Here is a 72,089-nt window from a genome sequence, read left to right as displayed (position 1 = left end):
CGGAAAAGAACATATTGTGCCAGAAAAAGTGATGAATGAAGGCAGAGAGCCAACAAATAGATATGAGATTAATACCGAGAAAGATGATAAGGGAATAATGAGGTATTCCTATAGAATTTGGATTCCAAATGTTCAAGAGCTTAAAGATGAGATCTTAGATGAAAGTCATAGTTCAAGGAATAAGATTAAGGGCAAACCCTGAATGTGATAGTCAGGGAGGACGCCATCAAGATAGAAGGAACCCATAACATAATGAAGTGGAAAATGAGGATTTTAACGTATAAGATAACCCCAAGTATGGGAGAAGGATGAAACATTTCATATTAAGGAAACAGAAAGTCGAGTAAAGAAAGGAGACCCGAGATGGTACCCCTATACGGCAATTCATGGACCTGTCTAAAAAAGGACTTAGACTATTATCCCCAACCACCACCCTGAGGAAACAATGCGGTGAGAAATTCTTTCAGGTTCTTTAAGTCGCTAAGCTCTTAGAGTTCCAAGGAACAAGCTGACCCAGTCGAGGCAAGAGCCTGGCTAAAGGAAATAGAGGAATCATTTGAGATTCTGAATGATTGACGGATCACAAAAGACTGTTTTTGTCACTTACCCTCCCAAGAGAGAGACCACCCGCTGGTGAAAGGCCAAGGAAGGCACGGAGCAAGAGATTATAATAAACTGATTTGAGTTCCGTAAATTGTTTTCGGGAAAGTAATTCCCAAAGATAAGGAGATAGTGTAAAAGCTTTGGAGCTAGAACAAAAGTGGATGAGTATGATGAATTATGAATCTAAGTTGTAAAAGTTATCAAGATTCAATCTGAGGACACGAATCCAGAATGACGGGATGTTTGGAATCAATACTTATGTTGTGATAGTTCATGAAATAATGATAAGAGAAAGGAAAATAAAAAAGAAACTGAAGTGGAAAGGAATATAAAGGCAATAGAGTATGAGGAATGATAAGGGAGTTGGGTATGAGGAAACCCTAAAGACTCATAGCAATAGAAATAGAAAAGCATGTAATCGTCAGGATGAGGGTGATTCACCATGAGTTAAAGTTGATGGTTGAAGGCATAAGAGATACATATAGTTTACCCCCTGTAAGTTGGGAGGATTTGAGGAAACCTTGAGATAGTTTGAAGGATAAATATTGAGACGCGGATAGACTGAGGACACAAGAAAGTAAGAAATTAAGAAAATTGGATGAAGGAAGTGACCTTCAAGAAGGTGAAGTGTAAGACCGGTGGCATGATACCCAAAAAGGGAGACGCCAGGTATGAAAGATATCCCAACATTGAGGTGACTGTTGAGATAAACAACAAAAGTAAATAAGGAATTATTAAGAAGAAGTTCATGTTGAACATGACCAATATCTTCCAGAACATCCATGTTATCATTACCAAATCAGGAAAGAAAAGCGGATGACCATTGTTATCTTTTGGAGGCCATATGGATTGACCTCAATTTGAATAAGGATGCTATTATGAAGTTAGGTATAGACTATCAAGGTGGGAATGATTGAAAAAGACACCCTTATCAGGGATATATGACTTGATTTATCCATGGAAGGATGCATGTACCTTTTTAAAGGTGGAATTAAGGATAGAACATCGGTAACTTAAAACGAATCCTAAGGGAATGCATAAAGGTTGGCATTTCACCCTTAATAGGGATAGTATGAGTTTTGACAGTATGAATTGGAAAGGATTAAGGTAATAACAACCTTTAAGAATCAGTGGAGAAATTTTTTTCAGAAGTATATAAACAATGATTCTGGTATTAATAAATGGTATCTTGATATGCCCTGTATCTAGGGAATATATGAGGAACGATTCAAGGATAACCCTAGAGGTTTTACAAGGAGAAAGGTGATATTCAAAATTCTCAAGAATAGAAATGTTGATAAAGGAAATGTGTCGTAATTATAATGATGCCAAGTGGGGCATGTGTTACACCACGAGAAAGTATGGATCGAACCAGTAATGGTCGAAATTGTTCAGGGCAATTAGGACTTAAGATAAAAGATGTTCTAAGTATGATTGAGAGTCAGTCGTGACAGTGATTAACCTCTAAAGACTGAGGCAATAACTTATGGAAAAATGGTGATTTTTTTTACTTATCCGATTTAAAGGAAAACATCTTCACATAAGCTGTGATTGAAATAAGGTAGAAAATTTATTTGGAGGTGGTTAAAATGACATTGACTGTAAGGAAATTTTACTATTAGGAAAGGCCAAAGAGGTGGCCGACACTTTAAAGGTAAGAGGATAATTATAGGCGCTTGTGCCAAAAGAATACAGTGAGGATGGTTAAAACTGTGAAGGTTGTATTATGGTTTGGAAGATTGACATTCCTTCTGATGACTGTGCAATACCCAACCGTAATAGTAGTTGGTAAAGGTTTAATTCGTGTAATCGCCATGAACGGGCTATCTATCTTAGAAGGTCCTATCTTGAGATAAGCCAGGACCATGTTTCAAAAAGGACTAGACAAACCTTTGAGTAAGTCTTCTATTTAAGGCATATGATTTAGAATGGTATTAACCTGCTACCATTGCTTTGATTGAAACTCTTCTGCAATTTTATCTGCTTCATGTCATGTATGTATGTCAGGATCAGGAGTGTTCTTCATGAATCAGGAATGGTGATTATGTTACCTCCTTAGAATGAATTGATACGACATGTATGGACTCCGTATGGTTAGATATTAAGATTTCATGGAACGTGAATGACGACAGTAGGTCAGTAGTGGACCATAGTAATGCAGCAATGATTCTGCGAGTAATGAGCTGGTTACAACCGTGAGAGTTGTATTGGAATGGATGTTGAGATTGAGTACCACTAAACGGGTCGTGGTAGTGTATAAGTTATCATTGATAGACTAATTAAGTAGAGTATCTACCTGTTGAATATTTATTCTTTCTTATCAATAGAGAGTCGTATTACTATATGAGGAAGGTTGCGGTACGAGCATAGAATCCTAGTAACGGTGATATATAGAATGAGATCCCAGATTCGATTTTCGATGTCGAGGGAGTTTCAAAGGTAATTGTGTATAGGCTCGAGGAAGAGCATGGGTCCATAGAATGATGGACGGGATAGCGAAAATATTTAGGCATGTGAAATACGATGCTATAATACTCGATGTTGATATAAATACATATATGTTTTGTTCTCCTATGACAAACCTCTATAGTTCAGAGGTAGATTCCAAGCCAGATATTTTATGGCAATATTTTTTCATATATACAATTCTCTTCTGTTCGTTCTTTTCTCTTCTTTTCATTTCATGTAAGCTGAGAAGAACAACCCTTCCAGAAGGGGAGGTATTGTCGAATGACTATCTATCTGTGTGATAGAAGCCTAGTAGGATACCATCTATTATTTAATTGCTTGTCAAGTACTAAAGGCTGGCCACCTTCTGTACTAACTATGCGATATAACAAGTGTTCATGATCATAGTGATCTCTCAATAAATTCCTTTACTTCTATCTGATTGATCAAACTTTGGGAAATAGAAACAGCTGAAAAAGGATAATAAAATGGTGATAGTATTCGGGATGGGAACACATTCGTGATACTAAGGTTGACGTGGTTATTAAAAGGTTATAGAACGTTAACGAGCAAAAGTATAACCAGTATAAGATTAGGAACGGAAGGTGATAGCGATTACGAACTGGAAAAGAATGGGTATTGAGAAGCAAAAGCTATAATGTTAGAAGCTATGATGAGAGTCTGTGCAATAGACTTGAAAGAATTTGGAATGATCACTTAACACGGATTATGTTATCTTACGACAATAGATCATATGTCATTATCGAGATGTCGCCTTATGAGATCCTTGAGGGAAGACAATGTCGATCTCCCGTATGTTAGGATGAAGTTGTAGAGCGCAAGATGCTCGGACCCGCAGTAGTCCAAAGGACCAAGGATATAATAGATCTAATCAGAGGACGGCAGTTAGTAGCCCAAGATGGACATAAGAAGTATGTTGAATTGACACGAAAGGACAAAGAATAGGAAGTAGGGGACCTTGTGTTGTTATAGGTATTCCCTTGGAAAGGATTGATGAGGTTCGGAAAGAAAGGAAAGCTAAGTCTACAATTTGTTGGACCCTTGGATATATTAAGACGTTTGGGAAATTAGCATATGAGCTAGCCCTACCCCCGAACTTGTAGCAAGTTCATAACGTGTTCCACGTATCAATGTTAAGGAAGTGTAATTCGGATGCCAGACAAATAGGGGCATAGGAGCGCATAGACATGCAACCAGACGTAACCTATATGGAGCAACCAGGAAGGGTTATAGAGTAAAAAGGAACAAGCACTTAGGAGAAGGGTTATCAAACTAGGCGGAGTTTGGTGGTAGGACCACATTGTGGAAAAATTTACTCGAGAGTTAGAAAGTGCAATGCTAAGAGAGTATCCCTATTTATTTTCAATTTGATTCCGGGACGGAATCCTATTAAGGAGGGGAGACTGTAATAACCCCAATTTTTGGGAAATTTTGAAACCCTTATGAATAGTGTTTTTGCTGAATGAGAAAACTTTTCATGCCACACTATGTAGGGGTTCTGATATGGATATTCTGAGATTTTATTAGTACTTTATATGGGATATAAGTGTATGTAAAGATCGTCAGAATCCAAATCCGAACACTTTGATTTTTTCCCGGAAATCCAATAGATACGGAAAGAATTGAGTATAAGGTAACAGGATAAAAGGATTTAAATTAAAGGATTATAATAGAGGATCATAAAAAGGAATATAATGTATTGAGAAAGGTTAAGGGAACCTAAGTAATAAGATCCCGGGTATGATCCCTTAAACGATAAACGAAAACGAAAGTTAAGCGAACCGTATAACAGATCAGCGGTCATTAGGCAAACAATTAGGAAGTTAATCAAAGGGATTAGAGAGGATGATGTCACCCAACCAATGAGAAGAGGACAAGGAGGGGAGGATGACATCATGAGGATGACACAAGCATGACATGGGAAGGAAGGAGATGTGGTGACTTTTTAACCACACAAAATCAAGGGCAACTAGGTAATTAACTAAATCAAACACAAAAAAAAATCAACCAAGCCAAGCAAATTCATTCTTCATCAAAATCAAAAAGAAACCAAGGCTTTGTTCTTGAGAGCTCTCGGCTTTTTACTATTCAAAAGGCAAAAAATTTCAAAAATTCAAGATCCAAGCTTCCTAAATTGGTGAGTTAATTCCCTAATCATCTTCATGCTTAGTTAGGGCTATATCATGAGTTTAAGCCATCAATTCCTTCTCCATCTTCTTCATTTAATCAAAGAAGAAGACTATGAATACTGTTTTCAAGTTTTTAACTTGAAATTTTTCTTGTTTTCCTTGAAGATCCAAGCATTCCTAAGACTTCTCAAAGCTTCTTAAGGCTTCCTAGCTCCTCCCACCACTTCAAGGAAGGTATATCATCTCCAAACCCTAGATTCCTATGTATTATAAGATGATTTTGATTAGTAGGGTGATATTGTAGCTTGATGTTGTGATTTAGAGTTTGGGATTTGAAATGGTAGTGAAATGGAATGGTAAATGTTGTTGTTTTGATTAAAAGAACTTAAGTATGGTTAAAGTTAAGCTTAGGCATAAGTATGAATGTTAAAATTGAATTGGTTGGGGTTGTTATGATGTAATAAGGATGAATGTTGGTTGTATGTTGGATTTGAGGTTGAATTGGGTTGGTTTTAAATGGTTTTAAATTGGGAAATCGCGTAAACATAGCCGTCGTAACGTCCGATTTTCTTTAGACTGTTTTTGTGCATAACATTAGGACCCGAGAACCCCCTGCTAGATTATGACCATTTCCATGTTTAGATAGCTCATGTTACGAGCTTCGTTTTGATATGTAGTTAGTTCGATTCCGATGCACGGTTTAGGAGAAACGACCGTTTCAAGTAACGGCGTTTCGCGAACGAAACTTTTCCCCTCGCCTTACTTTGAAACATAGGTTAAAGACCAAAAAGGGTTAATTAATGTATGACACATTTATGGTAAGTTTGTTAGGCAGTTGGTAAGACACTCGCGAAGGAATCGCCTTAAAACTCGTAAAGGTTAAATTATTAAAAATGGTGGAGCCGAGGGTACCCGAGTGACTTAAGCGAGTCAGTAAGCGCAAAACAAGCGTTAGAGTCTAAGTTAGTTAAAGTATAGATTTACAAGTGACTTTGGTTTAATTCCAACTTACTTGTTGTTTATAGGTTACCAGACTCGTCCCGAGCCATTCGTAACCCCCAGTCGCTCAGGCAAGTTTTCTACCCGATATACTGTTGTTGTGATGTAAATATATGTATATGCATTATCTTGTGATAGTGCATGATTGTTATTAGCAAATTTTGCGATATATTGGAGCATGCTGATATGGTATATATGCATATCTGTTTCGTAATCTGGTTATCTATCTGTTGATTTCAATGCTTATAGTTGCATAATACCTATGCTAGAAATAATCAAGTAGTTGCGTATACCCTTAGTATATGGGATAAAAGATGAACATATTTCTAAACCGAGAGTCGATGTTCCCGAGTATATTATATATATATATATTTATATATATATATATGGATATAGTTTTAAAACTATTGATCGAATAAGGTTTATTCGATACCTTTATTTTACTTAATTGAATATTTATTCGAATATTCATTCGAGGGCTTATGACTTCTTTGTTTTATTAAATGAATATTATTGTGAATATTCATTCGAGGGCTTATGAGGGCTTATGACTTCTTTATTTTATTAAATGAATATTATTATGAATATTCATTCGAGGGCTTATGACTTCTTTATTTTATTTAATGAATATTATTTGAATATTTATTCGAGGGCTTATGACTCTTTATATTATTTATTGAATATTATTTCGAATATTATCCGAGGGCTTATGACTCAGTTCATATTATTATTGAATATTACTTGGATATTCATTTGAGGATGTATGACTCCTTTATTTTATGAATATTATTTGTAGTATTCATTCGAGGTATTATGACTCCGCTTATTACTTAATAATATTCTTTATTGTAATAAAGAATAAGGTTCGATAATCAAACTTATTTTTGATTATTCAAATAAAGATATTACTTTCGTATAAGTATATCCTTGATTATTTGCTATTCCTTCGAGTATAAGTTTTCCAACTTCTACCTCCATTATTCTTTATGGGAATATTATTTAAATAATAATATTCAGATATTTCTTTCATACTGGGACTGATTTATTTCATAAATCAGCATCACTCCAAACATTCTTAAAAATGTTTTCGAGTCTTCAAAATGAATTTAAAAGTTAGAGCGGATCCCAAAACTCATTTTTATATTTAAGATCTTCCTTTTTAAGGGGATTTAAATATTCGCTCAAAACCTGAGGGATCCGGCTATGTGGTGTATTTTATATTCGCAACAAGGTTGCAGTTTTGGTAAATGAATTGATTACTTACCCAACGTTCGGGAAGTAAGTCCATCTATTGAGTCGGCATAAGCAACATGGGCTTAGTGGGCGTCCATGATAGTGTAAGTGGCTCAGTGGGAGTCCATCAAATGCATAAGTGGCTGAGTGGCAGTCCAGCATAAGGTCCTATTATGACCAGGGTGATGACCAATGGGGAATTCGTCCATCTACTAGTAGAAAAGGTTACTTATTGGTATCTTTGCCTGATCAGCAAGATATCAGGTTTATGCCAAAATTCTTTTCCTTTCCAAATTTATTGGATATTGTAATTCTGTTCATACTTTACATGACAGAGGTTTTCAGGAAATTGTATAAAGAAGATGTATATGTGGATATATATATATATATATATATATATATCAGAACTTAATAAAGTATATCATAACTTCATTTTCTTTAATAATATTTCAAAGATTTAATCTATTCAAATCTTGTCTTGTAGTCTCATCTATCTGATGAACTGTTGAAAGCTCATTATACTTTGAACAGTGGTAGTTCAAGCAGCTTTTTAAATGATATAAGTATAGTGAAGTATTTGGTAACTTCATCCCTTGTTTTTACTTATATCTAGTAAGTAATTATCTTACACTTGATAAAAGATTCTAGTAAGTATCCATTTAGATACTTATATTATTGTTATCACTATATATTACCTTGCGAGCTGTAAGGCTCACTCTTGCTTTATTTCTTCATCACACAACAACAGTTAGGAAAGATGGCCAGACTCCAGCAGAGCCAGCGCAAGCGCGTGGGAAGCGTCCCGCGTCTTCCCGATGATGTTTTAGCTGCTATAGCTGCAGAGGTAGATCTATTGGTAGATCAGGCATTCTATTTTTGAGAATCAAATTATGTATAATTATAACTTGTGGCAGATAATGGCAATTAACTGTAAATTTATCAAGTAATCATTTTGGGTTGTAATAACTTTTAAATTGTGGATTCAAAGACTTGTACTTATTTCAATTTCATCTGTGAGACTATAACGGGTTGTGGTGTGTGTTAGTGTGGGGTCACAACATAAGGTTATTATTATTAATTAAGTGAAGTGATATTGTGGAAAGAAAGACCGTGACGACCCGGATCCCCGACCCCGGATCTGGGGGTGTTACATGTAGGGTTAGTCACAGAATCATTTAACACATTTGATTAAATTTGATAAGGCATAGGTTGTGCAAACATGTTATTCCACATAGGCATATTGTATGGCATTTGAGGCATACTAAATGCAGTAAGATAAGGATTGTTAATATATGGCATGTTTGCAAAATGTGCATGGGGATTCTGGTGAGACATAACAGGCATAGCATGCAGAGGTGACATAGACATGTTAGGCATGGAGGGATTTGAAGGCATGGGAGCATGTTTAACAGATTTGCAATTATCAGATAGGTGATTAACATTTTTACAATGCACACAGCTTTTTCTAGGAGCATACCTATCAGGTGTGTAATTGTTATGTTTATTAATTCCTACCTTCCCATTTCTTTTAGATTTTCTTTTAGTTTCCTTCTTATCCTCAACCAACTTAAGCCTATCTTTTAGCCGATCTAAAGTCATGTGTCCTATATTCACCTTACTGACATCTCTGGATGTGCTAGTTCCTTCTTTGACAAAGTTCTTGAGAGTTGAATCATTCTTTTTATTGAGATTTTTATTTTTAAAAGAGCTTGCCTGTTTTAATTGATGAGCCTTCAACGGATGCTCCTTTCCTTCCTTCAACAGATAACTTTCATCATCCGTTCATTCCACATCCGTTGACAATCCATCAATTAATTCTAACTCCTTTTTGTTTTTCTTCCAGGCATCCTCACAGAATGATTCAATTCCCTGAACCTTTGCAATCTGAACACTAACATCCCTAGATGTTTTCCAGACCTTGATTACCTCTTGCTCACTTTCTAACTGTTTAGAAAGAATTTCTACTTTCTTAACAGCTTCTGCTAGTTCACTCTCAACAGTCAAGCATTTAAGTTTTATCTTTTCAACCTCAATTACCTGATCCTCTAACATAGCATTCCTATCACTTAAAAACACATTATTCTCCTTGATCCTAGTATTTTCTTTTGGTAGTGATTTAAGGGAAACACGCAAATGATATAATTCATTGTTCATATCATTTATGGCTTCATTGCATTCATGTTTAGAAAGCTGAGAGAGATCAGTAGTAATTACCTGGTTGCTTGATGAACTAGTTTCATTTTAATCAGAATTAGCCATCAGGGCTAGGTTGACATATTCCACATCATCATCTTCATTTACCCCATCTGCTGCCCAATCATCTTGAGTGAGAAAAGCTCTTTCCTTTTGTTTGAGCAAATCAAAATACTTCTTTTTGTAATCAACTTGCTCAAATTTCTTTTTCACAGAATTTGGCTTCCTACACTCACTTGCAAAGTGTCCACTAATGCCACAATTGTAACATTTGAACTTTGATTTGTCCACCATGTTTTTGTTTGGCTTAGTGAACTTTGTGTTTTTCCTGAACTTCATTTTTGCAAACCTCCTGGACAGAAAGGCCAAATGTTCTTCAATATCATCAGATTCATCCTGACTGGAATTGTCTTCATCCTCAGCAACTTGCTCTTTACCCTTGCTTGATTCTGATTTGCTTGTGCCAATTTTGAGACATGGCATTGTCTTCTCCTCATTCCTGGCTTCCATCTTCTCACTGTCAGCTACAAGAGCAACTGTTCCTCTTTTTCTCTTTCCCTTTTCCAACAGCTCATCCTGCTCCATTTTAAGTTCATAAGTCTTCAGAATTCCATATAATCTTTCAAGTGTGAAGTTCTTATAATCTTGAGAATTTCTCAAAGAGACAGTCATGGGCTTCCATTCCTTTGGCAGAGACCTAAGAAATTTTAAGTTGGAATCCTTGACTTGATACACTCTACCATACAGCTTCAATCCATTCAACAGTTTCTGAAACCTGTTGAAGGTATCATTTAATGATTCACCTTCTTCAAAGTGAAAATATTCATACTGTTGAATAAGAAGCTGCATCTTGTTCTCTCTGACCTGCTCAGTACCTTCACAGATAATTTGTACAGTATCCCAAACTTCCTTTGCAGTTTGGCTATTGATGACATTGTCAAACATATCTTGATCTAAGCCATTAAACAAAATGTTCATGGCTCTCTTATCCTTGCGGATTTCTTCCATGTCTTCAATAGTCCATTCTGCTTTTGGCTTGGGAATGGACTGTCCAACAGCAACTGTTGCAGTAGCAGCTGTGGCTACTTTGTGAGGGATGTGAGGACCATTTTCAATACAGTTGATGTAGCTTTCATCTTGAGAAAGAAGATGTAAATGCATCTTTACTTTCCAGTGATGATAATTATCTTTTTCCAGGACTGGGATCTTTATACCAATATCCTTCCTACTCATGATGGTAGCAGGAGGATTCTTCTGTGCACTCATGATGTTAGCAAAATAGATCTTTAAACTCTTTGTATGTTAAGAGCTTGCTCTGATACCAATTGTTATTCCCAGTGGACTAACAATGAGATTTACAGAAGGGGGGTTGAATGTAAATCTCAAAACTTTTTCAAGTTTTGAGCAGTTTCTAAGGCTAAGTGTTTGAGTGATCAAATATGTGTGAATTGCTTGAAGCCGATGCAGACAGATATATATTCAAACACAAATGTAATGAGCACAAAGAACTTAAAAACTTTTCTGGTGGATTTGTTGTTCCACCAGAGATGTGTTATTTCAGAAAATCTGTGATTCAAAGAATTAAATCACAGCTGCTTCCTAGTACAAACTAGATGATTTTCTCTTTTGATATTTCTAAACAGCTCAGGAAAATTCATATCTAATTACTAGCTGCTACTTGGTTTATATATCACCAAGTTTACAAGTGAAGACAAACTGTAAAATATAATTGAAAAGATTCTTCACATGTTTCTTCTTCATTTCTCTATCCAATGCAATCTAGGATAATCTGTAAATCTTTGAATACTTCCTTGTTTGCATCAGAATGGAAATGCTGCATTTTCTTGATTCCTCCTAGAGGCTTCCACATTCCAGTATGTCTCTGTCAACCCATGTGCCTCTGTCAGCTTGTGAATTGTCACTATCAACTGCTAATGAACTAAGCATTCGTTGAAGCTTTCATCCGTTGATGCCTTATCCGTTGAGGCTTTATCCGTTGAAGCTTTATCCGTTGATGCATTATCAGTTGAAGTCTTTATCCGTTAAAGCACTTATCCGTTGATGGATATTATCCGTTGAAGCATTAGAGACATCCGTTGAAGCTTTGTTTCTTATCCGTTGAAGGTCTTCAATATCCGTTGACACTTCTTCACTTATACAAAATTACAAGGCATGAAATATTTACAATTAGCCCTCCTATTTGTACATCCATTAGTAGTCAACATGACTGATTATTTCCTAACAACATCTAAGAATTACAGCTTGAAACCAGAGAGTGAAATGTGCTACAATACTTAACTTATTGCTAAGTACAGCTACTCCTTCAACAGATAGCCAAGATGGTCTTATCCGTTGAGGCTACAAACACTAGACTTCTACTTAAGTGTTTTGCTTAACTTATCATCAAACTAATACACATATTCCTAACAATAAAAATTCAATTTAATCCCCTTTGTATTCTTATTATAAAATATTAAAAAACCAAGGATTTACCAAACTACCCCCTTCCCTTCTTCTTCCTCACATCACCACTGCCATGGCGGCACCGGCGGTGGCTGCCGCCCGGTGGTGTTTTTCGATGAGGTAAAAAATCACGTTATCTACTCTCGTTTTATTCCTCTTCTTCAATCTATCTTTCTACCCAACTCGTTTTGCAATAATCTTCCCGGAGTTGGTTTTTCGGCCAAACTTCGGTGGGTCTCTCCCTCCCTCTCTCTCTTTCTCTCTCTCTCTCTCTCTCTCTCTCTCTCTCTCTCTCTGTCTCTCTCTCTCTCTCTCTCTCTCTCTCTCTCTCTCTCTCTCTCTCTCCGTTTTTCTCCCTCTTTCTCGACCTCTCTCTCTCCCTCTAACTCTCTTTCCATCCTTCTTCTCTCTCTTTCTTCGTCTCTCTCTCGGCTTCTCTTCCTCTCTCTCGGCCTCTCTCCCTCTCTCTCGGCCTCTCTCTCTTTCTCTCTTCTATCTTCTCTATTTCTCTCTTTATCTCCTTTCTCTTCCCTCTTTCTTTCTTTTCTCCTCTCTTCCTCTCGGCTTTTTGCCGACCACCACCACCGCCTCCGGTGGTGGCTCCGCCCCTTCCCCCTCACAAACCAAACTCAACACCCACTTGTTTATTCCAAAATTCCAATCACAATTCAATACAATCAAAACCCCAATTTCATACTTCTACAAAATTTCAACCAAACCTACAAAATCAGTTTACTAATTCTATTTTATTAGTCTAATTATATACATATACACATGAATTGGGTTGTACCCTTTAATGGGTCAACCATCCAAGTCCAATTACCACTAATTTCCTAAATCAATTACTAATTATCAATAAATAGATTAAGGAAATTACTAAAATCAATTAATTAGCAAAACCAAAAATAATCAAGATATTCACATCCTCATGGATTCCTAATTCTTTTAATAACATTTAATACACATAGCAATATTTAGGAATACTAATACAAACTCAATTAATCATATAATTTATTTACAAAATAAACACTCAAAAATAAACAAAATATCAAGAAAATAAAAATAAAAGGGGTAGTATAATTACCTTAGTGAAAAGAGGGGTTGATCAAGAACTTTTAGAAATCACCTCTTCTTCCTATCACTTTGCTAGATCTTCACTCATTCACTCCTATTTTACCCAACTTACACTCTACTTATTAACTATATAGATAGTAATTTAGGGATTTTTTTTCTTACAGGTAGTAGATGGAATGTAAGCCTCATAATTATACTCAACTCTAACCAAAGTTAATTATTTATTAATCACTAACCAAAGAGAGTTAGTATTCTCTAGAACCATTTAGAAACTAATTTCCTAATTACTCATTTAATAGAATAGGAAATTATAAGTTTAGCAATTATTTAACACTCCTAAAAAAAATTATTTGGGTCCCAAATATTTAAGAAATATTATATGCTAAAATATTTTATTTATAAATCTCGAAAATTGGAATATTTTTTATACTAATAATTCGAATAATTCGAAAATAAAGTAAAAATTAAAAATTAAAAAATAAAATAATGACAATATTTGCACATATGTAGGCCAAAATAATTCCTCCTTTATTATTTCTAAAAGAAATAATATAAAACTATGCCATCTTTAAAAAAAAAAATTATTAGTCGAGGGAATATCCAAGATAATAAAAATTGAATATTTGTAAATAAAAGAAATACCCTTTATTACACAAAGGTTTTTCTTGGGAAATTAACATACTAATTTCATTTATTAAATAGCACGAGTCATTTATCAATTTAGTATTAAGGGTTTGATATTTAATCGAGTTACTAAATAACAATAACAAACTTACTAAAAATAAAATAAGTTGGATTCTCGATCAGTTTAAATAGAAATAGAAGGAATCGTTATTTATTAATCGATTTCAATAGTACACATAGTAACTAGGGGTTAAACGATCCTTTGTCTAATATAATAGGGTATAGATTAGCAGTATTTTATTCTTAGAATTTTCTCGGGCGTTACATTTGATACCAATTATTGGAACAATAGAATCCTGGCCCTTCGTTTAGTGATATATCTAAAAGAGTATGAACATAATATTAACCTTAATCGCTATGGCGCAAGCGATTCAAGTCCACGTCTTCTATTGTATTCGCTGATTCTCCTTGGACGAAGTGTGGGCTTCGATCTCCCATTGTGTATCTCTCCTTAAAGTTCCTAAAATCCAAAACCGTAGCTCGCTCCTTGAGAAAAATGGCTGCCTCTTTCAAACCCAAGGATCTGATTTCATTTTTGTGTGTCTATCCTAGCTTTAGGAGAATGAAAATATTTATAGGCTACAGTAGGGATCATGTTCCATTAGGTCGGGCCTTCCAATGATATTTTGGGCCAATCCCAATGTCATTAAATATTAATTCAATCCACTAAAGAATTAATATTTACACTAGCTTTCCTAATTTCGTAAATTAATCATTTAATTCGGCTCCCATATTAATTACTTATTAAATTCCCTATGTTTAAGATATCGCATGTCCATTAGTTAAATTAATTTCTGACTATTAATTTAATCAATATCTTTTATCCTTGTTCATCCACTCAACCTTATAATTATGCAAGAAAAAATCTGTCTGCAAGACTAAAGCATAATTATCTTTATGAGCTTTCAGGAGGACATCATCACCCGAATATATTTTTCGAACACGATTTTCTTTTATAGTTAATATCCCACTCAGTATATAATGTCATTGCACAATACATAAATTCGCAATTTAAAATAAATTACTTAATGTATGAATCAAGGCATGTGCATTAAACACAAGTGTCAATCACTATATCCGGATTAAGAACCTAAGCAATAATAATATCATAGAATCTTAGTTCTTCTTTATTGTCAGAATAAAAGAAACAATTATTCTACTATTTTGATCTCGTTCAATATACACAAAGTATACAAGTATTATTCAATAGTCAAGATATACTATTTCTAAATAATACTTCATCCGTTCTAGTGGTTTGTCTAACACCACTTAGACTGTGAACCTTTATTAGATTATATAAGGAGTTTGACAATCTAATCTTCTGCTATCCCATTTGATACTAGATTTTCTACAATATATAATATACAGAAAATGTGAAAACATGCATTCAAGATTTTCAAATGATTATTATAATAGTATATACTTCAAACGAATAGTTAAGTATAAACCCTAACAATCTCCCACTTATACTCAAGCTATTCTTTGAGTATATCAGTGTTTGTTACAAGCAATCCACTACCGACTATATAAATATATGACCAAGTATCTGACTCCTATCGCTTCCACATACTCCTAAAATGCCTTAGATGGTAAGCATTTTGTGAAAGGATCTGCCTGGTTATCCTTTGATGCTATATCAACCACAATAATATCTCCTCGCTTAACAAACTGCAATATGAGGTGATACTTATGTTTTATGTGTTTTGCTTCCTTATGGGCTTGTGGCTCCTTGGTATTCGCCATATCACTAGTATTATCACAATACATCGTGATTTGCCGTGGCAAATTAAGAACTACATCCAAATCCAGCAGGAAGTTTCAGAACCATATAGCCTCGTTGGCTGCCTCAGAGGCTGCCACATACTCGGCTTCCATGGTGAAGTCTGCAATGCATTTCTGCTTCACACTCCTCCATATTACGGCTCCACCTCAAAGTAAAAACATATCGACTTTCTCTTATCCTTATCTGTCTAAAAATCTGAATCGGTATATCTCAGAGTCAAAAAATCCGAGGACATGTAAACTAACATATACTCCTTAGTCCTACACAGGTACTTGATTATTGTTTTTACTGCACTCCTATGTTCCTATCCTGGGTTTGACTAGTATCGGATAACCATGCCCACGAAAAAATAGATATCAGGCCTCGTACATAACATAGCATACATTAGGCTTCCACATGCCGAAGCATAAGGAACTACTTCATGTTCTCTATCTCCTTAGGTGTCGAAGGGCACCAACTCTTTGATAAATAAACTCCATGTTTGAAAGGTAAACTACCTTTCTTAGAGTCCCGCATGTTAAAACAAGCTAACACGTCATCTATGTAGGGCTCCTAAGATAAATCCAGCATCCTTTTCTTGCGATCCCTTATAATTTTGATCCCAAGGATGTATGCTGCTTCACCTAAGTCCTTCATTTAAAATTGTTTGAACAATCATGCCTTTATTGAAGACAACATCTTAACATTATTTCGAATGAGTAAAATTTCATCAATATATAACACTAGAAAATCCACTACATTTCCCTCACATCTCTTATACACTAATGCTTCGCTTAGACTTTGACCAAATCCATTCAACTAGACTTCCTGATCAAAATGAATGTTCCAATATCTAGATTCTTATTTAAGTCCATAAATAGACCTCTTAAGCTTACATACAAGATGCTCTTGGCCTTCCTTAATGAATCCCTCTAGTTGCTACATATAGATGGTTTCTTCAAGACTTCTATTAAGGAAAGCTTTCTTGACATCCATTTGCCAAATCTCATAATCGAGATGAGCCGTTATAGATAAATAAATACGAATTGACTTAAGCATGACCACTGGCAAAAAGGTTTCATCATAATCGATACCTTATTTCGTAGTATACCCTTTCACAACAAGTCTTGCTTTCCCGGCTTTCACCTTTTTATCTGATCCCCACTTTTTCTTGTAGATCCACTTACATCCAATAGGTTTTATACCTTTGGGTGGTCCCACGAGCTCGCAGACTTGATTAGAATACATTGATTCCATTTCAGATTCCATTATCTTTTGGAAAAGATTTGCATCTTTGTCTTGAGTGCATCTTCGTATGTCCGGGGATCATCATCATGTTCACCAGAGACCAAGTCCGAAGACTCTCCCAAAAATATGAATCTATTAGGTTATTGAATAACCCTCCTACTACGATGAGGCACTGGTGTGGTATTAGTGACAGGTTGTGCATTTTGTTGTGGCTTTTCTACTTGTACTATAGGTTTCTGGGTATTATCTCTCCCTCCCACTAATTCCTCTGAAACGACACTACTCATGGGTTTGTGATTCATTATATAGTCTTTCTCTAAGAATCTAGCATTGGTGCTAACAATGACATCCCGATTCTTCAGACTATAAAATAGATAACCTTTCATTCCCATGTGGTAGCCTACAAACAGCCTTACTTCTGTACGAGATTCTAACTTAGTCGCGTTCTTGTTCAGTACATGTGCTGGACAACCCCATATCTTAATATGTCTTAGACTCGGTCTGTCCCCGTCCATAATTCTAAGGGGGTTTTAGGAACTGATTTAGAAGGTACTAGGTTCAGAAGATAAGCTATTATTTCTAAGGCATATCCCTTAAACAACTTGGGTAAATCCGAATAACTCATCATTGATTTAACAATCTCTAAAAGAGTCTGATTCCTTCTCTCTGCTACACCATTTTGCTGGGGTGTGCCTGGTGCAGTTAACTGGGATTCAATCCCATTTTCTGATAAATACTCCCTAAATTCTCCAAGAAAGTATTCGCCACCACAATCTGATCATAGTGACTTGATACTTTTATTAAGTCACTTCTCCATTTTAGATTTTTACTCTTTGAACTTCTCAAAGCACTTAGACTTACGGCGTAAAAAATAAACGTACCCATATCTAGAATAATCGTCAATGAATGTGACGAAATACTCATAACCACCTCTTGCTTGGATATTCATGGGTCCACATAAATCAGTGTGAAATAATTCTAACACTTATTTGGATTTATTCCCCTTTGCCTTGAAAGGCCTATTAGTCATTTACCTTCAAAGCAGGATTCACAAACTGGAAATGGCTCCACTGCCAATGAACTTAAAGGCCCGTCTACTACCAGCCAGTCTTTAAATCCTCCTCAAGTTAATATGACCCAATCTCAAGTGCAAAAGATATTTTTGGTTCAAACAAGAAGGTTCCTTTCTTTTAGTAGAGGTAGAAGATGTGTTGTTCAATTCCCTATATTGTAGTTGTAGTGCAGGTTGACTAGGATTAACTATATACAAATTGTCTTATAATGTACCAGAACATATATGTAACACCCCCAAATCCGGGGTCGGGAATCCATGTTGTCACGAGTTCCATTTCCCTTAATAACACTTAATCTTAATAAATGACCAACTACTGTGTACTGTGACCCCACAATATACACACATACCATAAGTTATAGTCTCAGAGATGAATACCAAAAATAACACAAGTCATTTTATTCCACAATTATAAGTCATTACACCTCAAAAGGGTTTCTGAATAATTTTACATATTCTTTGCCATTATTACAATTCATAAATATACATAAGTCTGGTACATCAAAAGTTGAAAGCCTAGCCTATTGGTAGTTCCTACCTCATCTACAGCGGCATCAACGCCTATAGGAAACTGCGGAATATTTCCTATCCGCTCGCAAATTGGGAGTTTGGTCCTGTTCATCTTGTCTATCTGTTGTTGTGTGATGAAAAAAGAAAGCAAGGGTGAGCAACAAGCCCACTGAAATAATATGTATAATAATTAACAATATATGAGCATTCTCATAGTACTCATGAAAGTCTTGGTCAAGCATATATGAACCAAGTTTGATATCTTAACGTGACCAAGTCGCAAAATAATCAGTATATATGTATATATACTTTTCAAAATCTTGGAAATCCTCTTCCACGCATAATATACACAGGGTTCCAGTTTATAACTGTATAAAAATATCATTGCAAGGTGATCTCATGTATCTAACCTTGTCTCAACTTTTTTCTGAAAATCTTTGTCATGCATAAGATAATCATTAACTAGATATAAGTTGAAAAGATGAAGTTACAAGATACTCCAATATACTTATATATTTTCCGAATACTACTTGAACTACCACCGTTCAAGTTATAATCAGTTTTCAAAAGTTCATCACACAGATGAGACTACAAGATAAGACTTGAATAGATTCAATCTTTAAAATATCATTTAAAGAAATGAAGCTACTAGATACTTCATTAATTTCCGATATATATATACACCTATATATATATATATCTCATACATTCCTTGAAACCCTCTGTTATGAAAAGTATAAACAGAGTTATAATACCCAATGAATTTAAAAAGAAGAAAACTTTGGCATAAACCTGATATCTTGCTGATCAGGCAAAGATACCCATTAAGTAACCTTTTCTACTAGTAGATGGATGAATCCCCCACCGGTCATCACCCTGGCCGCATTAGGACCTTGTGCTGGACCGCCACCCGGCCTCTTACGCGTTGATGGACTGCCACCCAGCCACTTATACTTTGATAGACCGTACCCGGCCTGTCGCTTATGCCGACTCAATTAGATGGACTTACTTCCCGAATGTTGGGCAAGTAATCAAACTCTTTTATCAAGTTAGCAACTTCGCTGCTCCAAAAATACACCACTGAGCGGGATCCCTTAGGTTTTGAGAGAGTATTTAAATCCCCTTCGAAATGAAGATCTTAAATCTGAAAATGAGTTTTCGGATCCGCTCTAACTTTTAAAATCATTTTGAAGACTCGAAAACATTTTTAAGAATATTTAGAGCAATGATGATTTAATAAAATAAATCATTCCCGAAATGTTAGAAAATATCTGAATATTATTATTTAAATAATATTCCCATAAGGATAATATTTATAAAAATAATTGAAGTAGAAGTTTTAAACTCATACTTGAAATGAATAATAAATAACAAAAGATATACTTATACGAAAGTACGATCTTTTTTTGAATAATTGAAAATAAGTTTGATTATTAGTCAAAACTATCGAATATACGTTATCTGATTAATAGTTATAGAAAACTATATATATATATATCTCATATATATTATACTCGAGAACATCGACTCCCGGTTTAGAAAAATGTTCACCTTTGGGTCCCCTATACTAAGGGTATATGCAACTACTGCTTATCTCTAGCATAAGTATTATGCAGTTTATAAGCATTTGAATCAACAATGACATATCAAGATTTCACAACATGCAAATATATACCATATCAACATGCTCCAATATATCACAAGATTTGCTAATAACAGTCATGCACTTATCTCAAGATAATGCATCATTATATTACATCACAACAACAGTATAACGGGTAGAAAACTTGCATGAGCGTTCCGGGGTAGACTTAAGCTTAGAGTGGGTCCGGTAACCTGTGAACAACAACATAAGCCGATATTAGACCACGATCGCTTAAGAAACTAATCAAAACTCACTCATACCCTAACGGTCGCTTACGGTCGCTTATACGCTTATCGATTTGCGTTAATCGCTAGCGTACCCTCCGCTACACCAATTTTAATAAATTAACCGTTATGAATTTTAAGGCGACTCTTTCACGAGTACTTTACCATCTGCCTAATCCACCTTAAATAATTGTTTCGTGTTTCGATAATCATTTATGAGTCTAAATTATGGTCTCAAAGTTACTCGAGGTTTCAGGGTTTGCTCGCGAAACGCCATTACTTAAAATGGTCATTTCTCCTAAACCGTAAATCGAATCTAAGCAAACGACATATCAAAACGAAGCTTGAATCACAAAATTTCTAAGCATGGTAATGGTCAGTGTTAGATATATTTAATAATGTCATGTGTAATATAATTTATGTTTAGTTTTCAGATCTTAACTAACAGGGCAAATCAGTACTTAACTGGAAATCAACACTTATACTGAAGACAAAACTTAAGATATCAGAACTTAAGTGATCAGGACTTAAGTTATCAGAAGATATTTATCAGGAGATAATATCAGGACTTAAGATGACTTTCAGATAAGGAAGGCGGGTGATTGAAAGGAAAGAAGATCGAGACTACGACAGAAAGAAATATGCATGAAGAAAGAATTCTATGAAGAAAAGAATACTTGGAAGAAAAGATAACTAGTTGATATATTTTAGGAAGCAGAATTATATTCCTTATCAATTAAAACATTATCTTGTAACTGTGTAGTATATAAACACAGGCATAGGGTTTACACTATAAGTGTTATCATTATCGAAGTTATTATTCATTGTAACCCTAGCAGCTCTCGTGATAATTTGTTCATCACTGAGAGAGGACAGTTCCATATTGTAACAGAGTTTATTGTGTTGAATAAAACCAAAGGTAAATCCTGTTAAGTTTGTAACTGCAAAGTCTAATATTGAGAAATCAGAAGTTAAGGAGAAAGTAACTTCTGACAAACTTAAACAGGATAAGCCAACTGAAGTTAACATAGGCTTAATCACTAAGAAGCAGCTTAAGCATAAGCTGAAATATATTAAGAATGTAAACAAGGTAAAGCCACCTAGGAAAATAGGAATGGAAAGGAAGGTTTAAACAAAAGTAACAATTATAAGCCTGTTCCTAATGCTCCTAGAAAAATACGTCATAACTGTGGAAATTCTAACCATCTGGATTCTTTTTGCAGGAAGAATAAGAACATAAACTCCTTACCCTCTAAGTCAGGAGTTAAGAGTTAGTCAGTCAGATATAAGCCACAAAATCCTTGTTTTCATTGTGGTAGTTTATGGCATTCCATTTATACTTGTAAGGAATATCATAGTTTGTACTATGATTATTATCAAATAAAACCTTCTTTAAAGAAAGTTAGCATTATTCCTTCTAGTGTAAGTTCTGATGCAAAGTTTGATATTGCAAATTCTGATAAGAAAACTGTTAACATAAACTCTGATGCTAAATCTGCTGCAAATGTTAACAAACTTAATAAGGCCAAAGGATCCAAGAAAGTCTGGGTACTTAAAACTAATTATTAGTGGTCTTTGTGATTGCAGGGCAACAGGAATAATATCCTAGTTCTGGATAGTGGACGTTCAGGACATATGACTGGAAATAAAGCCCTGTTATCAGACTTTACGGAGAAAGCTGGCCCAGGTGTTTCTTATGGAGATGGCAATATTGGAAAAACTCTGGGATATGGCAATATCAATCTTGGGAATGTCATCATTAAAAAAGTAGCTCTGGTCTCAGGACTTAAACACAATTTGCTGAGTGTGAGTCAAATCTGTTACAGAGGTTATCATGTGGATTTCTTTGAAGAACACTGTGAAGTTGTAAGCAAATCTACAGGCAAAGTTGTTCAGAAAGGATACAGGCATGGTAACATTTATGAAGCCAAGCTTTCAACAAGCACTGATGGTTCTGTAATCTGTCTGTTAAGTAGAGCATCAATTGAAGAAAGCTGGGATTATCACAAGAAACTCTCTCATTTAAATTTTAACAATATAAATGAATTCGTCAAGAAAGATCTTGTGAGAGGATTGCCAAAATCAGTATTTGCTCCTGATGGCCTTTGTGATTCATGTCAGAAGGCAAAACAAAGAAAATCTTCATTCAAGAGCAAGAATAAATCATCAATTCTTAAGCCTTATCACCTACTACATGTTGATCTATTTGGTCCAGTGAATGTCATGTCGATTGCAAAGAAGAAATATGTTATGGCCATAGTGGATGAGTTCACCAGATACACATGGGTGTATTTCTTGCACACAAAAATAGAAACTGCATTTATCTTGATTGATCATGTCAAGCAACTGGATAAATTGGTCAAAGATTCTGTGAAGATCATAAGAAGTGATAATGGCACTGAGTTCAAGAATTTGATTATGGAAGAGTTCTGCAAAAACCATGGAATAAAGCAGGAATTTTCTGCTCCTGGAACTCCACAGCAAAATGGAGTTGTTGAAAGAGAGAATAGAACTCTTATTGAAGCTACACGAACTATGCTTGATGAAGCAAAGTTGCCAACCTACTTTTGGGCTGAAGCTGTGTAGACTACTTGTTTTACTCAGAATACAACACTTATCAACAAGCATGGAAAAACACCATATGAGATGGTGAAGAAAAAGAAGTCAAATCTGAAGTATTTTCATGTATTTGGATTCAAGTGTTTTGTTCTTAAGACTCATCCCGAACAGCTATCCAAATTTGATCTAAAAGCTGATGAAGGAATTTTTGTTGGATATCCACTTTCCACAAAAGCCTTCAGAGTCTACAATTTAAGAACAAGGGTTGTCATGGAATCTATCAATGTCTCTTTTGATGATAAGAAGATTACTGGACTTGAAGATTTCAATGATCATGATCAGTTGAGATTTGAGAATGAAGTTTTAAATTCTAATTCTGTAAATCCTGACAGTCTAAATCCTGATATTGCAAACTCTGATGGATTAAACTCTGATGTTATTGAAACTGTGGTGACTACGCCAAAGGAAGATGCACCTGTGCAGGGGGCATACTGAAGATCCAACCACATCTCAAGAAGCATCAGAATCTACAACAGGCTCTTCAAGTTCTGATTCGTCAAGTTCTGATGGGCCAAATTCTGATAATTCTGGAAACTCATGTTCTAATATTTCTGGAAACTCAAATTCTGAAGGATCCAACTCAAAGAGCATAATTTTAGGGGGAGCATCAAAAAATGTTGATGAAGACAGCATGGATAATGGGGGAGCCTCCAGTTCTAGAGAGAACCTTCCATCTGCAAGGAAGTGGACTAAAGCACATACACCTGACTTAATTATTGGAAATCCTAATGCAGGTGTCAGAACTAGAACTGCTACATCAAATGAATCTCTCTATCATTCTTTTCTTTCTCAGACTGAACCAAAGAAAGTGAAAGAAGCTCTTCAAGATGCTGATTGGGTGCAAGCAATGCAAGAAGAGTTAAATGAATTTGAAAGAAATAAAGTCTGGACCCTAGTGCCAAGACCAAAGAACAGGTATGTTGTTGGTACAAAGTGGGTGTTCAGAAACAAAACTGACAGTAATGGCATAATTATAAGGAATAAAACAAGGCTGGTTGCAAAAGGATACTCTTAACAGGAGGGAATTGATTATGGTAAAACATTTGCACTAGTTGCTAGATTGGAAGCCATAAGGATATTTTTGGCTTATGTTGCTCACAAGAAGTTTAAAGTCTTTCAAATGGATGTGAAAAGTGTTTTTCACAATGGAGAATTGGAAGAAGAGGTATATGTTGAACAACCTCCAGGCTTTGTAGATCCCAAATTTCCCTATCACGTCTACAAGCTTGATAATGCACTTTGTGGCCTTAAGCAAGCTCCAAGAGCATGGTATGCGACTTTAGCTCAGTTTCTTCTGGAAAGTGGATTTAATAGAGGGACTATTGACAAAACACTGTTCTACCTCAACCATGGAAAGGACTTACTTTTGGTACAAATTTATGTTGATGATATCATTTTTGGTTCTACAAACGACAGACTTTGTAAGAAGTTTTCCAAGCTGATGCGGTCAAGATATCAAATGAGTATGATGGGAGAACTTAACTATTTTCTAGGCCTTCAAGTCAAGCAGAATGAAGAAGGAACTTTTATTTGTCAATCTAAGTACACCAGAAATTTGTTGAAGAAATTTGGAATGCAAGATTGTTCAAGTGCATCCACTCCTATGGCCACTACAACAAAGTTGGATAAGGATACTTGTAAATCAGTAGATATTACTGATTATAGAGGTATGATTGGTTCACTACTCTATCTAACTGCAAGTAGACCTGATATCATGTATGCTACATGTCTTTGTGCAAGATTTCAAGCAGATCCAATGAGGATAACTGTGCTAGATGCTGACATAGTAGTCTTTAATATACTAAAGATCCCATGTTTGAAGTAATTGTTTATGTGGAAATCTTTTAACACAAGCAAATTCTGATATTGAGCTTAGTTAAGTTTACTTTGTGTATCTTATTACTAAGTCAAAAACTAGAATAATGCTTCTTATATGTTAAGTTCTGATGTTAATAAATTTGGTGGATGTACAAAGTGCTAATAAACCTCACTTATCAAAATAAAAAGAAAAGAAAAGAAATAAAAATCAGGTACTCCTTTGAGATCTAGAGTAAAAATGTGGAAGGGAAGACCCAAGTGCATTGCTAGTATTAAGTTATATGCATTAGAAAAGCAAAAATAAAATTTTCTTGGTGACTTTTCACACTCTATGATTACTGGAGAAATACTCTGATAACATCATAAATTCTGATAAGCAGTCGTGACTCACTTACACTGAGAAGCCACTGTAAAATAGAATTTTAAAAGATGCATAAAATGAGCACAAAACAGTTAAGGTGGACTCATGCATGAACTCATTCTAAAGTAGACTTCAGAATAATGACAGATTTTGAGTAAAGTTCTTAGTTATGCCTTATTTCTAAGATGTACTAAAGTGAATCAGACTTTACTCGTTGTCTGATATTTAGCTTAATGCACACACATACACTCCATATGAATGATAAAAATTAATGTGGTGATAAATGTTATTTTAGATGAACAGTCTATGTGTCTGATTGCATAAATTCTGAGGACAAGTTCTGATGAAAGTTCTGATGATTAAGTTCTGATGAAACCATATCAGTATTTGTGTGAATAATTACAGGGATAAACATTCACTTTTAGAGTTAAGGAGCCATATTCTGATGATTTTTAAATCCTGATAATAATCAAGTTCTGATGCTGATGTGGTAGTATTTATTTACTTGGTTTATTTTTAGTCATTACCTGAACGATAATATTTTTACAGAATATTGGTTAATGTGAGATAAAACAGTCATAATCATTATGGGTTAGTGGTTAGCGTGTATGTCTTGAAAACCTGCATGCACACGGTAATTATTATTATATCTCGTGCCCATTAACTCTAGCTTTAGATCTTTTACTGACTATTCTTATTATACATCAGTCTAGGGAGTCGAGGGGTCATTATTTTTACTTGTAATTTTTAACCAGTCCTCGCGTCCCTTGGTATTCTATTGGCTATTTAAACCGACCATTCATTCCAGCCAAAACATCTTTCATTTTCTCACAAACTCACTCTCTTTTAATTCATATCAACAAAAATGGCACATTTTAGTTGGTATTACTCTTATGGTATAGAAATTGTGACTATCTTTTGAAATGGAATTCCGACTTCATATCCTATCAACAACATTCCATTTATCATCTGGATTCAACTTCCAGAGAACATTAAAAATGATCTGTTGTCTTTCCAAAGAGAAGCTCATCTTCATATTCTTCAACAGCAGGAGCAAATCATTCGTCTTGCTGTTCTCTTTGTTGAAAGTAGTAAGAAGAATTAATTGTCATCCATCTGTTTCTCTTCACCGTCAGCTTTGTCAGGCTTCTTAGCTTAGGACTAAGGCTATTGATGTTAGGAATCGTAGAATAGGACTATCTTGTAATTTTTTCATGTAATTGCTAAATTTCATCAAATGTAATCATCTGATATATCAATGAAATTTTCTTTAATTGCAAGATTTGTTCTTTGTTTCTCAAATTATGTGACTGTGCATGTTTAATTGCAATTTATTAATCTTTACTTCATCAATTTTAATTTTATTTTATGATGAATGTTTTGATTAAATTCTGTTGATTTGAGGAAACAACTGAGGAACAGGTTCCCATATCAAAACCTATTATTGTAGAAGCTGAGAAGGTTTCTTCTCAGAAAGATACTGTAACTGGGAGTTCTAGGCCCCTCAAAAGGCTTAGAAAGTTAAATTATGATGATTAAGCTCCTACAGTGTCTCCACCTTTGAAGAAGTTAAAGAAACAGAGAGCTCACGGGGACATAATTGAGTCAGATTTAGAGGATGTAGTGGAAGCAGCTAAGGAAGGGGATCAGGAATCTCTGATCTCAACAGAACCAATTGTTATTGAATCACTTCCTTCAGCACAACAAGAAACTGCTCAAGACAGAATTCCTACACCTCGAAGAACATACTGAAGAACCAGGTACAAGTGCTGAAATTGATATTCATAACTTGATTATGCCTGAGGTTTTGTACTTGGAAGCTCCACCAATTCAACTCACTGCACCAACAACATCAATTTTGGATGTTGATCAGAACCTGGCTGCAGATCAGAATTTAGAGGATGATGTTGAAGCCTCTATAGCCTCACATACTTCTGTTTTATCAAAGGATGCTGATACTGCAGGATCTACAAGTTCTGATGCTGCCAATGAAGAAACTACTGGTGAAGCTGCTGCTGATTTAGATGCTGATGCAGCTGGTCCATCAGGACATGCACCTCAACAAACAGTTAATAAAGCTGATTTAGTCAAGAAGTTTGTCACAGGGGAAGCACCAGTACCTTGGAGTGAAACTCCTAGAGCAAAGGAGTGGACTAAGGAATGGAACACAGTTAGTTTTGTTCCTTCTGAAAAGATTCTTGTTGAGCATCTGGCAAAAGCTGATGAAATGCTAATAAATGATGATTTCAAGGCACATCTGAGAGTTACTGCATTGAGTACTAGGCACCTTCAAGGTCAACACTCGACAACTCATGCCAAGATGAATAAAATTCAAGAAACTTTGATCCAGCAAGATATGAATGTGAAACTTGAAAAGAACAGATTTTTCAAGCCAGCCTTTGACATAATTGCCTATATTGAGAAAACTTAGGAGAAACAACAAACTCAAATTGAAGAAATTCTGAAGAATCAAGCTTCTCACCAAAATCAACTCAATGAGATCCAATCCTCAGTGGAAATGCTTGTCTCTCTTGTTTTACCTGCTGATGCCAAAAAGGGGGAGAAAGTTATTAAGTCCAAATGCAAATCTATTCAGACACTGAAAGGAAAGGATGATGGAAATGATGACCAGGGAAACTCTAACAAGGGTAGAGGTCAAGGTCAAGGCAAAGGATTTTCATCAAGTAAAGCTAGAATTACAAATCAAGGAACAAGTTCTAATACTAGGAAAGGAATAAGTTCTGATACTGGTAAAAGGATAAGTTCTGGTGAGCATCTGGAACTTGATGAAGAAATTTCAAAGCAGTTATTTCTTAAAGAAAATCCAGGAATGGACTTTGAGAGTCTAAAGGAAGAAGAAGCTAAACTCAAAGTAGAAGGTGTCAAGACAAAATCTAAAGCTTCTGTTGTTGAAAAGAAATTTCCAAAGCCTAAGGGTATTGTGATAAAAGAAAGAACGAATTCTGAGGAAATCAAAGCCAAATCACAAATGGAAATTGATTCAAGGTCTAAGGGCAAAGAAAAAGTTGATGAACCTGTAAAGGTTTATATGCCAGTCATGGATGAAGAAATAACTGATGATGAAGAAGATGCTAATCTTACTCTGATGCATAAGAAGATTTTTCAAACAACCTCTGACATAGCTCATGTTGTTCAGAGTCAAGATGTAGTAAGTTCTGATATGACAATGAAGCAAGCAACCTCTGACATAGCTCAAGTTGGCTTGATATCAGAAGATAAGGAAAAGAAAACCTCTGATATTACTCATGTTAAACCTTCAAAGATACTCCTACCAGGGTTCACTAAAGCTAAACAGGCTCAACCTTTGAAGACTGCAACAAGTGGTTTTGAAGCAAGAGTTGTTATAGGAAAGGAAGTAAGAGATAAATCTGGATTGGGTAGTTCTGATGAAAGAAGAGTACATAACACTACCAATGATCCAACTTCCTTAATTGAACCAGGTGTTGGAGCAACTCCTGAAAGATTGAATCGACTTGAATCTGTACAAATGGTTTACCATACCTTTTTGAAAGAATATATATTGTTATATTTTATGACAGATGGAAGGGTATACCAGATTAGGAAGAATGTTATACCACTGAAGTATTTTGAGGAACTGGAACATGTTCTATTCCTACTTCAAGTGAAGGACAGATTAACAGATAGTGATGCAGGTTATTTAAAGTCTCAAATTCAAAGACAGAAGAAGCTTTATTCTATAAAGTCTGACAGCACATACTGTCCCAAGTACAGATATCACAGAGGTGATACTGTCGAAATGAAGCCTAACTCTGCTAAGATTAAAACTACTTTTTTGGGTTATAAGGATGTGGAATTCAATCTAGAGTCTGACAAGGCATATCTGATCAGACTAGATCAGGAGATAAGAAAAGCTAAGATAAATGATCTCAGAGCAGCTATTTTTCAAACTGGTAAAGATACAGCTGAATTGATAAATGCTAAAAGGAGGATGGTCAATGAACTTGACTATGCTGAGAGATGTTGGTTGAAGAACTATCTCAGAACAACTCCTGATATCAAAGAGATCAGAAATTGAAGCCAAGTAAAATATCTACAACTGCTTAAATTCTGAAGTGTATACAGACTGAAGATGTTATCAGAAGTTAAAGATGGTAAAGCTGAAAGGACTGTAAGTTGTAGTTATCTAGTCAAATTCTCATACATTTGTACTTAATGTTTTTGACATCATCAAATATCTGTTGAACTTGTATATTATGCTAATTTACAAGTTGGGGGAAATTGTTAGATATATTTGATAATGTCATGTGTAATATGATTTGTGTTTAGTTTTCAGATCTTAACTAACAGGGCAAATCAGTACTTAACTGGAAATCAGCACTTATACTAAAGACAGAACTTAAGATATCAAAACTTAAGTGATCAGAACTTAAGTTATCAGAAGATATTTATCAGGAGATAATATCAGGACTTAAGATGACTTTCAGGTAAGGCATGCGGCTGATTGAAAGGAAAGAAGATCGAGACTAAGACAGAAAGAAATATGCATGAAGAAAGAATTCTATGAAGAATAGAATACTTGGAAGAAAATATAACTAGTTGATATATTTTAGGAAGCAGAATTATATTCCATATCAATTAAAACATTATCTTGTAACTGTGTAGTATATAAACACAGGCATAGGGTTTACACTATAAGTGTTATCATTATCGAAGTTATTATTCATTGTAACCCTAGCAGCTCTCATGATAATTTGTTCATCACTGAGAGAGGACAGTTCCATATTGTAACAGAGTTTATTGTGTTGATTAAAATCTGTGTTTAGTTACTTGTGTTCTTAATTTCGATTTGATTGTGCTAAACACTGTATTCAACCCCCTTCTACATTGTGTGTGACCTAACGGTCAGTTTATGGCAGTTAGTGTTTGGGTACAAACGTTATGCATAAAACAGTATAAGGAAAATTGGGCATTACGACGGCTATAACTTAGCGATTCCCAAAATTTACCAAATCATTTCAATACCAAACTACCACCAATCAACACCATTTCACCATCATTCAACCACAATACAAGATCATTCAACCATAACTCAAGATCTCAACATATTCATCTAAACCAAGTCAAAATGTGACCAAGAACTTCAAATCTAACAAGTATCACTCCTAACTCCAAAATCAGCAAAACCACTTACTAAACAAAGCTCTAAACATGATTACACACCCATTACACTAACCCATCATCTAAACATTATGAAATACAAACCAACAAAACTTAAGACTAAGGGTTTGAGAAGTTATACCTTCCTTGGAGAGTGGAGAATCACTTAGGAAGCCTTAAATAACCACTAACTATCTCTACTAAGCTTGGATCTTGAAGAGAACATAAGAAAACACAAAGTTAGTTTCTTGAAAACACTATTCATTAAGAACTTTGATGAATTGATTAGCTTAGTAAACCTTGGAATCTTGGCTTCAAACTCATAACATAACTAAGTCATGAATTATGGAAGCTAAGGGAACAAACCTCTTAATTTTTGAAGGTGTGTAGCTTGAGTTTTGAAAATTTTCTCCCTTACTTTTCTTGGAAAGCTGAGAGCAAAGAATTGGGGGGGGGGAAGAAGATGATGTTTGCTTGGTTGTTTTCCCTTTTCTTTTAGCTTGGCAAATCTTTTAGCTTTTTACGATGGGAAATTTTACATGGCCCATAATCAACCAACAAAACAAAACCCCTTGTCATGCTTATGTCATCATGCTTGTGTCATCTTTTTAACACATGTCTTCTCCTTGTGGTGTGATGACATCATCATCCACTAACCTCTTTAATTAACCCTTAATTACTTGGCTAATGACCGCTTATCTGTTATACGGTTCGCTTAACTTTCGTTCTCGTTCATCGTTTGAGGGAACATATCCGGGATCTTATTACTTGGGTTCCCCTAACCTTTCTCAATATTTTATATTCCTTTTATGATCCTCTCTTATAATCCTTGAATTAAAATCCTTTTAATCATGTTACCTTATACTCAATTATGTCGGTATCGGGTGGATTTTCGGGAAAAATCATAGTGTTCGTATTCGAATCTATTGGGAATATGTTGTGAGCTTGATGATTACATTAACAAAACACCTTAGTAGATTCAACTTAGTGAAAAATGTAGCACTTAACGGATGATCAGATATAGTCCCGATGGATGACTCAATATAGTCCCGACGGATGATGATTTGACTTCCATCGAGTGAGTAGCTTATGTAACAATAAGTCATGTAGCACATTTCTGTAAACACCTTCGTATAGATTCTGTAGTAGCATATAAGTCATGTTGACTTTAATTAGATATTCAGAATAAGTTGATGAATTGTAAATATAAGATGTCTTGTAATTCTGCATAAGTGAAATGATGTCAAGTGTCAAATATCTACCCGACGGATGATCAACTAAGCTCCCGACATATGATCAACAAGGCAACCCGACGGATGATCAATTAAATCATCTGTTGACAGTGACAACACAGTCACATGCGTCGAGTGTTTGCAAAATAAATGTGGCAGCCTATTTAACTGGGTTTTTGAGAAAAAAGAAGCATTACCATTTCCATGCTATTATGAAGACATTCAAAGATGCTGGAATAAAGTAGTGAAGCAGCATGGTATTAGACTTGATAGGTTTTGTTTTATTATCTTGTCTTATTACTATGTAATCTTGGTGATATATAAACCAAGAGTAGCAAATAGAACAATAAGAAGACTAAGCAAATACATTCTCAGAGAAACAATTGTAAACTGATTCCTGTAGCATTTCTTTGTAAGTTTAGTTGTTCATATTTGTAAGCAGCTGTGAGCTATTCAAGCTTCACAGGGTTCTCCTGATATATATATATATATATATATATATATATATATATATTTAGTGGATACATTCAAATCCACCAGAAAATTTTTAAAGACTTGTGTTTTGATTTATCTAACTATTCATTCCGCACTTTGAAAATTAAACACTTATATATTATTAAGTTAGAACCAATTTTCTTTAATGTTAAAAAGTAGCCAGAATTACATTCAACCCCCCCCCCTTGTAATTCTTGGTGTATTGTCAAGGACTAACAATTGGTATCAGAGCAAGATCTTGAAGCACAAAGAGTTTAAAGATCACAATAAACAGCAAGATGAACAAGAAGGATGTTGGAGTCAAGATTCCTTTCCTGGACAAGGATAATTACCATCACTCGAAGGTAAAGATGCATCTTTATTTACTTTCTCAAGATGAGGCCTATGTGGATTGCATAGAGAGAGGTCCTCATGTACCAATGAGAGCTGCAACTGGAAATGAGCCATCAGTTCTCAAGCCAAGGCATGAATGGTCAGATCCTGATATTGAACAAGTCAGGAAAGACATGAAGGCCATGAATATTCTGTTCAATGGAGTTGATGGTGACATGTTTGATAACATCATCAATTGCAAGACAGCCAAGAAGGTTTGGGACACCATTCAAATAATTTGTGATGGCACTGAACAAGTTAGAGAAAACAAGATGCAGTTACTAATTCAGCAATATGAGCATTTCCACTTTGAAGAAGGTGAAACTCTCACTGTTATCTTTAGTAGATTTCAAAAGCTACTAAATGCTCTGAAGCTGCATGGAAGAGCCTACCAAACCAAGGATTCTAACCTCAAATTTTTGAGATCCCTTCCAAAAGAATGGAAACCAATGACAGTCTCCTTGAGAAATTCACAAGAATACAAGGAGTTTACACTAGAGAGACTGTATGGCATTCTAAAGACTTATGAGCTTGATATAGAGCAAGATGAAATAATGGAGAAAGGGAGAAAGAAAGGAGGATCCATTGCATTGGTTGCTGAGTTAGAGAAAGAGAAGTAGATGAAGATAGAAGCTGTTGAGTCTACTTCAAAGATCTTTGAAAACAAGGGCAAGGAGCTGGTAGCAGAAAATGAAGATTCTTTGAGCCAAGATGATATGAATGAAATTGATAAACATCTTGCATTTCTTTCCAGAAGATTTTCCAAGCTCAAGTTCAAGAAGAACTTTGGAGCAGTTAAGCCAAATAGAAACATGGTTGATTAATCAAAATTCAAGTGTTTCAAATGTGGCTTGGCAGGGCACTTTGCCAGTGAGTGTAGAAAGTCAGATTCCAATAAAAAGAAGTTTGAGCCTGTGGATTATAAACAAAAGTACTTTAACTTGCTCAAACAAAAGGAAAGGGCTTTTATTACACAAGAAAATGACTGGCAGTAGATGGTTTGGATGAGGATGGAGATGTCAGCTACGTAAATCTAGCCCTAATGGCCAAGTCTGATGAAACAGAGACAAGTTCTTCAAGTAATCAGGTAATCACCACTAACCTTGCACATTTATCTGAAGCTGAGTGTAATGATGTAATAAATGACATGTCTACAGAATTATATCATTTGCGTGTTACACTTAAGTCCCTCACTAAGGAAAATGCTAAAATCAAATAAAACAAATTTTTTTTAAGTGAGAGGAATAATGTGCTAGAGTCTCAGTTTATTGAATTTGAAAAATTGAGAATAGAATGTAAGATTGCTAAGGATGAATTAACTAAGTCGTTGAAGAAAGAAGAAATTTTGAAGAAGCAGCTTGATTGTGAACAGGAGGTGATTAAGGGATGGAAATCATCTAGAGATGTCCATGCTCAAATCACCAAAGTTCATGGTATTGAGTCCTTCTGTGATGGAGCCTGGAAAAAGAGTAAAGAGAAGCTAGAATCCAATTTGGTTGAAGGATTGCTAACAGATGTGGACTCGACGGATGATGAGAGTCATCTGTCGGATAATCAAAAAGGTTATCCGTCGAGTGACATAAATCCTCATCCGTCGGCTGTGAGAAAACCTGTGAGTAAAGCCAAACTTGCCAAGTTAAATGAAAAATATGGATCAGTTTCCAAAAACTTTATTTCAGGAGAATCTAGTCAAGTAAAGAAGGAGAAGAAAGTGAATGTTGGTCATCTGTCCATCAAGCAATTGAATGATAGACTAGAAAATATTGAGGTTAAAACAGAGGCTAAAAAGAAAAACAATAGAAATGGGAAAGTAGGAATTAACAAACATAAAAACTACACACATGATAAGTACGCTTTTAGAAAAATCTGTGTTAAGTGTGGTAGTGTTAATCATCTGTCTGTAAATTGCAAACTTGCCATGCCTACTTCCATGATTGTACCACCTTCTTTTCCCAACATGAATGCTATGCCTTCTATGCCTTTGAATGCTATGTCTACACATAATATGAATGCACAATTTGCTAATATGTCATTTGCACCTAATCCTTATTACGCTGCATTTAATATGCCTCAAATGCCATTTAGCATACCCTACTGGAATAACATGTTTGCAAATAGCATGCCATTTCATGTTAATCAAAATGTGCATGACAATTCTGTTTTAATGAATGGTTTCAAAGGTCCAACTCAGATGACTAAGGATGAATCTGATATCCCCAAGTCAAATGAGATCAAACCTAAGAAATAAAAGAAGAAAGCTAACAAGGCAGGACCCAAGGAAACTTGGGTACCAAAATCAACATGATTTGATTTTAATGTGTGCAAGGAAATAGAAAGAATCTGTGGTACTTGGATAATGGTTGTTCAAGACACATGACTGGAGATTCTACCCTGCTCACAGAGTTCAAGGAAAGAGATGGCCCAAGTATTACTTTTGGAGATGACAGTAAGGGTTATACTGTGGGATATGGCTTAATTTCAAAAGACAATGTCATCATTGAGGAGATTACCTTAGTGGATGGTCTCAAGCAGAATTTGTTGAGTATCAGCCAGCTTTGTGATAGAGGCAATTCAGTAACCTTCACTAAAGAAGCCTGTGTTGTGATAAACAAGAGGAGTAATAAAGTGGTTCTCACTGGAGTGAGAAAAGGAAATGTGTACCTTGCTGACTTCAACTCATCAAATGCAGAATCTGTTACTTGTCTTCTCAGTAAAGCAAGTCAAGATGAAAGTTGGCTATGGCACAAGAAGCTATACCATCTAAACTTCAAAACCATGAATGAGCTTGTAAAGAAAGAACTGGTTAGAGGTATTCCTCAAGTGGAGTTTTCTAAGGATGGACTGTGTGATGCTAGCCAAAAGGGAAAACAAATCAAAGCATCATTCAGAAAGAAACTTGATTCAACAATTGAAGAACCTTTGCAACTGCTACACATGGATTTGTTTGGACCAGTCAATGTGTTGTCCATCTCAAGGAAAAGATTTTGCCTAGTAATTGTAGATGATTTCTCAAAGTTCTCTTGGACATATTTCCTAAAGTCTAAAGATGAGGCTATTGAAATGATCATCAATCACATAAGGCAAGTCAACAATCATCCTGATTTCAAAGTTAGAAGAATCAGGAGTGACAGTGTGACTGAGTTCAAGAATTCTATTATGAGAGTATTCTGTGAAGAGAATGGGATTATGCATGAGTTTTCAGCAGCAAGAACTCCACAAAAAAATGGAGTAGTAGAAAGAAAGAATAGATCACTTATTGAAGCTGCAAGGACAATGCTTGAAGAATCAAAGTTACCTACATATTTCTGGGCTGAAGCTGTAAATACTGCATGCTACACTCAGAATATTTCTTTGGTTAATCAGGCAAAATGCATGACTCCCTACCAATTGTTTAAGAACGAGAAGCCAACTTTAAACTTTCTTCATGTCTTTGGCTGCAAATGTTATATCTTGAGAAATCAAACTGATCAGGATGGGAAGTTTGATGTTAAAGCAGATGAAGGAATTTTTATTGGATATGTTGTTGGTAAAGCATACAGAGTCTATAATCTGAGAACCAACATTGTTATGGAATCAATACATGTTTTGTTTGATGATAAAAAGATTGAAGGACTGCAAGATGGATATTACCATGAGAGCCTCAATTTTGACAATGTGGAGATGGTTAGTGATGACAGTGATGATGAAAGTGATCAAGAAACTACTAATAAGGATAGTACAGAAAAATCTACAACCAATGAAGCTAATAACTCACCATCCATCGAGTTATAAAATGCCTCATCCTTCGGTAGACAATCTGCATCATCCATCGAGAGACAATCAGCTTCATCCGTCGGAACTCAAAATTCACTATCCGTCGGGTCATCAAAAGAAGCTGAAAATTAAAATAGATCACTTGCAGAAAATTCCCCTCTCTCAAATCATAGAATCACAAACTCGGAGGGAGTTTCCAATAATCAAAACTCAATCACACATCAAGGCAACAATGAGGCCTCTTCATCTAGAGCTAATCTACCTCAACAAAGGAAATGGGCAAAGGATCACCCCTTTGAGCTCATCATTGGTGATGTATCTTCTAGAGTTCAAACAAGGAGAGCAACTCAAGAAGAATGTCTATATAGCAGCTTCCTCTCTAAGGAAGAACCAAAGAAGGTAGAAGAAGCTTTGTTGGATCCTGATTGGATTTTAGCTATGCAGGAGGAGCTAATCCAATTTGAAAGGAACAATGTTTGGAAGCTGATACCCAAGCCTAAAGGAAAGAATCCTATAGACACCAAATGGGTATTCAGAAACAAGATGGATGAAAATGGCATAGTAGTCAAGAACAAAGCTAGATTGGTTTCTAAGGGCTATTGTCAACAAGAAGGAATAGATTTTGATGAAACCTTTGCTCATGTTGTAAGACTTGAAGCCATCAGAATCTTCTTAGCCTATGCAGCCCATGCCAATTTCAAGGTCTATCAAATGGATGTCAAGAGTGCCTTTCTAAATGGAGATTTGGAGGAGGAAGTCTATGTCAGTCAGCCTCCTGGTTTTGAAGATCCAAATCTACCTGATCATGTATACTATCTTTTGAAAGCACTCTATGGATTGAAGCAAGCACCTAGAGCCTGGTATGACATTTTGTCAAAGTTTCTTTTAGAGAATCACTTCACTAGAGGTATTGTAGACAAAACTTTATTCTTTAGAAATGTTAATGGCTCTAGCATACTTGTTCAAATTTATGTAGATGACATTATTTTTGGCTCTACAGATGAAAAACTTTGCAAAAAGTTTGCCAAATTGATGCAAAGTAAGTATGAAATGAGCATGATGGGAGAATTGACTTAATTTCTTGGTTTACAAGTTAAGTAAGTTAGTGATGGAATATTCATTAGTCAAACTAAATACATTCATGATCTTTTAAAGATGTTTGATCTAATGGATTGTAAATCTGCAAAAACTCCCATGGCCACTGCAACTAAGCTTGAATTAAACACTACTGAAAAGTCTGTGGATATTTCAAGTTATAGGGGCATCGTTGGCTCACTTCTATACTTAACAGCTAGTAGGCCAGATATAATGTTTGCTACCTGTCTTTATGCAAGATTTCAGGCTGATCCTAGAGAATCTCACTTAGTAGCAATTAAGAGAATTTTTAGATATCTCAAAGGAACACCAAAACTTGGCATTTGGTACCCTAGAGATTCCGGTTTTGATCTAACTGGTTATTCAGATGCAGATTATGCAGGTTGCAGAATTGATAGAAAAAGTACAACAGGAGCCTATCAATTTCTAGGAAACAAGCTTATGTCCTGGTTCAGTAAAAAGCAAAATTCAGTTTCTACTTCTACAACTGAAGCTGAATATATTGCTGCTGGCAGTTGCTCTGCACTGATTTTATGGATGAAAAACCAATTTCTAGACTATGGTCTACAAGTAGAAAGAATTCCTATTTTCTGTGATAACACAAGTGCAATTTCCATCACTGAAAATCTAGTACAACATTCAAGAACAAAGCATATAGACATCAAGTACCACTTCATAAGGGAACATGTGATGAATGGTACTGTGGAACTACCTTTTGTTCCAAGTGAAAAATAGCTTGCAGATATATTTACCAAGCCGCTGGATGAATCCACCTTTTCAAGGTTCGTAAGTGAGTTAGGTATGCTTAATTACTCTTGAATCTTTTCAGATATTTTGCAAGTTGTAATGCAGCCAGAAATTTAATTGATTTTTCAGTCTTGGATGAAATTTTGGCTAAGTCAAAATTTACATCCTGACGGATGATCATTATCCATCGAGTTCGATCATCCGTCGATATACAATTTGTCAATAAAATCAATTATTTTTCTGGAATATTTTATATCTCGACGGATAACTGATTTATCCTCATCCGTCGAATTGTCTCATTCTTAGCCATTGATTTTCTGAACATTATCCACCGAGTATACTTACAGTTTGTAAGCATAACACGACGGATAAGTGATGGAATTTTTACAGTTAATTTTTAAACGGCTATTTTGGGCAATTTTTATTGGTCACTTTATTTTAATTTATTATTTTTGACAGTTATTTTTGAGAGAGTATTAAAGCAAAATTCATTTTCATTTCTTTTCTTTTATCACTCTCAATTCATCTGCTCTAACTTCTCTCTTTCTCAAAAGCAATTACTCTCTCTCTCTGCAAGTTCTTACTCTCAAACAATGGCACCAGTCGTCAAAATCATGTCTCAAACTGGTTTTATCAATAAGAAGAAAAATTTCATGGCTCTAGTGAACAAGGGGATTCAACAATCTGGCGACTATGCCATGCTGGAATCACCCACCATTTACTTTGAGGTTGTTGAAGAAATGTGGACAACTACAGTGTACAACTCAACCGACAAGACCATCACTTTCACGATTAAAGGTAAGGAATTCTGTGTTAATAGTGATATTGTTAAAGATTGCTTCAAGTTTCCTGATAATATTGTAACTTCTCCACGCACAGACACTGACATTGTTAATATGCTTAATTCCATGGGCTATGCACTCTCTACTTCTAAATTAAGTGAAATTAAAAGGTTGGGTCTTAGGAAGGAATGGAGTTATCTGTGTGATGTAGTTACTAAAGTATTTTCTGGTAAAATTAGCAAATTTGATTTAGTTAATTTCTCCATGCTCAACATGCTTTACATTCTAGTAACTGATAAATTCTTCAACTTTAGTGATCTAGTCTTATTTGAGTTGGGGTTTAAGTTAGGGGAGCTTAATATGAGGGGTAAGAATGTTTATTATGCTAGATTTTTCATGATGCTTGTTAACCACCTCTCTGAGGACATTTTGCTTGAGAACCCAACCAATAAGTTAGATTGTTGGGTTCAAGAAAGAAGAATTATTACATATTTAAACAGAGCAAACCACCACAAAGAGGTGCCACCCTTCTACTTTCCAGTAATGGAGGCACCTCAGGTAAGTGAGGTAATTTCAACTGTCTCTACTCTTCCAACCTCAACCATTTCTTTGTCTTCTAGTGTAGCAGTGGCATATGTGTCAATGACCAGACAGATGCCTACCCAAGCTACCGAATCCAAAGTTTCAAAACCAAAGACAAAGAAAGCCCCCTCTGGTGTCTCTCAAAAGATGCCAGTTGTAAAATCCACTAAACATAAAGAGGGGAGTATGAAGGTGGGAAAGACTGGTGAGGGACAGGGTGAAAATCAAAGAAGCCCTAAGGATAAGGTTGGAGAGGTGAGTGTTTCCCAGCCTAGCCACACTGCAGTTTCTCAACAAGCTGCAGTGCTTAATAAGGACATTAGCTCATTACTAGTTTCATCCTCCCAAGAGGATGTTACCATTGAAAAAAGCTCTCAGCCAAGAGCACAGGCCAAGAGGGGTAGGGACACAAGTTCACCACAAACCTACACAAGAAAGAAGAAATCCAAAACCCTTGGGGATGCACAGGGTACACACACAGTGTAAACTGGAGCTAAAGACCCAGTCACTGCACCATCTCAAAGTCAAATTGATGTGGCTTCAACAAATGTGGATTCACAGCCAAAATCTATACAAATTGAAACACCTCAAACACCAAATTCTCCCACACAATCTTTGGATGTTGACATGATTCAAACATCACAACCATATTCTCCATCTTTAATTCTGTTGGAGAAGCCAAAAATCCATGCAAGTGAGCATCATCTAATAGATGATTTGTTGGCTCACTTGCCATTTCTTTTTGGGACTGTTGAGACATCTGTGCCAAAATTCTCCTCAATCTGCACAGAGTCCACAATAGTCTCCACTCCAAACTCATTTATTTATACTCACTCGATGGATATTGTTCATCCGTCAAGTAGTGATTATATCCTGACGGATGTGCCTAACAGCAGTCATCCGTCGGTTAGCCAAATTACTACCCCGATGGATATTTCTCATCCGTCGGGTGTCTCTGCACAACTCCAAAGTTCATCTATAGTCACAAGTATAGATGACTTAGTAATTGTGCAATCACTATTAGGATTGAGGGAAGGTAGTGACTTGAGTGAGAGTCTGGGTTGCTCCCAGGAAAAAGGAGAGAAAAAGAGTGATCCAATGCAGTCCATTTCTTCAGGACTGGCAAAGTGAGTGTGAGGAGTCCCACCTTAGATGGTGATGGTGAGGGTGTGAGGGTGGGGAGCCAAGGTGAGACCTTGATGCAAGAAAAGAGAGATCATGAGAGAAATGCAGGTACAGGAGTGATAAGGATGGAAACCATTGCAAGTGAGTCAATGAATGTCAATGATGCAGAAAGGAAAAGGCTATTTCAGCAAAAATATCAAGCTGGTATAGATTCTATTTCCCTAGATGCTGACACATTTACTCACCCTGTTACATCTTACCAAACTCTAGTTGTACAAGGCAATGAGGAGGCTGAAAGAATACTAAACTTGGTGCATACTACACAATCTTTATAGAGAGCAAAGGATGCAATCACTGCTATGCCTTCTACCATTGGCAGTGATTTTGAACTGGATGAAAATTCTTTTGGGGATGCTGGTGGGGATGATGAGGAAGATAGCATGAGCATAGGGGGAGATGCAGATGTTCCTTCCTGGATGCTAACAAAAGAATGTTCCTACTCACATCTCTAATCAACACTATTCAAGCTAATTCATGACACCCAAACAGCCATTCAGGCATCTTCTAATGCTAGCACAAAGAAGCTACTTACAGCACACCTTGAAGCACTCCAGCTGCATAAAATTCAAGCTCTCCAACACAGTCAGAGTGTGGATGAAATCAAGCAAGAAATTTCTGAAGTAAAACAAGATGTCATAGCAAGGTTGGATGTTAGACTTCCTGCAACCACCATGACTGAAATAGTTCAAAAGCTAAGGAAGGATGCTAATCTCAATAGGAAAATTGAGGCCATGGACTCAAGATTATCTGCTGTAGAGAATTCAATGGCCAAGATACTTACCAATCAAGAAACTCAGACTGCTCTACTCCAACAGTTGATGGCTGCTCAACTCCCTCCCATACAACTTGATGATAACAAAAAGGGGGAGAAAGGCTCAAGTGAGGGGGAGAAACAACTCAATATTTAAGTTAGCAAAGTAATTATGCCTACAATTGCTTTCACAAAGCCACCAGCTAAGAATAGCATTGATCTGATCAATGAAGTAGCATCCACTTTGAGAGTAGCTGAGAAGATGCAGTTTAGTCTAATAAACTGGGAGAAAATTGATGAGGATATTCAAAAGAAGTTTGGTCTAGCAAAGGAGCCAGAAAAATCAGCCATTCATCATTCTCAAATCAGGAAAATTTCTGTGAATGATATAAGCATGAACAATCTGGAAAGAGGCCAGACAACCTGCATCAAATCTCCAAAGGCAGATATAATCATGAAGGCAATGGTGAACTATCCAAAATCTTCACTAAAGAATCCTTTGGACACAGTGTATGAGACACCAAAGCCTGATGAGAAGAAACTGTTGTCAAGATCTATTGCATTCTACAAGGATCCAGTTGATTCAGCATTGAAAAGGAGAATTGCCAAGGTTTTCAGAAATGGTAGGGAAATTTGTGTGGTGGCTGGACACCCTCAATTTGCTGAAGCAAAAAGGGAAGAAAAGGCAAGATTGAAGCAAGAAAAGAAGCAAGCTATTCCAGATGCTAAAAAGCTCAAACAAAAGAAGGAGCAAGTTTCTATCTTGGCCAAGCTGCAAGCTGTGAAACCTACACAACAAATTCCTGAACAATCATCTGAAACCACTGGATCTAAGGATCTGAAAATGCAAGAAGAATCACAACAGACAAAAAGGTTTAGATACAGACTTCATGCAAAGAGAAAAGTGAACTTTGATGAAAAGGAATTGGAAGATCAGTTTCCCAAAAAGTCTACTTCTGCAATAACTCAAACATACATGCCCTCTGTGGCACATGAAGAATTCAAGATAGATCCATCCAAGAATTTCCATGGTGAACCTATCATTCCAAAGGATGAGCCAATAGACTGGGATAGTCTACCAACTCCTGAACTCAATCTACCTCATTTCATGAAGCCAAAGAAGACAAAGACCAGAGCAGTCAAGAAAGTGAAGCCCTCAACTCTCAGATCCAAGTCCCTAACCAAAGCTCAAACCAAGGTCAACAAGGGAGATATCATATACATCTGTGACACCAAGGAATTCTCTGAACTAAACCTTTATCTAGATGAATTGGAAGAAGTTAGAGGGATTGATGCTTACAGGAATCTACCTGAAAGGTTAGTATTCAAGTACAAGGGAGGAAAAGAGATATCATGGCCACTTCACAGGATTTTTCAAGAGAGGCAATCTGTACTAATAAAAGTTTATTCATCCTTCAAGAAGAACTTTGGATTCAATGTGATAGCTAGAAGACTAGTTCTAAAGAAGATTGAAGAACTAAAGAGTATTAGAGCCAAAGATGCACTCCCAAAGACCTTAACTATTCCTTACACATGGAGTAGAGTGCATCTAAGGCCCTACTGGCTGATAGAATTCATGGATGATAAGGGAGTTAGAAGATTCTTCAGATTAGAGGACCATTTGAGCATCTCTAGCAATGAGACTCTTCTGGAAATGTAAGGAATGCTAGATCTTTCAGAATCTGATGAACTTGAATTCCACAGATAGCTCCAAAATCAGATAGAAGAAAACAATAGGAAGCTTGGGAAAAAATCCATACAATCAAGGAAATAGATCAATCTGCTCAGACTAGAGGAGCACCTTGAAAATGATTGTGAGCAAATCTTTGTACACTTTGTCTTGTAAATTTTTCAGTAAATTATGCAGCACTTTTCAGTTTTATATACTACTTTTTAAATCTGTATTTTTAGAGTGTTTTGTTATCATCAAGTTTCTCTTAATTTATGGCTACAATTCTAGTAGACATAAATTGGGGGAGATTGTTAGGAATATGTTGCGAACTTGATGATTACATTAACAAAACACCTTAGTAGATCCAACTTAGTGAAAAATATAGCACTCGATGGATGAAGAGATATAGTCCCAACGGATGACTCAATATAGTCCCGAAGGATGATGATTTGACATCCATCGAGTGAGTAGCTTATGTAATAATAAGTCATGTAGCATATTTCTGTAAATACCTTTGTATAGATTCTGTAGTAGCATATAAGTCATGTTGACTTTAATTAGATATACAGAATAGGTTGATTAATTGTAAATATAAGATGTCTTTAAATTCTGCATAAGTGAAATGAAGTCAAGTATCAAATAGCTACCCGACGGATGATCAACAAAGCCACCGACGGATGATCAACTAAGCTCCCGACGGATGATCAACAAGGCAACCCGACGGATGATAATCATGTACCCGATGGATGATCAATTCAAACATCTGTTGACAGTGACAACACAATCACATGCGTTGAGTGTTTATAAAAGGAATGTGGCAGCCTATTCAACTGGGTTTTTGAGAACAAAGAAGCATTACCATTTCCATGCTATTATGAAGATATTCAAAGATGTTGGAATAGAGTAGTGAAGCAACATGGTATTAGACTTGATAGGTTTTGTTTTATTATCTTGTCTTATTACTATATAATCTTGGTGATACATAAACCAAGAGTAGCAAATAGAACAATAAGAAGACTAAGCAAATACATTCTCAGAGAAATAATTGTAAGCTGAATCATGTAGCATTTCTCTGTAAGTTTAGTTGTTGATATTTGTAAGCAGCTGTGAGCTATTCAAGTTTCATAGGATTCTCTTGATATATATATACATATACATATATATATATATATATATCTGGTGGATATATTCAAATCCACGAGAAAGTTTTTAAAGACTTATATTTTTAATTACTTGTGTTTTGATTTATCTAACTATTCATTCCGCACTTTACAAATCAAACACTTATATATTATTAAGTTAGAACCAATTTTCTTTAATCTTAAAAAGTAGCCAGAATTACATTCAACCCCCCCCTTCTGTAATTTTTGTTGTATTGTTAAGGACTAACAGAATCCCGACGACCTTTACATATACTCATTTACTTTATGGAATACTAATACGATCTTAGAATTTCCATAACAGTACTCCTATATATCATGGTCTGATAATTTTTCTTAATCAGCATAATCAGCAAAACTTACTGTTCATCAGGGTTTCAAAAATTTCCAAAAATTGGGGTTATTACAATATAATTCATTTATTCATCATAATAGAAAAATTAGGATCCAAACAAACATTATAACCATCCATTGAAAGCTTAGAAACCAAAATTAGATTCCTTTTAAAAGAAGATACATAAAGGCAATTGTTCAAAACCAAAATCCTATCAGAACCAAAAGATAAATGAATAACTCCTACTACAACTACTGCTACTTTCGTAGCATCTCCCATGAACACGAATATCTCACCATCTCTAAACATTCTGGATAGCTGGAACCCATGCATAGAATTACAAATATTAGGTCACACAACACTGTAGAAGGGGTTTGAATACACTGTTTAATACAATCAAATCGATTTCGAACACAAGTAACAGTAAACAGATATATTCAATATAATAAACTCTGTTACAATGGAACTGTTCTCTCTCACTGATGAACAAATATCACGAGAGCTGCTAGGTTACAATGAATAATGTATCTCGATAATGATAACACCTATAGTGTAAACCTATTATTATGGATAAAAAACTAAGGTTATTATTTGCTGTATTTATTACTAAGATTCGGGAGCTCAAGGCCTTTAATGGCTGCTCTCGTGCTTCGTGGCTCGATCTGCCTTTACGAGATGCCTACGTATCTCTGTGAATTAGAGAATCAAGCCAAAAAACGTAGTTCTGATTTGTGGGGTGAGACCCCTTATATAGATGTTGGGAGTCCTTGAATTGGACTTGGTATAGGAGACCTGGTGGACAAGTCTCATAATTAGAATAGACTTAGGAGTCCTAGGAAGTAGGAAGCTGATTCCTTATCCTTTTAGGTCCCCTTGAGGCTAATCTATAAGGATTTATATCCTTATCGGGACTCTTCTCAATAGCTGATTTTTCCCTTATTAATTAATTACGAAATTAATTAATAATCAGGGCTTTTGGGCCTTTTTTATTCCACCAGGCCTGATTTGGTCCGTCAGGCTTAACCTTTCTGGTCTGAATATCATACATCTTCTTATTGGGCCTAGCAGCCCATTAATCATAAAATCAGGACTTATTTATCCCTATCATTTGCCCCCCAACTTTTGGGAAACATTGATTAGGTTTCGCAGAAGTTAAATCTATTCGTTCCCTTACAGGGTTTCATTTTTGCGTAAAGTGTGGAGCGACCTATACATTTACAATGAATCTTCCTTTTATTCAAGAATCATCTTAATTTCCAGGAATTTTTCCCTAATTTTCTGGAATTTTCCTTAATTTTCTGGATTTTTCCCTAATTTACTGGGATTTATCCTTAATTTCTGGATTTTTCCCTAATTTCTGGGATTTTCCTTTAATTTTCTGGATTTATTCCTTATTTCTGAAAATATTAACATTTTTCAGAAAATATTTAAGGAATTTCTGTATTTTTTCCCTAATTTCTGGGATTTATCCTTTAATTTTTCTGGATTTATTCCTTATTTCTGAAAATATTAACATTTTTCAGAAAATATTTAAGGAATTTCCTTATTTTTCTGGATTTTTTCCCTAATTTCTGGGATTTATCATTTAATTTTTCTGGATTTATTCCTTATTTCTGAAAATATTAACATTTTTCAGAAAATATTTAAGGAATTTCCTTATTTTTCTGGATTTTTTCCCTAATTTCTGGGATTTATCCTTTAATTTTCTGGATTTATTCCTTATTTCTGAAAATATTAACATTTTTCAGAAAATATTTAAGGAATTTCCTTATTTTTCTAATTAAATGATCAGAAAAACAGAACTTTTGCTGCTCAATACATCCTAGGCGTTGTTGATCCACGCCTAGGAGACAGTTTCCTAACAACGTCTAGGAAACTTGCGTCCTGGGCGTTGTTGGAGGCTGATGCTTCCTGGGCGTTGTTGATCCACGCTTAGGAGACGGTTTCCTAACAACGTCTAGGAAACTTGCGTCCTGGGCGTTGTTGGAGGCTGATGCATTCATAGATCCTAGACGTCGTGCACCCACGCCTAGGAGACAGTTTTCTAACAACGTCTAGGAAACTTGCGTCCTGGGCGTTGTTGGAGACAGATGCTTCCTGGGCGTTGTTGTACCACGCCTAGGAGCCACACTTCTAACAACGGCTAGGGACGATGCATCCTGGGCGTTTGTTGAGGACAGATGCTTCCTGGGCGTTGTTGTACCACGCCTAGGAGCCACACTTCTAACAACGGCTAGGGACGATGCATCCTGGGCGTTTGTTGAGGACAGATGCTTCCTGGGCGTTGTTGTACCACGCCTAGGAGCCACACTTCTAACAACGGCTAGGGACGATGCATCCTGGGCGTTTGTTGAGGACAGATGCTTCCTGGGCGTTGTTGTACCACGCCTAGGAGCCACACTTCTAACAACGGCTAGGGACGATGCATCCTGGGCGTTTGTTGAGGACAGATGCTTCCTGGACGTTGTTGTACCACGCCTAGGAGCCACACTTCTAACAACGGCTAGGGACGATGCATTCTGGGCATTTGTTGAGGACAGATGCTTCCTGGGCGTTGTTGTACCACGCCTAGGAGCCACACTTCTAACAACGTCTAGGAAACTTGCATCCTGGGCGTTGTTGAGGCTGTTCGAGCCTTGATTCATTGATTTTAAATCTTTTCAAAATTCAAATCTTATGGGCTTCCCGCCTTTTTCTTAGGCCCAGGCCCGTTTGTGCATCTTTGAGCTCCTCTATATAAGAGGTGGAGTGTGAGTTCATTTCTCACACTTCACTTTCACAAAAATTTCTAAACTTCAACTCTGCAATTAGTCTCTCAAGAATCACCACCTCCAAGCGATTTCCGGCTTTCTACTCCGCCGCTTTCTGGGCTTATTTTGAAGATTCCGTTTGAATCTTCATCTTCTTTACTTACTTTCAAGAGCTTCCTGGGTTTTTGTCTTCATCCATGGCGGATTCTGATTCATCTCACTCCCATGTCCCCCAAGCTGTTGCCCGTCCCTCTAGGGCCAGCCGAGGTAAAAAATCTCTTGTACATTCCTCAGTTATTTCTCTTAGGGATCTTTTAACCGAATTTGGGCAAGCCTTTCCTAACATGTTACACTTAGATGCATATAATTATCCTTCTAGATTTGGTCCAGATCAAGTAGGTACCATAGCCCGCCTTTTTGGCATTTCTCACCCTTATAGGGCCGAGGCTCCAGGCCCAAATGATAGGGCCTGCTACCCAAAACCTGGGGCCATTCGGGTCTATAAGGAAACCTTCTATGCTGGTTTTCGCCTACCTCCTCATCCTTTTGTTTTTCGCCTTTTGGCTGAGGCCCGAGTCTGTCCGACCCAACTCACACCCAACTCTTGGCGTTTTATTCACTGTTATATGGCCCAATCTCGTAAACACGGTTTTGAGCCAAATGTTTGTGTCTTTCGTTATTTATTTAAATTTGTAAATGCTTCTGAGGACCAAGGATGGGTCAAAATAGTTCATAGATCCTTGGCTCGTTCCTGCTTTATTTCTGGCACCAATCCCGACTCGTATCCAACATGGAAGAGTGAGTGGTTTTATATATTTCTGGATTCCGAGGAGGGTTGGGACCATTTTTTCAGGCCCAACTTCTCAAAAAGTATAGACGGGTCTTTAAGAGACCTAAAATTGGGGATAGATGAGGATGCGGCCATCAAGGCCATTACTGCTGATAACTTGCACCATTGCGCTCTCATCCTTTCAGAGGGTAATTTGCAAGGTTTAGGTCTATTTGTTCCATTTCCTCCATTCTCTATTTGTCCTTTTTCTTACGTGCTCGTATTTGCCTGCAGCTAGGGCCGCTTTGGACACGATCTTCAAGAAGCGGGAGGCCCGTGCCGCCAAGGGCTCTGCTGTTGAGACCCACCGCGACAAGCGGGTTAGGATTGGTGACGGCCCTTCAGTCACGGTTCAGGAGGCCGTCCCTACCTTTTTATCCCAGAGGCCTCCTAGCCTTGATGAAGATACCTCTCCCTTCACCGTCACTTGGGGCCTTCAGAGGAGGGACACGGTGGTAGGGAGTTCCGAGGCTGCCGTCATTTGGTCTCAGAGTGTGATCACGCCTCGTGACAGGGCTGAGATCGTAGAGTCTTCTGATGACCTACAGATTGAGCGTCTGGGTGCTCAGGCCGTGGCTTCTGTAAGCCTCTTCCTTTTTTAACTGTTTTTTTTATTACTTACTGTACTTTGATATGTTCGTGCAGATGAATACCTATCTCCAGGCTACCCTTCACAATTTGAAGGATGTGAGGACCAGCCTAACTATTGCTGAGAGGGACAGGGATAGGTACCTCAAGGCTTCCGAGGCCAACTTCACTCGTTTCCGTGAGGTAGAGAAGGAGCTGGCGGACGAGAAGGAGAAAGTTCGTAAGCTGGAGCTGGATGCTCAAAGGGCCCGAGCTGAGGTGATAGCTGAGTATAAGGCATCTCAGGACTTTCAGGATGTCCTAAATTCTGAGTACGATGCTAACTTCCCGGAGACCTTTTCTAGCTGTTGGGAGCAGATAGTAGAGGAGATTGGGAAGAAGATTCCGGAGGTGACTCTCACTGCCTATCCAGTCCCTGATATTCCTGGGAAAGAGCCTCTTCTTGATGATATCCCTCTTTCTCCTATTCTTGCTTCTTCTACTGAGGCCGAAGCTGTTTCTCCTCGAGGTGCTGATCCTGTTCCAGTTCCTTCTTCTGCTGTCGATGAAGGAAACATCGATGATGACTTCTTCAAGGATCTTTGAGTATTTTGTTTTTCTTGTTTGGCCCATTGTGGCTTTCTATGTATTGACTTAATCGTATTCAGAACTTGTTACCCTTCGGGGCTTATATTCTATATGTTGCTTTTCTTGGCTCTTTCTGTTTTGACTTTACAATCTTAATATGCATTTGAATCTTAAACATCCTTAGATTGAAATAATTTCAAACTCTTTAATATGAAGTCTGGTTTTTCAAAACCTTACATAGCATGGGTTCGACCCTAATTAATAATAACTAGACAAAGTAAATTCTACTGGAATATAAAATCCTACGCAAGCAAAGCTTCCAGGTGCTTTTAAACCTACTTGTCATAATGACGAGTGAGAATCATACTTCGCCTATCTTACACGTAGTAAACCTTCAGGTTTTGTGCATGCCAGGTCCTCGGGACTTCAAAACCATCCATAGTTTCCAGCTTGTAGGTTCCTCTACCCTGAACGCTCTTGACTCTGTACGGCCCTTCCCAATTTGGGGCTAGCTTTCCTTTCTGTCCGACACCAGAAGCCTCTATTTTTCTCAAGACTAGATCGCCTTGTTTAAAAAACCTTTCTTTAACCCTTAGGTTGTAGTAGAATGAAGCCTTTTTCTGATATTCTACTATCTTTGCATGTGCCGTATCTCGCACTTCATCGATCAGATCCAGGGCTAACCTCTGCCCTTCCTCATTTTCTTCTGCATTGAAAGCCTGAATCCTTGGAGAGGAATGTGATATCTCTACTGGAACTACTGCTTCTGCCCCATACGCCAACATGAAGGGAGTTGCTCCTGTCGTAACTCTACAGGTAGTCCTATAGGCCCATAATATGGGAAGTATCTCATCCACCCAATTATTTCTTGACTTCTCGATCCTTTTCTTTAATCCATCCAGGATTATTCGATTTGCTACTTCTGCTTGCCCATTAGCTTGTGGGTGAGCCACAGAGGTGAACCGTAACTCAATTTCATTTTCTTCACAATACTTCTTGAATTCCTCGTTGTTGAATTGTGTTCCATTGTCAGTGACGAGGATACGGGGAATTCCATATCGGCACATAATGTTTTCCCACAGGAATTGTGCAACCTGCTTAGTTGTGATTTTGGCCAAGGGCTTGGCTTCAATCCACTTAGTGAAATAATCAATGGCTACAATCAGAAACTTCCTTTGTGCTGTGGCCATAGGGAAAGGCCCTAGAATATCCATCCCCCACATAGCAAAGGGGATTGGGGAGTTGATAGAGGTCAGCATCTCGGGGGGTTGTCTAACAACTGGTGCATGCTTCTGACATCGATCACACTTCTTCACATATTCTTTGGCATCAGCCATCATTTCTGGCCAATAGAAGCCTAAACGGGTTATCTTATGAGCCAAGGCCCTGCCCCCCAGGTGTTGCCCACAAATACCTTCATGTACTTCCTCAAGAGCCAAGCGTGCCTCATCGGGCCTGAGACACCTTAAGTAAGGAACCATGAAAGATCTTTTATACAGAATCCCATCTATCAAAGAGTACCTTAGTGCTCGAATAGTTAACTTCCGTGCTTCAGTTGCATCACTTGGCAACCAACCGGTCTGAATGTGAGCCTTCATAGGATCAATCCATGACGTCCCCAGGCCTATGGGAGCCACAAGCTTAACATCTATGCTTCGTGTCTTCAATACACGGAAGTATACACTTCCTGAACTTTCTTCTATCTCAGATGAAGCAAACTTTGATAGCGCATCTGCCTTAGCATTTTCTTCCCTTAGAATGTGTTCAACATGGCATTCATTAAATTGAGTCATCACAGCCCTTACTAGGCGTACATACTTAGCCATCGTATCATCCCTTGCCTCAAATTCTCCCTTTACCTGGGATATGATCAGCTTCGAGTCTCCACGGACCTTTAAGTTTTTGACTCTAAGTGTCCCAGCTAGACCAAGGCCAGCAATCAGGGCTTCATACTCTGCCTCATTGTTTGTGGTTGGGAAGTCTAGCTTCATAGCATACTCAATTAAGAATCCATCAGGGCTTTGCAAAACCAATCCTGCTCCACTGGAGTTTGTTTTTGATGCCCCATCAAAATAGAGAACCCAATATTCTTTATCATCCTTCTCTTTGTCCCCATTGTCGACTCCCTTGTCTTGAGGTATGGTATCTTCCTGCCCCCCGACTTCTTGGTTGGGTATGGTACATTCCACCACGAAGTCAGCTAGTGCCTGGGCTTTTATAGCCGTGCGCGGCTTATACTTGAGATCGAACTCTCCCAACTCTATTGCTCACTTAATCAGTCTCCCACTTGCCTTGGGACTGTGAATGATGTTTCTCAGTGGCTGATTTGTTAGCACTTCAATCTGGTGAGCTTGAAAATAAGGATGCAGCCTTCTTGAAGCCATTACCAAGGCTAAAGCGAATTTTTCAATAGTTGAATAATTCAACTCAGCACCATGCAAGATTTTGCTGACATAGTATACGGGTTTCTGGACCTTCAGTTCTTCCTTAACCAACACCGCGCTCAAGGCGCTATCTTAAACAGCCAAGTACAAGAATAAAACTTCATTCAGAACTGGCTTGGCCAACAACGGGGCCTGGCCCATATATTTCTTTAATTCTTCAAATGCCTTCTGATTTTCCTCACTCCATACAAAGTCTTTAATGTTCTTTAGTGACTTGAAGAATGACAAGCACTTGTCTCCTGACTTGGAGATGAAGCGTCCTAGCGCAGCAACCCTTCCTGTGAGCTTCTGAACATCCTTGATAGTTTTTGGTGGTTCCATGTCCAGGATCACCTTTATTTTATCGGGATTAGCCTCAATTCCTCTTTTTGAGACCATTAATCCCAAGAATTTTCCAGATCCTACGCCGAAAGCACACTTCGTAGGATTTAACATCATCTTGTGGTACCTCAGGACCTCAAAAGCTTCCCTTAAATGGGCTATATTGTAACACCCCCAAATCCGGGGTCGGGGATCCGGGTTGTCACGAGTTCCATTTCCCTTAACAACACCCAATCTTAATAAATAATCAACTACTCTGTACTGTGACCCCACAATAAACACACACACCACAAGTTATAGTCTCAGAGATGAATATCCAAAAATAATCACAAGTCGTTTTATTCCACAATTATATGCCAATACACCTTAAACAGGTTTCTGAATAAATTTACATTTCTTTTCCATTATTACAATTCATAAATATACATAATCTGATACATCAAAAGTTGAAAGCCTAGCCTATTGGTAGTTCCTACCTCAGCTATGGCGGCATTAGTGCTTCTAGAAAACTGCGGAACGTCTCCTAACCTCTTGCGAATCGGGAGCTTGGTCCGGTTCATCTTGTCTATCTGATGTTGTGTGATGAAAGAAGAAAGCAAGGGTGAGCAGCAAGCCCACCAAAATAATATGTATAATGATTAACAATATATGAGCCTTCTCATAGTACTCATGAAAGTCTTGGTCAAAAGAAATGAACCAAGTTGATATCTTAATGCGATGAAGTCGTAAAATATTCAGTATATATATATATACATATATACTTTTCAAAATATTGGAAGTCCTCTTCCATGCATAATATACACAAAGTCCCAGTGTATAACTGTATAAAAAAAATATCGTTGCAAGGTGATCTCATATATCTAACCTTGTCTCAACATTTTTCTGAAAATCTTTGTCATTCATAAGACAATTATTAATTAGATATAAGTTTAAGAGATGAAGTTACAAGATACCCCAATATACTTATATCTTTCCCAAATACTACTTGAACTACCACCGTTCAAGTTATAATTAGCTTCAAAAGTTCATCACATAGATGAGACTATAAGGCAAGATTTGAATAGATTAAATCTTTAAAATATTATCAAAATAAAATGAAGTTACGAGATACTTCATTTGATGTAAACATCATTTTGAAAACTTGACCCTGCCAACACTCAACAATCGCCCAACCGTAGCCTTTCTATCGAAGTGCTCTGGGTAGTGTTGCAGAAATTATCCAATTGGATGATGAACTCATTACGGGAGTTTGCCGCGCCAGGAAGACCACTTACGATGATCAGTCGTAGTAGTACAACCCCACCATTTTCTACATGTAGAGGAGAACCTGTCGGATTTACTTGTCAACCGAACACTGAACTCCTAAGGAATGGACCGCCTTAGCGGAACTTCCAGGCCATTTGGGCCAATATAATAAGGCTGGGCCGGCGCTACTTGGCCACTTACGCCACTCCTAGTTCAGATGAAATCCATGACTCTGAAGCGTAAAGCTTGTCCCCACTTTCCCCAAGTAGAAACTTGTTGATACGGCTCCACCAAGAAGTCGTATCTATTTGGAAAGGAGAACTCACCGATATTTCCCAGGCGATGCCTGTTAATGGATTAAATTGTTCCAAGAATTTTACTTCCCGAGTGTTGGGTAAGTAATCAATTCATTTATCAAAACAGCAACCTTGTTGCGAATATAAAACACACCACAGAGCCGGATCCCTCAGGTTTTGAGCGAGTATTTAAATCCCTTCGAAAGGAGGATCTTAAAAAAAATGAGTTTTGGGATCCGCTCTAACTTTTAAAAAAATCATTTTGAAGACTCGCAAAACATTTTTAAGAATGTTTGGAGTGAAGCTGATTTAATGAAGTAAATCAGTCCCCAGAATATTTAGAAAATGTCTGAATATTATTATTTAAATAATATTCCCATAAAGAATAATCTTTATAAAATAATTGAAGTAGAAGTATTAAAACTTATACTTGAAATGAATAGAAAATAATCAAAGATATACTTATACGAAAGTAATATCTTTATTTGAATAATCAAAAGTAAGTTTGATTATCGACACCTTATTCTTTAATACAATAAAGAATATTATTAAGTAATAAGCGGAGTCATAATACCTCGAATGAATACTATAAATAATATTCATAAAATAAAGGAGTCATACATCCTCAAATGAATATCCAAGTAATATTCAATAATAATATAAACTGAGTCATAAGCCCTCGAATGAATATTCAAATAATATTCAAATAATAAAATAAACTGAGTCATAAGCCCTCGAATGAATACTCAAATTAATATTCAATTAAGTAAAATAAAGGTATCGAATAAACCTTATTCGATCCATAGTTTTAAAAACTATATCCATATATATATAAATATATATATATAATATACTCGGGAACATCGACTCCCGGTTTAGAAATATGTTCACCTTTTATCCCCTATACTAAGGGTATACGCAACTACTTGCTTATTTCTAGCATAGGTATTATGCAACTATAAGCATTAAAATCAACAGATAGATAACCAGATTACGAAACAGACATGCATATATACCATATCAGCATGCTCCAATATATCGCAAAATTTGCTAATAACAATCATGCACTATCACAAGATAATGCATATACATATATTTACATCACAACAACAGTATATCGGGTAGAAAACTTGCCTAAGCGACTGGGGGTTACGAATGGCTCGGGACGAGTCTAGTAACCTATAAACAACAAGTAAGTTGGAATTAAACCAAAGTCACTTGTAAATCTATACGCTAACCAACTCAGACTCTAACGCTCGTTTTGCGCTTACTGATTCTCTTAAGTCACTCGAGTACCCTCGGCTCCACCATTTTTAATAATTTAACCTTTATGAGTTTTAAGGCGATTCCTTCGCGAGTGTCTTACCAACTGCCTAACACACTTACCATAAATGTTTCATGCATTAATTAACCCTTTTTGGTCTTTAACCTATGTTTCAAAGTAAGGCGAGGGGAAAAGTTTTGTTCGCGAAACGCCGTTACTTGAAACGGTCGTTTCTCCTAAACCGTGTATCGGAATCGAACGAACTACATATCAAAACGAAGCTCGTAACATGAGCTATCTAAACATGACAGTGGTCATAATCTAGCAGGGGGTTCTCGGGTCCTAATGTTATGCACAAAAATAGTCCAAAGAAAATCGGACGTTACGACGGCTATGTTTACGCGATTACCAATGTTTAAACTACTCCAATTAACCACCAACCAACTCATAACCATCAATACAACAAAACTTCACCTAAACCATACCACATCAGTCCATAATCTCCAAGGTTTTCAACTCAAACAACCACAATCAAGACCTATGAACTATAATCAAGCTTCAATTACCAAAAACACTTCCAAATCAAACCAAACTACTAATAATCACAATCCATGCTTCTCATTTCACAACACCAACCATTAAACTTACTAACAAATAAAGTAAAGGCTAGGGTTTGAAGTTTATACCTTCCTTGGGAGGTTTTAAGTTGCTAGGAAGCCTTAGGGAGCCTCCTACAAGCTTGATCTTTCCAAAGAAATCAAGAACACAAAGTTAGGCTTTGAAGTTTCTAAAAGTCCGATTTAAATAACTGTAAAAATGAGGGTCTTACCATGATTATTTGGACGAGACTTGTGAACAAGAGTTGTAGGCCATCTCAATACCTTTCCAATGAGCTATAGAACACAATATTTGAGTGAGAAATGAAGGAGATACAGCAGTTTTAGTGTTCTGGTTCTGTTTTGGCCGAGAGCATGAAGAACAATGCCTTGGTTTCTTTTTGATTTTGATGAAAAATGATTTGCTTGGCTTGGTTGGTTTGATTTTTGTGTTTGTTTTAGTAAATTACCTAGTTGCCCTTGATTTTGTGTGGTTAAAAAGCCACCACATCTCCTTCCTTCCCATGTCATGCTTGTGTCATCCTCATGATGTCATCCTCCCCTCCTTGTCCTCTTCTCATTGGTTGGGTGACATCATCCTCTCTAATCCCTTTGATTAACTTCCTAATTGTTTGCCTAATGACCGCTGATCTGTTATACGGTTCGCTTAACTTGCGTTTTCGTTTATCGTTTGAAGGATCATACCCGGGATCTTATTACTTAGGTTCCCTTAACCTTTCTCAATATTATTATATTCCTTTTATGATCCTCTCCTATAATCCTTTAATTTAAATCCTTTTTATCCTGTTACCTTTTTCTCAAATCTTTCCGTATCTAGTGTATTTCCGGGAAAAATCAAAGTGTTCGGATTTGGATTCTGACGATCTTTACATACACTTATATCCCATATAAAGTACTAATAAAATCTCAGAATATCCATATCAGAACCCCTACATAGTGTGGCATGAAAAGTTTTCTCACTCAGCAAAAACACTATTCATAAGGGTTTCAAAAATTTCCCAAAAATTGGGGTTATTACAGTCTCCCCTCCTTAAAAGGATTCCGTCCCGGAATCAGATAGAAAATGAATAGGGATACTCTCTTAGCATTGCACTTTCTAACTCTCGAGTAAATTTTCCCATATTGTGGTTCTACCATCAAACTCTTACTAGTTTGATAACCCTTCTCCTAAGCACTCGTTCCTTTTTACTCTATACCCTTCCTGGTTGCTCCATATAGGTTACGTCTGGTTGCATGTCTATGCGCTCATATGCCCCTATTTGTCTGGCATCCGAATTACACTTCCTTAACATTGATACGTGGAACACGTTATGAACTTGCTATAGGTTCGGGGGTAGGGCTAGCTCATATGCTAACTTGCCAAACGTCTTAATATATCCAAGGGTCCAACAAATTGTAGACTTAGCTTTCCTTTCTTTCCGAACCTCATCAATCCTTTTTCAAGGGTTTCCAAGGGGATACCTATAACATTACTCGGCCCCCTATTTCATACTCTTTGTCCTTTTTGAGTCAAATCAGCATACCTCTTATGTCCATCTTGGGTTACTACCAGCCGTCCTCTGATTAGATCTATTATATCCCTGGTCCTTTGGACTACTGCGGGTCCGAGCATCTTGCGCTCTACAACTTCATCCTAACATAAGGGAGATCGACATTATCTTCCCTCAAGGATCTCATAAGGTGACACCTCGATAATGACATATGATCTATTGTCGTGATATAACTAAATCCGCGTTAAGTGATCATTCCAAATTTTTTTCAAGTCTATTGCACAGACTCTCATTATAGCGTTTAGCATTAGAGCTTTTGCTTCTCAATACCCATTCTTTTCGAGTTCGTAATCGCTACTACCTTCCGTTCCTAATATTATACTGGTTATACTTTTGCTCGTTAGCGTTCTATAACATTTTAATAACCACGTCAACCTTAGTATTACGAATGTGTTCCCATTCTGAATACCACCATAACTTTACTACTCCTTTTTCAGCTGTTTCTATTTTCGAAAGCTTAATCCTTCATATAGAAGTAAAAGAATTTATTGAGAGATCACTATGATCATGAACACTTGTTATCTCGCATAGTTAGTACAGAAGGTGGCCAGCCTTTAGTACTTGACAAGCAATTAAACAATAGTTGGTATCCTACTAGGCTTATATCACACTGATAGACAGTCATTCGGCAATACCTCCCCTTCTCGAAGGGTTGTTCTTCTCAACTTACATGAAATGAAAAGAAGAGAAAAGAACGAACTGAAGAGAATTGTATATATAAAAAAATATACTGCCACAAAATATCTGGCTTGGAACCTACCTCTGAACTATAGAGGTTTGTCATAGGAGAACAAAACATATACGTATTTATATCAGCATCAAGTATTATAGCATCGTATTTCCCATGCCTAAATATTTCTATTCCGTCCATCATTCTATGGACCCATGCTCTTCCTCGAGCTTATACACAATCACCTTTGAAACTCCCTCGATTTCGAAAATCGAACCTGGGATCTCATTTTAGACATCACCGTTACTAGAGTTCTATGCTTGCACCGCAACCTTCCTCATATAGTAATACGACTCTCTTTTCATAAGAGGGAATAAATATTCAATAGGTAGATACTCTACTTAATTAGTCTATCAATGATAACTTATACACTACCACGACCCGTTTAGTGGTACTCAATCTCAACATCCATTCCAATACAACTCTCACGGTTGTAATCAGCTCGTTACTCGCAGAATCATTGCTGCCTTACTATGGTCCACCACTGACCCACTGTCATCATTCACTTTCCATGAAATCTTAATAGCTAACCATACGGAGTCCATACATGTCGTATCAAATCCTTCTAAGGAGGTAACATAATCACCATTTATGATTCATGAAGAACACTCCTGATCTCAAAGGTTCGTTTAGTCCTTTTGAAACATGGTCCAGGCTCATTCTCAAGATAGTACCTTCTAAGATAGATAGCCCGCTCATGGCGATTACACGAATTAAACCTTTACCAACTACTATTACGGCTGGGTATTGCACAGTCATCAGAAATAATGTCAATCTTCCAAACCATAATACAACCTTCACAGTTTTAACCATCATCACTGTATTCTTTTGGCACAAGCACCGATAATTATCCTCTTACCTTTAAAGTGTCGGCCACCTCTTTGGCCTTTCCTGATAGTAAAATTTCCTTACAGTCAATGTCACTTTAACCATCTCCAAATAAATTTTCTACCTTATTTCAATCACAGCTTATGTGAAAATGCTTTCCTTAAAATCTGATGAGTAAAAAAAATCACCATTTTTCCATAAGTTATTGCCTCAGTCTTTAGAGGTTAATCACTGCCATGACTGACTCTGAATCATAATTAGAACATCTTTTATCCTAAGTCTTAATTGCCCTGAACAATTTCGACCATTACTGGTTCGATCCATACCTTCTCGTGGTTTAACACGTGCCCCACTTGGCATCATTATAATTACGTCATATTTCCTTTATCAACATTTCTATTCTTGAAAATTTTGAATATTACCTTTCTCCTTGTAAAACCTCTAAGGTTATCCTTCAATCGTTCCTCCTGTATTCCCTAGATACAGGGCATATTAAAATACCATTTACTATTACTAGAACCATTGTCTATATACTTCTGAAAAATTTCTCCACTGATTCTTAAAGGTTGTTGCTACATTAACCCTTTCCAAATCATACTGTCAAAACTCATACTGTCCCTATTAAGGGTAAAATTCCAACCTTTATGCATTCCCCTAGGATTCATTTTAAGTTACCGATGTTCTATCCTTAATTCCACCTTTAAAAGGTACCTGCATCCTTCCATGGATAAATCAAGTCATATATCCCTGATAAGGGTGTCTTATTCAATCATTCCCACCTCGATAGTCTATACCTAACTTCATAATAGCATCCTTATTCAAATTGAGGTCAATCCATATGGCCTCCAAAAGATAACAATGGTCATCCACTTTTCTTTCTTGATTTGGTAATGATAACATGGATGTTCTGGAAGATATTGGTCATGTTCAACGTGAACTTCTTCTTAATAATTCCTTATTTACTTTTGTTGTTTATCTCAACAGTCATCTCAATGTTGGGATATCTTTCATATCTGGCGTCTCCCTTTCTGGGTATCATGCCACCGGTCTTACACTTTACCTTCTTGAAGGTCACTTCCTTCACCCAATTTTCTTAATTTCTTACTTTCTTGTCTCCTCAGTCTATCCGCGTCTCATTATTTATCCTTCGAATTATCTCAAGGTTTCCTCGAATCTTCCCAACTTACAGGGGATAAAATATATGTATCTCTTATACCTTCAACCATCAATTTAACTCATGGTGAATCACTCTCATCCGGACGATTACCTACTTTTCTATTTCTATTTCTACGAGTCTTTAGGGTTTCCTCATACCCAACTCCCTTATCATTCCTCAAACTCTCTTGCCTTTATATTCCTTTCTCTTATCGTTATTTCATGAACCAACACAACATAAGCATTGATTTCAAACATCCCGTCATTCTGGATTCGTGTCTTCAGAACGAATCTTGATAACTTTTACAACTTAGATTCATAATTCATCATACTCGTCTGCCTTTGTTCTGGCTCTTAAGCTTTTACACTATCTCCATAACCTTGGGAAGTACTTTCCTGAAAACAATTGACTGAACTTAAATCAGTTTATTATAATCTCTTGCTCCGTGCCTTCCTTGGCCTTTCACCAGCGGGTGGTCTCTCTCTTAGGAGGGTAAGTGACAAAACAGTCTTTTGTGGTTCGTCAATCATTTAGAATCTCAAATGATTCATCTATTTCCTTTAGCCAGGCTCTTGCCTCGACTGGGTCAGCTTGTTCCTTGGAACTCTGAGAGCTTAGCGACTTAAAGGTCATGAAAGAATTTCCCACCGCACTGTCTCCTCAGGGTGGTGGTTGGGGATAATAGTCTAAGTTCTCTTTAGACAGGTCCATGAATTGCCGTATAGGGGTACCATCTCGGGTCTCCTGTCCTTACTCGACTTTTGTTTCCTTAGTCTAAACATTGCCTCCTCCTCCCCATAATCGGGGTCATCCTACCTATTTTAAATCCTCATTTTTCACTTCATCATATTATGGGCTCCTTCTTTCTTAATGGCGTCCTCCCTGACTATCACATTCAGGGTTTGCCCTAACTCTTATTCTTCAAACTAGCTTTCATCTAAGATTTCATCTTTAGGCTCTTGAACATTTGGAACCCAAATTCTATAGGAATGCCTCATTATTCCCTTATCATCTTTCTCGGTATTAATCTTTTATCTAATTGTTGGCTCTCTGCCTTCATTCATCACTTTTTCTGGCACAATATTTTCTCTTCCGATAATTCGGACTGTATTGCAATCTCAAACATCTTTTCGGTACCGGCTCCGGTTACCTTCACTTCTATTTCCATTTTCTCAAAATCTCTTATAAACTCTCCAAAAGACATTATCATCTTGAGTCTCTCCTTTTTACTAAGGGCATCAGCCACCATATTGGCTTTCCCCGAATGATAAAGAATCTCCCAATCATAATTCTTGATTAGCTCTAACCGCCTCCTCTGGCGTATGTTGAGCTCTTTCTACGTGAAAATGTACTAGAGCACTTATGGCTTGTGTAAATCTCGCACTTTTCTCCATACCAGTAGTGCCTCCCATCTTTAGGGCAAAACTATTGCCACGAGCCCAAGCTCATGGGTGGGGATATCGAATTTTATATTCCCTTAATTGTCTTGACGCGTACGTGATTACCATGTTGTGCTGTATAAGAAGCACCCTAATTCCTTATGCGAAGCGTCACTACACTTCACAAAATCTCATTTTCCATCCGGCAACGCCAACATAGGGAACGTCACCAACCTTTGCTTCGGTTCTTAAAAGTTGTTCTCGCATTTTTCTGTCCATTCGAACTTCTCAGTCTTACGAGTAAGCCGCGTTAAAGGGGCTACTATCTTTACAAACTTGAACGAACCTCTGGTAGTGACTGGCCAATCCTACCTCTGGGAGTTGCCCTAACCATGGTCATCGATTCCTCAGTGGTCCTTTATTCATTCTTGTCAGGATCCTTCACGGGATCCTCCTCAGCAACAATCCCTTCTAGGACAACATCCTCAACCGCTACATCCTCAATATCAATATCATCCGGTCCTGCGTTAGGACGCTCTATCGGATCCACAATCCGATCTCCAATTAGTAATAAAATATCATCGCGCTGTTACTCCTCAACCTTAGGGTTCGGAGTCCCGCTACCATATACGATAACGAACTACGCTTCTATCACGATATTTATAAGGGTTCCCATAAGGGTTTTAACTGTCAGTACTACGTTAGGTAGCCCGACTATGAACTTGGCAAGAGTTCTTATTATCTTAGTGAACTTATTATCTTAACGTCACATCGTCTCTGAGGTTTATAACGCTTAGCTCTGATACCATTTCTGTAACACCCCCAAATCCGGGGTCAGGGATCCGGGTTGTCACGAGTTCCATTTCCCTTAACAACACCCAATCTTAATAAATAATCAACTACTCTGTACTGTGACCCCACAATAAACACACACACCACAAGTTATAGTCTCAGAGATGAATATCCAAAAATAATCACAAGTCGTTTTATTCCACAATTATATGCCAATACACCTTAAACAGGTTTCTGAATAAATTTACATTTCTTTTCCATTATTACAATTCATAAATATACATAATCTGATACATCAAAAGTTGAAAGCCTAGCCTATTGGTAGTTCCTACCTCAGCTATGGCGGCATCAGTGCTTCTAGAAAACTGCGGAACGTCTCCTAACCTCTTGCGAATCGGGAGCTTGGTCCGGTTCATCTTGTCTATCTGATGTTGTGTGATGAAAGAAGAAAGCAAGGGTGAGCAGCAAGCCCACCAAAATAATATGTATAATGATTAACAATATATGAGCCTTCTCATAGTACTCATGAAAGTCTTGGTCAAAAGAAATGAACCAAGTTGATATCTTAATGCGATGAAGTCGCAAAATATTCAGTATATATATATATACATATATACTTTTCAAAATATTGGAAGTCCTCTTCCATGCATAATATACACAAAGTCCCAGTGTATAACTGTATAAAAAAAATATCGTTGCAAGGTGATCTCATATATCTAACCTTGTCTCAACGTTTTTCTGAAAATCTTTGTCATTCATAAGACAATTATTAATTAGATATAAGTTTAAAAGATGAAGTTACAAGATACCCCAATATACTTATATCTTTCCCAAATACTACTTGAACTACCACCGTTCAAGTTATAATTAGCTTCAAAAGTTCATCACATAGATGAGACTATAAGGCAAGATTTGAATAGATTAAATCTTTAAAATATTATCAAAATAAAATGAAGTTACGAGATACTTCATTTGATGTAAACATCATTTTGAAAACTTGACCCTGCCAACACTCAACAATCGCCCAACCGTAGCCTTTCTATCGAAGTGCTCTGGGTAGTGTTGCAGAAATTATCCAATTGGATGATGAACTCATTACGGGAGTTTGCCGCGCCAGGAAGACCACTTACGATGATCAGTCGTAGTAGTACAACCCCACCATTTTCTACATGTAGAGGAGAACCTGTCGGATTTACTTGTCAACCGAACACTGAACTCCTAAGGAATGGACCGCCTTAGCGGAACTTCCAGGCCATTTGGGCCAATATAATAAGGCTGGGCCGGCGCTACTTGGCCACTTACGCCACTCCTAGTTCAGATGAAATCCATGACTCTGAAACGTAAAGCTTGTCCCCACTTTCCCCAAGTAGAAACTTGTTGATACGGCTCCACCAAGAAGTCGTATCTATTTGGAAAGGAGAACTCACCGATATTTCCCAGGCGATGCCTGTTAATGGATTAAATTGTTCCAAGAATTTTACTTCCCGAGTGTTGGGTAAGTAATCAATTCATTTATCAAAACAGCAACCTTGTTGCGAATATAAAACACACCACAGAGCCGGATCCCTCAGGTTTTGAGCGAGTATTTAAATCCCTTCGAAAGGAGGATCTTAAAAAAAATGAGTTTTGGGATCCGCTCTAACTTTTAAAAAAATCATTTTGAAGACTCACAAAACATTTTTAAGAATGTTTGGAGTGAAGCTGATTTAATGAAGTAAATCAGTCCCCAGAATATTTAGAAAATGTCTGAATATTATTATTTAAATAATATTCCCATAAAGAATAATCTTTATAAAATAATTGAAGTAGAAGTATTAAAACTTATACTTGAAATGAATAGAAAATAATCAAAGATATACTTATACGAAAGTAATATCTTTATTTGAATAATCAAAAGTAAGTTTGATTATCGACACCTTATTCTTTAATACAATAAAGAATATTATTAAGTAATAAGCGGAGTCATAATACCTCGAATGAATACTATAAATAATATTCATAAAATAAAGGAGTCATACATCCTCAAATGAATATCCAAGTAATATTCAATAATAATATAAACTGAGTCATAAGCCCTCGAATGAATATTCAAATAATATTCAAATAATAAAATAAACTGAGTCATAAGCCCTCGAATGAATACTCAAATTAATATTCAATTAAGTAAAATAAAGGTATCGAATAAACCTTATTCGATCCATAGTTTTAAAAACTATATCCATATATATATAAATATATATATAATATACTCGGGAACATCGACTCCCGGTTTAGAAATATGTTCACCTTTTATCCCCTATACTAAGGGTATACGCAACTACTTGCTTATTTCTAGCATAGGTATTATGCAACTATAAGCATTAAAATCAACAGATAGATAACCAGATTACGAAACAGACATGCATATATACCATATCAGCATGCTCCAATATATCGCAAAATTTGCTAATAACAATCATGCACTATCACAAGATAATGCATATACATATATTTACATCACAACAACAGTATATCGGGTAGAAAACTTGCCTGAGCGACTGGGGGTTACGAATGGCTCGGGACGAGTCTAGTAACCTATAAACAACAAGTAAGTTGGAATTAAACCAAAGTCACTTGTAAATCTATACGCTAACCAACTCAGACTCTAACGCTCGTTTTGCGCTTACTGATTCTCTTAAGTCACTCGAGTACCCTCGGCTCCACCATTTTTAATAATTTAACCTTTATGAGTTTTAAGGCGATTCCTTCGCGAGTGTCTTACCAACTGCCTAACACACTTACCATAAATGTTTCATGCGTTAATTAACCCTTTTTGGTCTTTAACCTATGTTTCAAAGTAAGGCGAGGGGAAAAGTTTTGTTCGCGAAACGCCGTTACTTGAAACGGTCGTTTCTCCTAAACCGTGTATCGGAATCGAACGAACTACATATCAAAACGAAGCTCGTAACATGAGCTATCTAAACATGACAGTGGTCATAATCTAGCAGGGGGTTCTCGGGTCCTAATGTTATGCACAAAAACAGTCCAAAGAAAATCGGACGTTACGACGGCTATGTTTACGCGATTACCAATGTTTAAACTACTCCAATTAACCACCAACCAACTCATAACCATCAATACAACAAAACTTCACCTAAACCATACCACATCAGTCCATAATCTCCAAGGTTTTCAACTCAAACAACCACAATCAAGACCTATGAACTATAATCAAGCTTCAATTACCAAAAACACTTCCAAATCAAACCAAACTACTAATAATCACAATCCATGCTTCTCATTTCACAACACCAACCATTAAACTTACTAACAAATAAAGTAAAGGCTAGAGTTTGAAGTTTATACCTTCCTTGGGAGGTTTTAAGTTGCTAGGAAGCCTTAGGGAGCCTCCTACAAGCTTGATCTTTCCAAAGAAATCAAGAACACAAAGTTAGGCTTTGAAGTTTCTAAAAGTCCGATTTAAATAACTGTAAAAATGAGGGTCTTACCTTGATTATTTGGACGAGACTTGTGAACAAGAGTTGTAGGCCATCTCAATACCTTTCCAATGAGCTATAGAACACAATATTTGAGTGAGAAATGAAGGAGATACAGCAGTTTTAGTGTTCTGGTTCTGTTTTGGCCGAGAGCATGAAGAACAATGCCTTGGTTTCTTTTTGATTTTGATGAAAAATGATTTGCTTGGCTTGGTTGGTTTGATTTTTGTGTTTGTTTTAGTAAATTACCTAGTTGCCCTTGATTTTGTGTGGTTAAAAAGCCACCACATCTCCTTCCTTCCCATGTCATGCTTGTGTCATCCTCATGATGTCATCCTCCCCTCCTTGTCCTCTTCTCATTGGTTGGGTGACATCATCCTCTCTAATCCCTTTGATTAACTTCCTAATTGTTTGCCTAATGACCGCTGATCTGTTATACGGTTCGCTTAACTTGCGTTTTCGTTTATCGTTTGAAGGATCATACCCGGGATCTTATTACTTAGGTTCCCTTAACCTTTCTCAATATTATTATATTCCTTTTATGATCCTCTCCTATAATCCTTTAATTTAAATCCTTTTTATCCTGTTACCTTTTTCTCAAATCTTTCCGTATCTAGTGTATTTCCGGGAAAAATCAAAGTGTTCGGATTTGGATTCTGACGATCTTTACATACACTTATATCCCATATAAAGTACTAATAAAATCTCAGAATATCCATATCAGAACCCCTACATAGTGTGGCATGAAAAGTTTTCTCACTCAGCAAAAACACTATTCATAAGGGTTTCAAAAATTTCCCAAAAATTGGGGTTATTACATATATGATCAGTCTTTACTAGACTCTTGACTAACATGTCATCAACATAAACTTCCATAGTTTTACCAATAAGATCCTTAAAAATTCTATTCACCAACCTTTGATAGGTGGCTCCTGCATTCTTGAGACCAAACGCCATAACAAGATAACAATAAACACCAAAGTCATTGATAAATGATACCTTTGGAATGTCATCCTTAAGCATTTTGATCTGGTTGTATCCGCTAAATCCATCCATGAAACTCAGCATCTCATGTCCAGCAGTGGCATCAATCAAAGTATCAATTCTAGGCAGCGGAAAACAGTCTTTGGGGCATGCATCATTTAGATCAGTGAAGTCTATACACATCCTCCACTTTCCATTAGCCTTCTTCACCATTACAGGGTTTGCTAACCACTCTGGAAATTGAATCTCCTCAATGAAACCAGCCTCTAAGAGTTTTTCTACTTCCTGTTTTATAGCCTCTTGTCTTTCCGGGGTAAAATTTCATTTCTTTTGTTTCACTGTCTTCCGGCTTGGATCCACGTTTAGCTTGTGAGTAATTAACTCCGGGTCTATGCCTGGCATATCAGCTGCTGACCATGCAAACACATCACTATTTTCTTGCAAAAATTTCACTAACTTCCCTCTAAGGGGCTCCTCTAATGTGGCTCCAATGAAAGTCATCCTCTCAGGATTCTTGGGGTCTAAAGGAACCGAAATCAATTCTTCTGCTGGCCTTCCTCTATTCTCATCATTTTCTCGAACATCCATATCTTCAATAGGAAGAACCTGCCCCCCGACTCCATCTGCCCTCAAAGAGGCCACATAACAGCTTCTAGCCATTTTTTGATCTCCTCTCTCTTCTCCAATCCCGTTTCGGGTGGGAAACTTCATGACTGAATGGTAGGAAGAGGGGACTGCCTTGAAGGCATGTATCCCTGTTCTCCCCATGATAGCATTATAAGTTGAACTAGTGTAAGAACCCTGATTTTTGTAATATTTTAAAACTTCTGTGAATAGTAACTTGAGCTAATTAATTAATACGTATGGGGATCATCATAAAATGAATAGTGGAATTTTGAGAATCCGAGATCATATTCTTGTTTATCGAGGAAAATAAGTGAATGTAAAAGCCGACAAAATTCGAAGATTCACAATTATACTACGTGTTTTTGTATCCGTAAAGAATGGCGTAGAACCGGGAATACTACATGAAATAAATAATATATCAAGGTGTTTCTATGATCAAGAGAAGGAGTTGAATTGGTTATAGGATTATAAGCAATAAAAGAAATCTCTACGAAACAAGTCGTTATACGTGGAAACTATCGGAATGGAACGACGATTGCGTTTACGATAAATAAACGAATGAGAAATTAAATCCCATGCAAGTTGGCCATGCATAACCAAGTCCTAACTAGTAGTTAGGAGTGTAACTAGATGATTAGAAGCTAACTAAAATAGTTAGTGGAATAGTGTTGAATAGTGATGGGAGACAAACAAGTACACAAGCCATACTTCTCCCTTTTCTCACTTCACCACACAATCAAACCAACCCATACCTTTGCCAAATTATTGTCAAATCTGCTGCATACATCCCATATATTCATTATACACTCCCACACTTTAGCCACAAAAGAAAACAACCCCTTTTCCCTCACTTACCAAATATTCATGAAATATTTACCATAGCTTTTCTATATCATGGGTAAGCTTCGTACCAAATGTCAGCCTCAAATTATTTTTTTTCAATTTTATAAAAATGTTTGAATGAGGTGCTGAAAGGTAACTCCGAAATTTTAACTTGTTTCTTTGTTTTGTTTCTTAAGGATCTAGCCCTTCTAAGTATTTTCTAAGCAAACCAAGCCTCAGTCATCCTAGAACTAACCTTCCTAGTATCCAAGAAGGTATAACTTTCAACCTTTTAAGGTTTTATGGTTGAATTTAAGAGTTATGTTTGTTGTAGTGTTAAGATCCAAAGGATTGTGTTTGTTTGAGTTTGTATTGATTATGTTCTTGCTAAAGACTTGAGATGTTGAGTTGTAATCTATGTATGTGGTACTATATAGAGCATATAAGGTTCATGTGGGTGGATCTTGAGAAGTACTTGTGTTTATGATGGTTATAGGTAGTGATTGTGTTAAGATCAAGTAGTAGAAATTGAGTTTGGGCATTCTTGCACTTGATCTATTTTCTGCAGGACATTCGGCCATGAAAATTGTTAAAATTTGAAAACCACTGGCCATGACTAGATAGAGATTGTTTTATAGTTTCTATACATGTGTAGATCATCATGAGGAGATTTACGGTTTAGGAGTTATGGTCGTTTTAGTGTAAAACATTTATGCGATTAGCCAACTGCACTTAAGTCCACTTGCATGGTGATTTTGAAGGACTTAAAATAATTTTGAGATTCTGGAAATATTATGAAAAATGGATATGACAGTAGAGAAGAATGTCCAAAAAGAATTTTGAGAAAATATTAATTTTTCGATTTTATAAAAATGTTTTGGTAAAGAGAGCGTAAGCGAGAAACGCATAAAAACCTAGTTTTGACGCGCGTTTTCTCACGTTCGAGCTTAAAACTCGAAATGGACTTTCTATAGCGAACGATCGATTTCAAAACTCGACCATGTTATAAAGTGAGAATATAAGTATTGAGAATATGACGATCGGAGATTCGTTATACTTGAGTAGTTGCGAAAGTTGCTTAATAAAAGCGAGACGTTAATCGCGTACTAACTTAGACCATTGGTTCTTGTTTATAGATCCCAACCAAACACCAGAGACCATACCACTTCGATTACTCGAGGCAAGTTTTCAAAACCCTATCTCATACTATCCATGCTATATATATACTGTTGTGATATTGATGTCATGATTTACAATTCAAATATATATGCTTGTCTATGATATCAATGCATACGAATTATGCGATTGTTTACGAAAACAAATTTCGTTTTACACGAGTATGAGAAATTGAAACGTATTTCAAATATAATATAGGATAATGGGAGTCGGAAATATTTTAATAACGATTTAATTCCGGAGAGAGCCGAATGCGAAAGATTTCTATTTCGATAAACAAAGTACGTTCGCGTAATTTATATATCAAGCGAACGATTGAGATTTTGACTTAAACTTCGAGAAACATTGGTTTATTCATTTAAGGGACACCCTTACTTGATTGATTATTTTATAAAGTGATACTTAAGGGATTATTAAATATAAAGAAAGTATTTAAAAATATACTGAATAGTTTATAAATCATTTCACATTATTTAATAAAGATTTAACTATTCAAAGAGCAATTATAGGATACCAAATCCTGTTTTGATTATTTAATTAAGGTGTCTCCATTCGTTGGACCTTATTCAGAAATATTTTGTATTTAAGGTTTTCATTAATTCATTGAACCTTAATTAGAAATACTTTGTACTTAAGATTTTATCAATTCATTGAACCTTATACAGATATGTTTTATTTATAAGATTTTATCAATTCATTGAATCCCTATTAGATTATTATGAGACCTTAGATATTTAATATCTTCGGACTTCTAAAAACTTATTTAAAAATAGACATAGTTCCCAAGGGTACTTTCTAAATTATTCAAAACTCTTGAAAGAGATTAATCATTTGAAACCTATCAAAACCTTAGGGAACTTAGTCTAGAAGTATAAGAGTTTTGCTTCCTCGTTCAATAAAGAACAAGTGAGTAATATATGTGTCACCCTACTACAGATAGGGATTTGAAAATGATTTTAAATTCAAAACTCCGACAACTCCAAAAGATCAATTCAGTTAAAAGTGATGAATAAAACATCTTATTTACAGGTCAACTTTTAACGACCTATTCCTTCGAAAAAGGATTTTGAGCAAAAGATATAACTATTTTGGGACTGAAATGTGGCCTGCCCGGCACGGAGTGGTATCGGGCAGTGACCAGGCGCGGAGTGGCGCATTATGCAAGCGCGGAGTGGCGCATTGTATGGTTATATGGTCTATGTGACCATTGACTTTCGGACTTGCACGGCAATGGGCAACCACCGTGTAGTGTCTTGATGAGCCCAAAGGCGGCTAGGTTTGTATTCCTTCTACTAGTAGAGAAAATTTCGTATTCGGCTGATCACCGATACGTGGTTTATTCCAGTATAGTCCCTTTCTTCCATTTTGGAAAAACTGTTGTGAAATATACAACAGAGAGCCGATAAGGCTGAGTTTTAAATAAGGATGTTGATGATTATATATCAAATCCATTTGTGAAATCTGCCGATAAGGCTGAGTTTTAAATTGGGATGTTGACGAATATATATCACACCCATATGAGAATCTTGGTTCGAGTAACATCTTGAGATTTTGAAATAAAATGAGTACGAGTATAAAATGATTTTGAGAAAGAGATGAATACAAGTATTCATTGGATATACTATTGTAGTTGATTTTGAGAATATTATAAATTTGATAAGCATATAAAATTTCAGAACGCTTTGGAGATACAAAGTATAATTATTGGTTTTATTTATCCTTACATACTTAAATATGGGGATATATACCTTGCTGAGCTTTAATGCTCACCCTTGCTTTTATATATCATATCACAACAGACTACCAGCATGGATCAGACCAGGACTGCTGTCCTTAGGCGGGTAAGGAACGCTCGTGAGTTCCGTAGGCTTTTTGTGCGCCAGCCCCGTCAGGTAGATAAGTGGAAATGATTTATTTGATAATGTTTCTAAGCATATAACCTGTGTGTATGTGAGTTTGAATAAAAGGTCGAGTAATATTGTGAAAAGAGAATTATTTAATTAATAAGTGATCGTAACGACCCGAATTCACGACCTTGGATTTGGGGGTGTTACAGAAATGGTATCAGAGCCAAAGGTTATAAGTCTTGGAAACAGTAAGAGTAAAATGGGTAGACTGAGGATCTAAAAGTTAACAAGAACTCTCATCGAGTTCGTAGTCGGATTACTATGGAGTAGTCGCGACGGTAGTACCCAAGGGGACCTTAGCCTTAAGAGTTGAGGCATTGGTTGAGTTATTAACAGTCGATTGAAAAGCCAACATTAAGGGAAGAGAATGAGTTGTAGCACTCATAGAAAAGATTTCTAAGAGTTATATGCGAAAGAGAGTCCATTGGTTGAGCCAATAGAGTTTGTTGATGGACTACCAGGAGTTATGTTGAAGTGTTTATGTGAAGTGTTATACGGAAATTGATGGAATCGTTTAAGATCGACATAATGAGGAAAGGAGAAAATTGTACATGATTTTTTTTATAATGTTGATATAGAAGTGGAGCTAAGTCTCCGGAGAAAGCGGGATAAAGACGATACCCCAATACCATAGGTTGATTGGAAAACCCGAGTCTTGCCACTCATAGCTCTTTATAGAGTGTCCTTGAGGAGACATATTAGGCAAGAATCAAGATGCTTAATTCTTTTACTATTAAGGTTATTACGTTACCTGAATTGGTTGAAAGTATTGTTCCGATAATAAGGGTTCAATACATGACGAACAGCGATTCTACCAAGAAGGGTATTCGCTATACCATTGAGGAATCTATGTCCTATAAGGAAGATTTTAGCGTGTCCCAAGATGAGAATGCTATGCGATAATACGAAATCATTTCATCCGTTAAGCCATTATGGTTCGACACGGAAAGCGAGAATCGACAGAATAATTTCTGAAAAGTTTCATGCTCCTGCAATCAACGCAGCAAGCTCCGAACTACTGGAGGAGAAGACCAATAAGTCTGACGCAGAATTCCAAGAGTGGGATGTCACTAGGAGCTACGTGTATATTCTCGGCAGGATGTCGTCTTTTGTTAACGCATCAAATCAGGTGCGTGGGCACAACGTTGCGAGTAACTAAAGAGGAATGAAGAATGTATTTGTGACAAAGTGAGTTATTAAGCGACTTTAACATAATGAGTAGAGACGCGAATAATGTTATATTGGTGATCTTTTATATTAGCATAACGATGCCACCCCGACATATTGGGAAACTAGAGCAACCCTGCTGAATTGGTAAACCAAAATAACCAAGAAC

Source organism: Apium graveolens, chromosome 5 (genome assembly GCF_009905375.1).
Source record: "Apium graveolens cultivar Ventura chromosome 5, ASM990537v1, whole genome shotgun sequence".
NCBI lineage: Eukaryota > Viridiplantae > Streptophyta > Magnoliopsida > Apiales > Apiaceae > Apium > Apium graveolens.
The sequence above is the reverse complement of the archived record's forward strand: the minus strand, read 5'-3'. Positions refer to the sequence as shown.